This window comes from Malus sylvestris, chromosome 15, assembly GCF_916048215.2.
Source record: "Malus sylvestris chromosome 15, drMalSylv7.2, whole genome shotgun sequence".
NCBI lineage: Eukaryota > Viridiplantae > Streptophyta > Magnoliopsida > Rosales > Rosaceae > Malus > Malus sylvestris.
In genome coordinates, this window is record NC_062274.1 from 27,853,334 (window position 1) to 27,925,422 (window position 72,089).

The following is a 72,089-nucleotide window of genomic DNA, read 5'->3' on the forward strand; positions in this document are numbered from 1 at the left end:
AAACGGCCACGGCTTAATGACCGAATGTAGCGATTCGGCCGGGACCCTTTGTATAGGCCCATGGATTTGGCACTGCACGCATCCTCGTGCAAACTCGATACAATCTTTCAGTATTCGCGGCCAAAAATAACCGTGTCGTCGGAGTAGCCATCGCATTTTTCGTCCAGACTGGTGAGCTCCGCATACCCCTTCATGAACCTCTGCGATCGCTCGAGCACTCTCTTGAGGGCCGAGGCATAGCAATAACAAACCATCTTCACCCTTTCGGTACAACTCGCTCTGGTACGTGACATAGTTCGTGGCGTGAGCCCGTGTCCTGCGACTGTGTTTTCCGTTAGGATTATCAAGGTACTGCATAATGGGCTTTCTCCAATCATCTGGTACTGCCTCGGCCGCGCAAATTTCTATAGAGTCCTGGTCCTGCCGATCCACCAACGAAGGCAAGGACATGACCCTGGTGCGTATCACATTGTCTCGACGGAGGATTTGCTGGTCAACCAAGGCCGGGTATAATTGTTGTAATATTGGTATCTCCCGGCCTAGCTTGCCCCCCAGGAGTTGTGCACCGGAGGCGATTTGAGCCAACTCGTCTGCGTCGGTATTATGAACCCGAGAAATATGCTCGAATGTAATGCCGTCAAAGGACTCGGCCAAATAGCTGGCGATCATGTGGTAAGGCGCCAGAGTACAACTCATGCAGCGAAAAGACCCATTAATTTGGTTAATTACTAATTCAGAATCCCCGCGGACGAGGACACGAGTGGCATGTAGGTCAAGAAGGAGGCCTAGACCAATGACCAGAGCCTCGTACTCGGCCTGATTATTGGTACAGTCAAAATCCAATTTGAGCGAAAAATACCAACGATCGTTGTGAGGAGACTGAATGACGATGCCTGCACCGGCCGAGGACGAAGTACTGGAACCATCGAAATACATCGTCCAATAGTTGTCGCGGGTCACCACCATGCCAATCTCAACATCAGCACCCCCGAAATCATAAGGCGAAGGGTGCTGGGCAAGGAAATCGGCCAACGCCTGTCCCTTCACAGCTTTTTGCGGCACGTATTGCAAACTAAACTCGGACAACGCCATCGTCCATTTCCCAATTCGGCCCTTCACAATTGGCCGGGTAAGCATGTACCGGATAACGTCGGTCTGGGCAATGACTTGGGTGACCGACGGGAGCATGTAATGCCTAAGCTTGGATGCAGCGAAGAACACGGCGAGACAGAGCTTCTCAACGGCGGAATAATTGATCTCCGGAGGACTCATATTACGGCTGAGGTAGAAGATAGCCTGTTCCCGGCCGGCATCATTGTCTTGCGCGAGGAGGCAACCGATGGACTCGGCGGCCGCCGAGATGTACAGCTTGAGAGGCTTACCGCGCTGAGGAGGGACCAGGACAGGTGGGTTTGTAAGGGAAACCTTGATCTGTGTGAACGCCGCCTGGTGCTCCTCATTCCACATGAACTTATCAGAGTCCTTAAGCTTCAAAAGTGTGGAAAAGGCTTTCATTTTACCTGCCGAATTAGCAATAAATCGGCGTAAAAAATTGATTTGGCCGAGTAAGGACTGTAATTGTTTCTTCGTTGTTGGGGGTGGGGCGGTGATGATTGCGCGTGCCTTGTTCTCATCGACTTCAATCCCACGATGATGTACGAGGAAACCAAGAAAATTCCCGGCCGATACACCGAAGGCACACTTGGCAGGATTCATCTTGAGGTTGTGCTGACGCATACGGAGAAAAGCCTGTCGGAGATCGTCCAGATGTGTCTGTCGGCGTTTAGATTTGACGACAACATCGTCGATATAAACTTCGACGATGGTGCCAATTAAATCATGGAAGATGGTGTTCATCGCCCGTTGGTACGTGGCGCCGGCATTCTTGAGGCCGAATGGCATGACAACCCATTCGTAAGTGCCGAGTGCCCCCGGGCACCGGAAAGCAGTTTTGTGCACATCGGCTTCGGCAATAAATATTTGGTTATAGCCGGCATGTCCATCCAGAAAAGATAAGATCGCATGATTCGCCGCGGCATCGATTAACAGATCTGAAATCGGCATTGTATACTCATCTTTGGGCGTTGCCAGATTCAGATTGCGAAAATCGGTACAGATGCGCAGTGCACCACTTTTCTTTAATACAGGAACAATATTCGCCAACCATTCGACATATCGAGCTGTCCGAATGAACCCGGCTTTCAAAAGCCGAACTAATTCGTCCTTAACACTGAGTTGTACTTCGGTCGAGAATCGACGAGGTGGCTGACGGAAAGGCTTGAATCCGGGCTTAATACGTAATTCATGCTCGACCAAAGCACGATCTAAGCCGGGCATTTCATGATAACTCCAAGCAAAACAATCTTTGAATTCCGTAAGCAAAGCCCGCAACTCGTCCTTCATTTGTTGAGGAAGTAACGCACTAATAAACAAAAGTCGTGGGTCATCGGCCGTCCCAACATTAATTTCTTCCAAAGGGTCCTTGACAAGGGGCCGATGATCTTCGAGCTTGGCCGGGGCGGCTCGAATTTTATCAAAAGATAATACAGGCCCATTATCTCCCTCAGCAAGGAACTCGACGAGGTTGACACCCGAATTTGGTTGTTTGGATATCGTATACCAATGGGCCAGCAGTCGTTCCATAGTAGATGAAACCGCGGCCCTACGTGCTTCCCGATCGGCGTCAAACATCGGGTTCGGGGAGAAAGTTAGCTAATCCGAGTCTCGCCGAATCCTGCTGGACAGTCTCGGCGCCAACCTCGATAGCTTTCTGAACGGAAATCCGAGTCGGCCGTCCTTCTTCATTGAAGCCTTGCAACGTAATATAGCCGACGTGATCGTCATAATACCGTGCTTGAATCATGTTGGTTTCGAAGGGCTGGCTATCGGCCGGATGAACAGTGACAGATTTGCCGTCCCAAAAGACAAGCACTTGGTACAATGAGGAAGGAATACAGCTGGTTTGATGAATCCAATCTCGGCCGAGCAATGCATTATACTCGGTTTTGGAATCAACCACAAAAAAGGCGGTCATATGGGTGCGACCGGCAATATTCACAGTTAACGGAAGCACACCTTTGGTGTGGGACTTGTCGCCGACAAAACTGCTCATTGTGATCCCTGACGGAATAAGTTCGTCATTGGAACGGCGTAAGGCCTTCATGATGTTCAGGGGCATGATATTGACAGTAGCTCCACAATCGACAAAAACCTTAGAAACCGGATATCCCTCGATGTGTGCCGTTACATACAATGGCTTTAAATGGTGAAGCTTGGCCGATGATAAACGAGGGAACAATTCGGCCAAAGCGGCCTTTAGGCTATCATTTCTTGCTGTTGACTCGCCTTCAGCAATCGATATAAAATCAACATGACCAGGTTCCTCGACAACCACATCTCCATCGAGGAAATTTGGTTGAGCCGTGCTTGATTGAAAATCGGCAGGTAATACATGAACCATACTAATTTCCATATTATCCAGGACGGACGGGCCCATCTGGTCGAGACCCTCCTCGTTCGGTTGGTTAGCGACTACGGACTTGGTTGTCGTCAGAGTCGGACAACGAGATTCTTCCGTCCCTTCAACAATGTCACCCGGCGGAGCTGCTTCGGCCACTTGTTGGCTCCGCATGACCGCCTCAGGTAAGGTCGAGATTGACAATGAGCTTGGGGTCAAGTCCTGAACCTGCTCCTGGTAGTGTAGCCGAGCATCCCTAGTGTCGAGATAAGCATCAAGACGGGCAATACGGGCGATTTCATCGGTCGTAAGGCCGAAGAGAGAAACTGCTGAAAATACTTCAAAGTGATACCGTAAATACTGAAGGTCCTCTAGCGAGAAAGGAAGGTCAGCGACATCGATATCGGTATATGGGTCAACTTCAAATCCAAAGACACGAGCTTCTCGTATGTGCTGGAACCTTGCTTTCAATCCTGGATCTGAGGTCTTCTGGATGATCCGCTCAGCATCCGGACAAGCCAAGACAAGATCAATGGTGTCCTGACATGCCTTCGGCAAACCATACAAATCGTTGGCCGAATGTTCCTTATGAAATTCTCGCATATATTCCAAAGACTCCCCAAGGAACGGGGGGTGCAAATTCCGTCGAATTTTGACCAAAGGCTCTTGGATAGCTATCGGGGATAATTTACTTTCGGCCTTTTGCCTGAAATGTTCAACACGTGCCTTCATTTCCCCTGGTCGAATGAGAAGTTTGATCCGCTTATCGGCTTCTTCAAACATGGTCTCGACGTCTTGACCGACCAGCCGTTTTCCCTGAGCCAACTCTGTCATAATTGGTGGAGGTGGTCGCTTTTCATTAGTGGCAACTGTATCCTTCGGTCGCCACTTAGGGGCCGAAGTTTCTTGGGCTGCTTGTCGGCGAGCCATGCAATCCATCCGTTGATGCCGGCGTTTCTGAGATTTGGACAACGCGGTATAGACGCCCTTCGAAGAATGGTACGTATACCAACGTTGATCTCTAGGCTCAGGAGGCTTGAAGGTCTTTTGACTCCGTGATGATCCTGAACTGCTAGAATTACGCTTATAGTAATCATCGTCATAAAATGAAGCATCAAAATCGAGGCGCCGCCTGACCGGGGGTGTCTCTTCCATCCGTACTTTAGGACCGAGCCTCCCAAAAACCCCATGATGTTGGTCTTCATTGGCTATCTTTTGCCGAGTTACGGCCACGGGTTGCGAAGAAGGTTTCTCTTCTGGTTCACTGTCGACCTTCGCTTTACATTTCCTGCACAGAACCGCTGTCCCACTATCTTCATCGGCGCTATACTCCGTCAAAGATTTGACAATAGCGGGCCCCGTTAAGGCCGCAGATAGTTTATTTGAACACGAATCGGCCATGAACCGTGGCCGAACATTCTGATTCCGCGGGCGTTGTGTCTCAACCACTTCAGCCTTGCCTTTCCCTTTGTCCTTGGGGAGGTACGCGTCGACCATATTTACTGTTGCCGTGGGGAACGGATCAGTATCAACACTCATCCTCTTCTCGGGGAACTTCAGTTTGCCATTATCAATCCAGCTTTGGACGTTATCGCGAAATACGACGCAATTGTTTGTCGTGTGTTTGCTCGAATTGTGGTATTTGCAATACACCTTTCCTTTAAGCTCCTCGGCCTTAGGAATGTTATGACCAGGCCGAAGCTTAATGATTCTTGCTGATAACAGTTGGTCAAAAATTGCGTCAGCCTTGGTAATATCAAAAGTATAAACCTTTGACGGTTTCGATGTTCCTTCAGTGGCCGAGCGACTTTTGGCTTCTCTAGAATCAACCTGAGTTAATGCCTTGCAAATGTATGGTTTATCTATTACTATCTCAGCCGCATCCACACTAACACATTCATCCTCGGTTGATGCATAATTGACAGTAGGGTTCTTGTAAATCGTTCCCCGAGTTGGAGTCTTCGAAGTCTTTTCCTCGCGGAGCAAATAATCGTACTGCTCGACATGCTGGGCCAATTCGTACATGTCCCGAAAATTTGCCCCCAAGAATTTCTTTTTGTATTCGACGTCAAGACCATTCAAAGCAAGTCTGACAAATTCGACTTCGGGTAAGGGCACTCGGCACCAATTCCTAGCCGATTTAAACCTAGTAAGATAATCCATTGGTGACTCATCAGACGCTTGAGCCATCCGTGCTAATGAAGAAACTGACATCTCCATCCCCGGCCGATAAAATTGCTCGTGGAACTTCTCGACCAACTCCTCCCAGTTCTGGACGGAATTAGGCGGGAGATTGATGTACCAGGCAAATGCCGAGCCGGTCAATGAAAAATTGAACAGCCGTAACTTGTGGAAATCACTATTCACATCTCCACATTGCGCGGTGAAACGAGCCACGTGCTCCAACGAAGACAGGGACGATTCACCAGCAAAAAGACTAAAATCTGGGATCTTGAAGCCCTTCGGGTATCCAAACGTCTCAACGTAAGCTGGGTATGGATGAATAAACTTGGGAAACTTCGGCCCTTTCTTCATAGCGGAGTCGATCATCCGCTGAACTTCGGTCATATCAACAGATGCTGCTTCGACCCTTTGATCGGTCCCGTCTGACCTACTGTTCGACCCTCCTCCCTTCTCTAAGTTAATTGTTTTGAGCGGGGCAAGAATAGGCCCGGCCGGTACAATCGGTGCCGGGTTGTTTTCTGGTAAGCAAGTTTGGCGAAGATCGAAAGGCCTGCTGCCACCAACTTGGCTAACCAGCATTTCGAGCAGTTTGGTTTGCCGATCATTGGCACTGAGTATCGCGTCCTGCAGCTTGTCAATGCCTCGACTGAACGTCTGCTCGACTGACCGAGACTGCTCGTCCAGTCGCTTTCGGAGGAACGACCTTGTTGGTGGGTCTGTTCCTTCACCACCATCCTCATCACATTCCTCTATTATCCCTTCATTGAGAACGCATGTGTTTCTGTTTGGGATCTCTAAACCACGGAGTTGACCGCCGAGATTAAGTTCTCTCTCTCGGCGAGTCGCGCTCGTGGACTCAGGTGTACCAACGCTAAGGGGATTCTGCGCCTGTGGCACATTCTGTCCTATGATCTGACTCGGTAAATCGGCTGTCGACTTTCCCATAGCTGTTTTTTTTTTTACCGATCGTGTTTCAATTGGCATGAACTTCGTAGTTTAGCACTGGGTCCCACTGGGCGTGCCAAAATGTTGACCCTAGAAATTACAAAGCCTACGTGGCGCGCAGGCCGAATATATTCTAAGCTAACTACGTCCTTCGGTGATTGCGGGGCGTGCCAACTCGTCAGCCGAGGCTCGGCCGAGGAGTAAATTTGTTGATGCTGCGTTGGGTCGCGCTACTGACTTCTGCGTCTTGCGATTGCGGCCGAGAAAGGAACGCGTCTCGGCCTCTTGGGTTCTCGAGCCTGAAGACAATGCTGCTATTTCTTACAAAGTTCACGAACCGAATTCGGCTTACAATGTGCCGAATGTAATAACTGTAACACCTCACCTCGCCGAGAAGGCTAATGAGATGACCTCGACCAACAAGGATTCGAAAACCCTTCTCGACCGAGACTTGGATAGGCAGTCGACCGTTCTCGCCGCAGTGCTGTTGATGCCAACGGAAGATACTGCGAGACCGACCGACTCTACGGTGACAGAGCTATCTATGCCGACTTAAGATATCACCGGTTGCTTCCACAGTGCTGTTGATGCCAACGGAAGATGTGTCAGCGAAAAAGGAAAAGAAAAAGATCTCAAGTTGTGAGAGTTTGCGCAGGGCAATTTTGTATTGATTTTTGTGGGGCTTTTCCATTGCTGAATGTCTTGTATTTATAGAAGCAGAACACCGAGCCCGAGTTCTAATCCTATTCGACCTAGGTTTCCTTCTCCGGATTAACGTTACCTCAATCAGTCCTACCTCTGCTAGGACTACGAATCTAGTCCTTAACTGAGCCGGATTCGCCTTCTAGTTTTACCGATCTCGTCGAGGGTCCCTGTTGTATTAGGACTCGACTTGCACTCTGATTTAACCGATCTAGGCCTAGAAGCCCATGAGCTGAAGCCCCCATGACTTTCTCGCCGTAGTCTTCCCGGGCCGAAAGTGATACCTCCCTCGGCCCAAACTGCTATTTTGGGCCCAAACAGCTATATAAAATTTGGAGTGCCTGCACATTGTAAAAACCGAATTGCCCAAAGAAATAAGCATAGAAAAGGCAAAGTAGCAGCATAACTAATATGGAAACATGTAAGCTTGGGTTTGCCTTTCAATGAAGAAACTCAAGTCCAAGTTGAATGAAACACAGAGTGACAGATGCCACCAAGTTTAGTTTACCTGGCGATTATGCGCCACCAAGTTTACTCTTTCATCAACTTTAAGAGGAACTGCCGCTAACATTCAAAAATTAATAAAGGAATCCTCATGTATAAAGGAACGGAAAATACATTAGATATAAACGTTTCCTTTTCAAAACCCATTACCAAAATCCTTCACAGTTCATACCACTACTTTCCTAGCAGTTGTTTCGTAATGTCCGTCACTTCCGCCAGAGATTTATCACCAGTTCGTACGAACTCCAAAATCTACAACACACAATCACATTAGATAAAAATGTGTTATTTAGAAAATCCTTTTCCAAAATCTGCTAAAAGTTCATAAATTAAAAAAAAAGATCAAGTTTTGGCGCAAAAGCACACATGTACGACATTTTCTTTTCCCTAAAAGTATGATCTCCTGCCATTTTTCTATCGATAATTAAGCATGGCATATGTTTTGATTGAATTGGTGATGGTAAAAATGGAAAATGAAGACATCAATACCCGCTCGAATCATTGGCGAGAGAGCTCCAATTTCAGAGCGGAATTTTTCAGAGCTTCCACTTTGTAATCCCAATCCTTTTCACGAATCTGCAAGGAACAAAGAAAATGAAAAGAGTGAAAACTAGACTTGGGGATTTTCCCTAGCTTTATCATCAGCCATTGCGTAAAATAGTCACCATTCCCAAATTAACGACAGGAAAAAACCCAAAAATAAACCATGGTTTTTTAAATTGGGAAGTTGGGTACCGGGAGAAGATGATAACCTCCAATATCTTAAATCACATAAAATGGGGGATTTGGTGGCCGGACCTGCAAATTGTAGTATTTTGTTGATCCTAAATCATCGTTTCCCCAAAAGCACCAAATTGAAAGGTGGATGAAGAAGAAGGCCAAAAAAATAAAAAACGATTTGATAGAGGAGGTACCTGCAAATTGTAGTACTTTGTTGATCCTAATTCATCATTTCCCAGAAGCATCAAATTAAAAGGTGGATGAAGAAGAAGGCCAAAAAAAAAACACGATTTGATAGAGGGGTCTGTGCAGTTTCGTTTCTCCCTTTTGTATGAACAGTTGGACTGAGTGACCGGTTGAAGCCTTATGAACGTCTGGTAATAGGGTACAGTTTCCATCGTGCAACGCTGCAACCGCTAGTGTTGGATGGTAGTTTCCATCATGCAAACTCTGGAACCGCTTGAGTTCGCTGTGTTTAGGTCAGGTTTGGAGTGAGGTGATTAAAAAAAAGGCAACTTTAACGAAAAGCACCCGGTACTGTTCACTTTAACGAAAAACCACATTTTTACACTAAAAAGTCAATCCTGGTACTATTCACTTTACCCTTTATTTTGTCCTTATCATTAAAACTCAAAGTTTTCAAGCCATTTTCATTAGTTTTCCTTAAAAAAAAAGCTGGGGTGAAAAAAAAGCTGGTAGCAATTTTGGTGTTTGGTAAACTTTGGAAAACAGCTTTATTTCAAAGTTGAGGATGAAAAAAAGCCCAAATCCTGAAGCTGATCAGAAGCTGCAAATAGCAGCTTCAGAAAACAGCTTAGTTTCAAAACACGGAGCTATAGTAATTCTTTTAATGAAAATTTCAAATTACCAATGTTGCCCTCGTTTCTCTCTGCCTTCTCTCTCGCACGCCCTCCTGGAAATCTCACATTCACGCCCTCTTCTCTCGCACGCCTCCTGAAATCGCCCTCTTCTCCTCTGTTGCCTGCAGCTGCACCTCTTCTCCTCCTCCTCCTTTTCCTCTCTCTCCGTCGGTCTCAGCGCCAGCCGTCGCCTTCCCTCCTTCTATCGCCGTCGCCTTCCCTCTTTCCTCTGGTAAATTTCTCTTCTCTAAAATTTTGTTATTTATTTGTTTGGATTTTTTAATTTGGGGATGGGGAGAGTGAAAGAGGGGTGGGAAAGAGCAAAGGGATGAGTGTATGGGTGTCGAGAAAACTGGGGATGGAGAAAACAATTGGGGAAAATTGGGGAAAAAATTTGGGTTTGTGGAGGAAACAAGAAAATTTGAGAGACAAGAAAATTTGTGCGCTGGGGAGAATGTGTATGTTGTATGATGTATGCTATATGTGCAGAGTGTTTTGTGTGCTGGGGAGAATCCGGTTGGCTCACCAAAACAGAAAAACGGGTTTAGTGGTAGATTCATGTTTAGACCCAATTTTTAGATTATTGAATATATATGTCCAAGAAATCTTTGTGTTAGTAAGATTCCGAGAGTAGCAGTAGATTTCATTATCTTCTTAGTTAAGCGGGAACGGGCGATGAGGTTGGTAGTCGAAATTTTGGGTTTTTTGTTTTCCGTGCTTAATTTTGTTGCATTTGTTGTGACCAACTGGAGTCAATAAGCGATAGCTTCTTACGGGATAACACTTGTTTCGAATTCATTGATATCTATGATTGTGAAAATATGTACTGCCTATATTAACTCAATGTGAAGTTTTGGTGGGGAAGGTATGGATACGATGGTAAATGAAAATCGAAATTCACATTTCTATAGTTAGGTTAATGGAGAGCTCAATATTGGTGTTATACTTTTTGAAAACTAACACATTCATGTTGTGAACCTTTGTTATGAAGCCAGTTGTTTAAGAAAGTTATGGTTTATGGTTAATTTAGTTTCAGATGCTGTGTTCTGCAGCCCATCATGACTTTTAATTCCTAGTTAATTTAGTTGGAGAACCACACTAGTTGTGCTTTACTTTGAATTTTGCTATGATCACTTAAACTATATGAGCAATGATTCACATGTGGTGCAATATTTCTGTCTGCTTGTTTTTTCCTTGGTGGTTCCCATTTTTGGGCTGCATCAACATGGCAAGAGTTTGTCACTCACCATTCCCCTCCCCCAAATAAAAGGAAAAAGTATGTGGACCTAAATGCTTATTTAGTCGTTTGCTGTTAACCACTAAAGTTTTTCATTAAAAAGAATAGATCAATACAGGGGCAAAGTTGCCCACAAATTTATTGTCTTTTGTAGTGATTCATATGTGAGATTGAGTTCCTAATTAAGAAAGAGACAGAAAAGGGAGGGAGTGTTCTATGTTTGGTTTGACTGAGACTTGTACACCTAAGCTTTGTGATTGTTCTTCCGTGGAGGTCCATTTTTTTCTTCTACTTCCCTTTTAATTTGTATTGTTGCTGATTTTAATTTGCCTTTGTGTAATGGAATTCCTGAGCATGCTTTTGACTGCTGCTATTTCTCATTTTTGGTTCAATTGTTACATCAATTTTTCTTTTGTTCTCTGCTACTTGGTGATCGTGAGATGTGAATTGGGAATTTGAATTTGTTTGTGTGTTTGTGTGAGAGAGATATTGGAAGCTTTGTAGGATGTGTAGACAAGTATATGTATAAGGATCGATTACAACGAAACCAATATGACAGTGCTTAAAACGATAATCGACTTTATATGATGCAACTGCATCTCCATATCAGAGATGCAATTGCTGTCAGTTTGTGTAGGTTACAACTGCCTTCTATTTGAATTGATAACCACCTTTAGTTTTCCCTCTAATATAGAATTAATCCGGTGTAATTCATATAATTGAGTCCTTACATAATACAACCCTTTCACTTGTATTGTGTATCTGCACTGTGGTTTAAATGACACTCACATATAAGCAGCTTTAAGCACAGATTGAAGCTCCAACTAGTTGGTATTGATGGCAAACAAGGTGGCATCTTCGTCAAATCCTACAGCAATATGGAATGCTCACAATATATCTATATTTTGTGATGTATGCATCAAGGAGGTTGAGGCTGGACATCGTCCGGGCACTCACTTTGACAAAAATAGTTATGCAAATATTAGAGCTAACTTTAAGGCAGAGACAGGGCATGATTATGAAAGAAAGCAACTGAAAAATAAGTGGGATGCACTTAAAAATGAGTGGAAGTTGTGGAAAGAGCTAGTTGGTAAAGAAACTGGCCTAGGGTGGAATTCGAGCAAGGGTACCGTTGATGCCTCTGAGGAGTGGTGGAATAATAAAATTAAGGTTTGTGTATTTATCTTTTAATATTATGATATCATGCAATATGTATTAACCATATTCTTTCTTACTTGTAGATAAACAAAGAATATGCAAGGTTGCGAAAAAAGGGAATTAGTCCTGAGATGGAGGACAAGTTAGATAGGATGTTCTCGAACACAGTTGCTACTGGTGAACATGCCTGGGCACCTTCATCTGGGATACTACCACCAGAGACAAGAGAGGAATCTATAGGACAAATTGATTTAGATGATTCGGAAGAAAGTGAGACCATGCAGGATCTAAGGCAAGCTACTAGGAAGGGAAAAAAAAGAGCGGCTAACCAAGGAGAATTGCAAAAGAAGAAGGTTGATAAGAAAGGGAAAAAAATTGGAGGTGCTGCAAAACTTTGTGGTCAAATTGACCATCTTGTTGAAGTTTATGAAACTAGGAGTTCTGCAAACTCATTGATGTCCAAACTGCATATAGGCAATAGTATTCCGGAAGTGTTAGCGACTATTGCACAATTGCCTGGTTGTGAGCCACCTAGCGAGTTATGGCTATTTGCTACATGTTTATTTTGTAGTGCAGAGAAGCGAGAGGTGTTTGGCATGATGAAAGATCTTGAAGTCCAACTAACTTGGTTGAAATATATGTTCAACAAAGAAAAATAAGGAGCTAAAACCCTAAAACTATGAATTAGGACTATATATGTGGTTTGTACTTTGCATTAAGATTATGTATTCAACCTTGCTACATGTTTATTGAATGTTGGATTATATTTTGAATATTGAATTATGATTTCTTGTTAAATGTTGGATTATGACTTGTTCATGAATGTCGGATTATGAACTCTTTATTGATTGCTGGATTATGACTTATGGAATGTTGAATTATGTGTTAGGTTACAGGTGTACATTCAATATGAATACCTCTGATGATGATGTTCAGGATTTGGAGGATGATGTAATTATATGCGCTGTAGCGAGAGCTGTTGAAACATATTATTTAAAATATGTCCACAAAACTCCGTGTATGAATTCTTCCCAAACAGGTAATATTTGGTTGATGGAAGTACTACGAGGAAATGATGTGCGATGCTATAGAATGTTTAGGATGAACAAAGATGTCATTTATAGATTATGCAATGACTTGCAAACTAATTATGGATTGAAAGGTTCAAGGAAAATGAATGCAATTGAAATATTAGGAATGTTCTTGCATATGTTGGGACATGGTGTGAAAAATAGATTAGCGCAAGAGAGATTTCAACATTCTGGTGAGACTGTTAGTAGATATTTTGGTGTTATGTTAGATATCGTATGTAAGATGGCAATATATATTATCAAACCGATGGATTCGGAGTTTCGTGGCATTCCCCAAGAAATAAGGAGAGATACAAGATACATGCCTTATTTTAAGGTAAAGTTTGACTCGTCTTCTAATTTATTTGTAAACTATAAGTGTTTGCAAACTATAAGTGTAGGTTGACGGTTTTCTTCTATGTTATTATTTTTAGGATTGTATTGGTGCCATAGATGGAGTACATGTTGAGGCTTCAATACCACCTCCGGATGAAGTTCCATACATTGGTAGGAAAGGAATGCCGACTCAAAATGTTATGGTTGCATGTAATTTTGACATGCAATTCACATTTGCTTGTGCCGGATGGGAAGGCACTGCACATGATACAAGAGTTTTTTTATCCGTGCTACAGAATCCAAATTTAAACTTTTCAAAGCCTCCAAATGGTAATCATCATACTTATTTATAACAATTTACATACTTGCTTTGTATAATTATTACAATACAAAACAAAATTTTCAATTTTCAGGAAAATATTACTTGGTAGATGCGGGGTACCCACAAATGAGAGGTTATTTGGGACCATATAAAGGTGAAAGATATCATCTTCCGGATTTTCGTAGGGGTCCCGAACCAACGGGTCATAAAGAGGTGTTCAACCACATGCATTCTTCTCTTAGGAGCATCATTGAACGAACTTTTGGGGTATGGAAGAAAAGATGGGCAATTTTAAGAGATATGCCTAATTACCCGTTCAATAAGCAAGTGAAGATTGTCATTGCTACAATGGCTCTTCATAACTACATACAGAGGTATTTTGAACGTGATCGTCATTTTGATGACCCCATGGACTATTGTGAAGAGAGCAATAGTAGTGATGATGATGATGAAGAATACCAAAATTATCAAGTTGAAGGATCCCATGAGATAGAAGCATTAAGAAATAGTATAGCGGCAAGTTTAATGAATGCATCTAATTAGACTACTTTCAAGTACATTAACAATATTATACTAATGAATCCTAGCTATTCAGTCTAAAATATTTCAATTGAAGTAGTTTGTCATACTAATTAATATTTAAGATAAAGTTTATAAATATTTTTCTTTTAAAAATAAAGTATATTATAATTCACTTTTATTTGTTAAGAAAATTAAATTAATAGCACATCTAGTATTATACCCTTTTTGGTCATTTCACATAGTCACAGCTGTTTTACATAAAAGTTTACCAAACACTATCATACAGCTTTTTTTTCCAAAAGCACTTTTACAAAAAAGTTATATATATATATATATATATATATATATATATATATATATTTTTTTTTTTTTTGTGGAAAGAAAGAACGTATACAGTACTTGTAGAACAAATAATCGAAGGGTCACAATTGTTTAGAAAGTGTAGGTCCCATTTATCTGACGGTTGTAAACTATCATTCTTCATAAGCATGCACACATACATTGTCCGTAGCCAAATATCTACAAATTGTGTATTACAATTTAACCCTATCATATTTGAGTATATCACGATTATACCATATTCTATTATGGTAATTGGTTCTTTTGAAGTGAGGGCATTTTAGAGATTTAGAATGTTTCACCAAACTAGGGCTCTCACTTTATATATAGATATATAGATATATAGATAAAATAAAATATTTGTGCAATGTTTTGTAGTAAAAACTAAACTAATTAAATACAACTCCAAGGGTAGCTGGTGAGATGGCTAAAAATCGCTTGGAGGCTTGAAAATTCAAATGCCAGAATTTGTCATTGCTTGGGTTATTCTAGCAATGTATTGGCGCATGGCTTCTTAGTCGGGCGCAGAGGTTTCTTGCTCACAAGCAACTTCTTCTCTTTGGTACGCTAAACCCACCTACAACTGTTGCAATCTGGGAGACATCTTTATTGGAGGATAAGAGCTAGATGAAAAAGAATACGACCTAAGGTCCTGAACCCAACCCGCTCCTAAGCCGCAGTAGTCTTTGGCCTTTCCTTTGGCCAACCCCATCCATCAACAACCGTACGGATACCTTTGTATAGGTGTCAGCTCCTCCGTTAGCATGTCTAGTTGTTGTTGGGAAAGGTAGGTAGGGGTGGGAAAAAAACTGAAAATTCCAAACTGAACCGAAAAAATGCCGAAACCAAACCAAAAAAAATCCCAAACTGAAAATCCCGAAAATTTGGTATGGGAATCGGTCTCAGATTTGGATTTGTTTGGTAATCCCAAACTGAACCGAAATAAAAAAAAATATTTAATTTTAAATATATATTTGGAATTGTAATAGTCATCCGATTACCGTTGAATCCAAATAAACCCTAACTTAGACTCAGAGACTTAATCACTCTCTCTCAGTCTCTCTCGACCTCACACCTCACCTCAGTGACCTCACCTCAGATTTGGATTTGTCTTCTAGTGTTATTGGATTTTCCCTTCAAGTTATTGGTAGTAAGAAACAACTCTACTATCCAAATTGTTCCTTTGTTTTTCTCTTGTTGTATAGTGAAGTTTTTGTCCAATAAACTCAGTCTATATAGAGTTTGTTCCACCGGTATAGTATAGAGTCTAGCAAATAAGCTTTCTAATTGATTATTTCGGGATTGTCCCGAAATCCCGAAAATTTGGTTTGGGATCGGTCTTGAAATTGGGAATCCCGAAAATTTCGGTTTGGGAATCAGAACAAGGGTTTTGGTTCGGTATCCCATACCGAACCAGCCATAAAGGTACATGATGTACTTGTCCTTCTTCTGCGACATAGGAACCTCCAAAAAAAAAAAAAAACCAATTAAGATTACCCATGATAATTTAAATTTTTTTAGGGTAATGAAATTTAAATTTAAAATGTTGAATGGAATACTTACATAAATGTCGTCAGTGACTTAGTTGCCATAATTGGCATGCGTAAACCCCTAACCTCCACTGTTGGGAAGTGTGAACGCTTCACTTGCCGTTCTTCAACTTAATAAGATAGGGGCCGAGAACTGGAGTGATGAAGGTATGGCTTCCTTTCTCGGTTACCTTTATTTGTCGTCGATTTACATTTTAAATTTAAAAAAAAAAAAATCAATTAAACATAATTAAAAAAATTGAAAATTAAATTAAAATAAAATATAAAGAAATCTTACCAAAAATGTTGGCATCTGAAAATAAGTGCACAACCACTCCCACTTGCCAATTCTACAATTTTACCAATAATTTCGTATATTTCTACAATATTCAATATTCTCACAAAAATCACAATATTCCTAATAATTAACAAAATGTTGTAAAATCGATGGTATGTATGCTGTGGAATATAAAGTATATGAGACACAATATTTACGAGGTTGGGCAAGCGTGCCTACGTCCTCGGGGCAGCAACAATACATTCTCTCATTATGTAAAATAATAGGAGTACAAAGATAACTCTCATTATTATCTCTCTTCTCTCTAGCCTAGCTCACTAGTATTTTCTATTGTATCTCTCTTCTTTCTCTTTTTCCTCTCTTCTCTTTTCTTTTCTTTCTCTCTTTCTTCCTTACTTCCTTTCCTCCGTATGTCTATATATCTTTCTTTCTTGATTTGCTTCTTTGTTTTATAGGTAAAGCTAGTGGTAGACAAAGCTTAGTGGGATGAGTGCCATCCACATTGAGTGGCAAGAATTACAACACTCCCCCTTGGATGGCCACAAGTCTTCGATTGACTGTCTTATTGGAATTTCTTCAATGGATGGTTCGGAAGAAAAAAAATGCTTTGCACATATGGCCAAAGTAGCAGACTCTTAGATGCTCCCCCTGATTGATGTCTCCCCTAATTATAATAAATTTGGATTAACTAGCTTGTCATCATGCGGATGCGTGTCGATCCAATCTTTGAACTTCTAGTAGTGAAGACTTTAGAGATATATATCTCTAACATATATGAAGTTGTAGCAACAAATGTTTGCTTCGTTGGGTGTTGTAGGATCAAATTGTTTCCGTATGTAAATACAAATCCTTTCTGTGAGTAATTTGTGTGCAGGCTAGGGAGAGATTCAGATTTTGCTTGCCCAGTAAGACCATGGATATTAGAGTTCATAGGAATAGAACAAGCACATGGCTATAATTTCCTGGAGAATCAATAAATAGGCTGATGAGTAGATTTTATATTATATATACCCTAATCTTAGTATATTTTGGTTAGTCTTTTGAAAGAATTTTGATACTTTGAATTGTATTTTCAATATAGGACTTTCGACTTCCTCTAGAGAAAAATAAGACCAAATGGACGAATTTTGGAGTAATTCCAATTGGAGGATGTTCGTGAGTCACTTAGCTTGATCGTATCAAAATTTGGGATTTTTTCCACCAAGCGGTTATTTTCTGGCGATAAAATAAAGGAGGGATGCGCGGTGCTGGAAAATGACGTTGCTGGGCTTAAATTGCGTTTTTGGAGCCTAAGATGACCTCATATGGGTTTGTGGCTTTTTGGAGAAATGTTCAAAATATTTCAAACATTAAATCAAGCTATATTGGGTTAGTTTTGGAGTAGCTTATGGGTCCAAAACGTGGCTGTTCAGATTTTAGGCAAATTTTACCATTTAATTTAGGGTTTTGTTTCCTATTTTATTTGATTATTATTTTTAGTTTCCTAGTGGGAATAAAGGACCTGTTTTTAGGGTTTGTGTGGGGGGGCTTAGCAGATATATTGCTTGGCTGTCTACAGTTTTTCGCTACGCTTTATTTTATGCAATTTTGGAGACATAGAGAATTGCTAGGGTTTTGGAGATTTTCTACTTGAAGGTGTTTTCAATCCTTTTCTTAATAATATTTTCTATGATTTCAATTATGAATATGCGTAACTAATTTCTTTTGCTAGGGCGAAGCCTTGACCCTTAGCATGAATATGTGATTTTTATTTAATTGCTTATGATTGATTGCATGCATACTTTGAATTGTTAATCACCGGGATAAAAACTATCTAATTGTCTTAATGCCTGATCACCATTAGAAAAGTAATTTGATGCAATTTTGGTCGGAAGGTTTCCTGAAATTGACGCTGGCTTCTTGTGATTAATAATTGTAATTTCACTTAGGATGAACACCACGTCTTAAGGGTTGCATGGGTTTTCAAAGGATTTTCATAAAGCATAATGAGTCTTTCATGTTCAGATTTGATCCGAACATCCAGACGGGTTGCATGTTAGATATACGTTCTATGTTGGAGGTTCCAAGTAGAATATGAATTAGGAAAATCTAACCTTCAAAGTGGCATGTGTAGATCATGAGTAATTGGTAAAAGTTCATAGGATTGCTAGGCGATGGTGGAACCCTAGTGCTTTCTTAGTTTGATTTCTTCCAAAACTGTTTTCTTTTCCCTTTAGTTTTAATATTGCAGATTGTCTTATCTTTAATAGTTAAATTCTTTTTTAATTTAAGTAGGTTATAAAATCAATCATCTCAATTTCTACTTTACATTAATTAATTGGAATTTGGTTTGTTTCGAATTATTTAATAATTCCTGTGGAGAACGACCTTGCGAGATCCGTTTATACTATAACAACCTTGTGTTCTTGCAAGTATTATAGGAGTTTTTATCGCATTCACATGAGTAGAAAAATCCCTATCATAGGCTTTATTTCATTTCAATACCCATTTATTGGTATTGTGCTCCACAAGAAATATAATAAATGATCCAATATATTGTGCTAAATACAATAAGGTATATACTTTACTAAGATATGGTACTTCTGGATCAAATATCAATTCATCATTTCCCTCAGGAGGATGAATGATCTTTCTAGTGCCTAAAAATTGATTAACCATTTTAGTGTTCAACTCATGATCTTCAATCCACATGATTATTTAAGACCTTAAACATCGTGGATAAGATTTGTGTTGGCATATTGTTTGATCTGCAGCTCGAGACAATATTCCTTTCAACACTTTATAATCTTTCTAGACTCTTCAGAAGTTCCAAACTAATATCAACTCTTGCAATAGATTTAATGTATTGCAACAATATCATAATGATAGTAGTCAATAAGGCAATTTATACCATCTATTAGTATTGAGTACATAATGTATGCTTTACCCTTCTAGGGCTTTCTTCAAGCAATTTTAATCCTTAAGGGCTTTTCTACACTTCATGACACATTCTCCTTTGGAATTTATATAGAGCAACTTACTTCCATATATACTTGAGGGATTTACTCATGGAGATATGTTTCAGGCATATGTATAATTCTCACTGAAATGAACAATCTTCAGATTGAGAAGTCATATTTCCATGAGTGCATTACAATTTCAATTGTCAATTGGAAACCTTGCGTCATATCATGTGAGTGTATTTCACTGTATTATAAATGCCATATATAACCTCCTGGGTTCAACATCATTTGGCGGTTTATACTATAGGTCCATTTTTTTCACGTTCTTAATCAATTGTAATGGAATTGCCTTTCTTCATTTTGGCCAATAATTTTTCCTTTTAGTTAACGAACAAAAGAACATGGCTCGATATCAACACAACTTATTGATGAATTCGTAGCTACTATAAAACCAAAATTAACAATGGTAATTATCAATTCGTGATGCCATAGTTCTCACGTGCATACGCATGCATATTTATAAGCATTTCATTACTTTGGATCTTTCCTCTTCAGGGGCTTTACATTGTTTCTTTTAGGACAGTCATCTCTTTTTAGATGAATTGTTTTGAGAATTTGGATCATAACCTCCTCTAGAGCGTTATAGAGCTTGGATTTTTAATCTCCACTTCTAGGGAGTTGAATCATTGGAACCTACACATCGATCATGCTTCATGCATGAGATATATTAAATTTGCCATGTCTATGGATTATCCTTTTGGAACTTGAATCCATGCTGAGACTATCATGCTTCAGGCATGCAACAGTTCAATAGTGCCAAGTCAATGAATATTCTTACTAAGACTTCAATTTGTGCGGTATCTCTATAACTTGTAATCAATTTGTAATTTTCAAATTTTGGATTACCTTTTTGTACATCATGTGAATGATATTAACTGGTAGAGTTTGTTGGGGCTGTGGGTAGGATTCCATCATTGAACTTTGTTCTTCCATTCATTTAATTAGCCACTCATTTTCTCATTTTGAACTTGTATGGGTTCATCGTTGATCCTTTAGCTTTAGCCTCCTGCATAAAAGAAGTGGTGCGCAACCTTTGCCTTTGAATGGTTCTTCAAAGCATCTCTTCTTGGTGACTCATCCATACTGGGCAGCTTCAGTGTAAAGAGCCAACAATGTACCAAGCAACCAGACAAAGGTTTCAGGCAATCAGTTCCAAACCGGAAGTTTGATTTTAGGTTTTGACTAATTGCGTTCTTCCTCCTTGTCTTGCAGGTAAGAGTAAAGGCAAAGGAAAAGACAGGGAAAGAGCATGATATGAGATACTCTTACTCTCATCCCTGATGATATGAGATACTTTTGTTCTTGAAGAAAAACAATATAAGATTTTGAAGCTGGTGTAAACCTTTTCGATCGAAATTAAGGGGTTTCTTGCTGAGGAAATTAGTTTGGCATTTTGAGGGACTTAGTTCAAGAAGTATTTTGAGAGAGAAGATTAAATATGTTAAGAGGTTTGGTTGCATATGCATTCTCGGCAAGGAAGATGAGTTAGGTCTGTTAGAGGTGTGCCTTGCCATAGAGGAGGAAAGTCGACATATATAGGGATTTTCTAATAGCAGGTAGTGGTGCAGTTATGAATTTGTCACCCACGCTTGTTGGCAACAATGGTGTAGTTGGAATAGTGAACTTTATGCATTTTAATTTTGCTAGAGATATTTTGACAGAGTTGTCCTTGATATTTAGAAAGCTAAGATTACTTTTGAGAAATGTTAACGAACTTTATTCTAGAAAATCCGACTTTTGAAATTCGAAGAGCGGTGTCTCTTAGGTTTTGAACAAGTGGCTATGATGTCTTCCTTTTATAGAGGTATTAATTATATCCAAATTGCACGCTAAGTTGCCCGCCTATAAAAATTGTCTCTATTGTATTTATGAGATTTCACTACATCCAACCATTTTCTTTCATCATTTCAGAAAATGGCTTCCTATCTAACCTTTGTTTAGATTAGAGTCTCAGGATAAATGCACACATGTTGCTTCAGGATAATATATGATGGCCGTCCTTATTATGTTATGATGGTGCTCTTACGATTGGAGACTCTATGATGAGTGATGATATAACGCCTATAGTAGTAGCTAGGAACCTTCTCACTCCTAGAGATAAAAGAGAACTTTCAAAAAGGCCTGATGAATTAGCTGTTTAAAACTCTTTGGCTTTCAGTGTTTAGTGTGCAGGTACTGTATCCAACAAAGGTCAACAAAGTCGAATAATTAATGGCTGAGGTGACAAGTATTAAACAAGAGATTGGAGGGCTCAAGAACAAGAATAAAGATTTTCACAAACTTGCAAATATTTACTCAACGAGGATGAAAAGAAAGCTTGACCAGCTGTAGGAATCCGAAAGTCAGATTCAAAGTGATCACAAGAAATTCGTGGCTATATTTCGAAGGCAATTGGTGCTTTCCCTTTCTGGTGCTTTGCTAAGAACTGGGGTGTCATATGACTAATCTTCAGTGCCTCCCCCTTCTGGGGTACTGCCAAGTGATAAGGCTTCACATGAGCAACCTTTGTGAAGGCCCCCCTATTTATTTGTTTTTGTAGTTGTAACTCATGTGTATGCATGTGTATGTAAAAACAATTTCGCCCATTTGATTTTATACATGTTTGAAAGCTTCTGCTTTAGCTTGTTATATATGAGAACCCATGGAAACTTTTGGTTCCATAATTAATGAATTAATGAAAAGATGATGGAAACTTATGGTTCCATGAATATGATTCAATGAGCATTTAAATATAGATGTTTTCTAATATCATATGCTTCCACATGAGTTCTCAGGCATTATGAATTCATTAAAATATCTCTTGTGTCAGACGTCGATGGTCGCAAAATCGGGTTTTGCTAAGTTCACCATTTTTTTATTCCCACCAAAATGAAGAAATTCAGGTATGACGAAAATTACACATGTCTGCACAAAATGTTAGAACTTCAAGCTCTTAACATTATTCATATTTTGAACTTCGGGTCAAAAAATTATCCATATGTACTCGAAATTTCTTCTCGATATCGACATCATTAGAACCTTTAGTAGTCTATGGACTGAGGCACTTATGGTCATCACTTTAATTTAATTGAGGAACTGCTGCTATCTCAGTTGAAAAAAAAATTCAAGCTTTGATTTGATCAAGGAACTTTGGGCCCGATCTATATGATGAGAATCAAGGAACTTCATGTTATAATCTAATTAGGGAACTTCAGGCAATTCTAGCCATGGTAAATAAATTGCTTTTAAGTAAATAAAGCTTGTGACAAGGGCTTGATTCACCACTATTCACTTAAATATCAAAGCTTAAAGCAAAGGATAATAATTCCACCCACTGTAAATAAATTGTTTTAAATAAATAGAACTTGTGACAGAGCTTTAAACCAACACCATTCATATAAATATGCCAAAACAAAAAAGGCAATGATTAAGTCTCCATCTTTTGTTTTTTTTTCTTTGTCCGCCACTTTCTTTTGTTTCATATCATTTTTATTTTGTTTTCATTTCACATCTCCAAGTCCTACTAGTTGCTCAGGAGGTAATAGTAACCATTAAGTCCAGTTGGTGCCCTTCTTCCAATAAGTTTCAAAAAAGTCAAAATGGTTCCTATAAGTTTTGGACTCAAATGTAATGCCTGCAACTTATGAGAAGATCAAACCATTATATCTAACTCAAATTATAGTATGATATGGATAAGAGATACCAAATAGCTTTCGTGAAGAAACAGTTTCGATTTGATCTACTGAAAATGAAGTTTTGGCACTCATAAGATGACTATCCAGTTTTTCGCGGGATTTGATTTATGGTAGTATTTTAAAGATTTGGAATGATTTCACTGTTGGATCTTTTTGGAATTTTGCATGTTATAGGAGTGGGGATAAGTAATAACTTTCATGAAGGAAGTGTTCATGTTTGAGCACAGGAAGTTGGAGTTTTAGAGTTTGTAACATGACTGTCGGATTTTCTACGAATTTAAAGTCTGTACCGTTTTTACTTTTCCAAATAATGATATACAGTCATGAAACAAGATATATACTTGATTTAAGAAAATTAGTCGTACAGAGATATGAGAATAAAATATAAGAATTTTCTTATATATGAGATTCTAGCTGACAAAGTTGAGAGGTAGGTAGTGCTTTACCGGATTTATGGTGTTGTGTTTTTCACCGACACGAGGGCTTCTCGTGTTGATAACATGTTGTAAAATCGGTGGTATGTGTGTTGTGGAATATAAAGTAAATGGCACATTATATTTACGAGGTTCGGCAAGTGTGCCTAGTCCTCGGGGCAACAACATTACTTTCTCTCATTATGTAAAATAGCAGGAGTACAAAGATAACTCTTACTCTTTTCTCTCTTCTCTCTTCTCTCTTCTCTCTAGCCCAGCTCACTGGTACTTTCTTTTGTATCTCTCTTTTTTCTATTCTTCCTCTTCTCTCTCTTCTTTTCTTTCTTTCTTTCTTCCTTACTTCATTTCCTCTGTATCTCTATATATCTCTTTTTCTTCATTTGCTCCTTTGTTTTATAGGTAAAGCTAGTTGTAGACAAAGCTTAGTGAGATGAGTGGCCATCCACATTGAGTGGCTAGAATTACAATACAAAAATCATAATATCCACAATATTCACAAATCACAATATTCACACCCACCCACCCTATTCTTCCCCACCCCCTCCCCCCTCTTCCCCATCCCCCCCTCAACCCCCCATCACAACAACAAATTTTACCCTAACCGAGTAACAAAATATTTCAAAAGTTATACAAAATTTAAAAAGTTTAAATTTGTACATACCTTGATGAGAGATGAGAAACATAGCCGGCCTTGAGGGTGTGTAAGTGGTGCCATCGGACAGGGCTGCAAATTTTTCATTTTAGCAATTATATATGTATAATATTTAAATGTGTAGCTAACTTACAAAAATGAGTTTTGAGCGATAGTGGTCTTTGTGCTACTTTATATCATCACTTAGAAGTGGGTCCGAATCCCACCTTTGGTTTCTTTATTTTTTATTTTTTGGTTTGAATTCTTTTGTAATTAAATGCTTGAATTTTCAAAAAAAGAATGACACAAAAGTTCGAACTATGGTCCCTTTAAAATCAATGAAAAACACTAATGCACCACACTACCAGTTGTTTTTATAAGATTCTTTGTCTTGTTGGAATTTATATAAATACAACTAAAAGAAAATTACAGTTTTAGGATTATTTAGGATTTTCGATTTGCTTTCGCATAGGGTCCCTAAAATTTTAGGGTCGACCTTGAGCAGAGACAGAGAGAGTAGAGAAAGATTAGAGAGAGAGAGAGAGAGAGAGAGAGAGAGAGAGAGAGAGAGAGAGAGAGAGAGAATTTCAGTTGCAAAGCGGCATGAGGAGGCTCTTGGTGTTATAACATTTTAAACCTTTGCCTGACAGAAGGGTTCGTCGAAAAAGTTTTAAAAATACTGCCATGTATTCAAAACCCTAAAATTTTGTCGGGCAAACTCAGAAGGTTCACCGGCCAAAGGTTGACTGAAGTAGTTTAATTTTGACCAAAAATTGGTGGGAAATAAAGTTTGCCGGACGAAATTTTGGAATGTTTTGTCGGGCAACCTTTTATTATGGTGGCAAATATGATTTTTGGCAAAAATTTGGGGGGGAATTTTAGGTTTGCCCTACGAATTTAGAAGTGTTGTGCCAGACAAATCTTTATATGTTTGCCCGACGATTTGCACCTTACTCGTTGGGCAAAGTCAAAAAATTTATTTTTTGTCAATTTAATTTCAAACGGTTAAAAGATCATCAAATTTGGTGATTAGGTTCAATTATCGTCATTTAAAAAAATCATCAAAATCAAAGGTTATATAGTCGTTAAATCGTGATTTTCGTTTGTAACCATTGAAGGATTTGGTCATGTTCCCTAATCTCCAAACATTTGCTTTTTTATGAATTTTGGTGTATGTGATCTCAGAGTATGTACAAACAAGTTTAACAATTGGATCGTCAAATCTAGTTCTATAGAATACGTATCCCGTCAAAATAATAGATTCAACAAACAATTAGAGTTTCTTCTATACATCCATTACATATGTTTTTGTGGTATCCATTAGTGTAAATGTTTTAAATTGATGATCCGATTCCTTCATTGTACTCTTCTAGGGTCAGTAGTGTAGTTGTAAAAAAAATCATCAAGATTGGAGCTAAAATGACCATTAAATCGTGATTTTTCATTTGTATCAGTTGAAAGTTTTTGTGCTCTCAGAGTATAAATAAACAAGTTTAATGGTTGGATCGTTGAACTAGTTTCGTAGAACGCATATCCCATCAAAACAATTCAACTAACAATTAGAGTTTATTCTATACTTCCATTAAGAAGAACATAAGCTTTTGTGGTATCCACTAGTGTATATACTTTAAATTGATGATTGGGTTCGTTCTTTGCGTTCAATTAGGGTTGAGGAGTGTATTTGTAAAAGATCATCAAAATCAGAGCTAAAATAACTGTTAAATCATGATTTTTCGTTTGTAGCCATCGAGGATTTCGTCATGTGTGTTGAAACTAGTTCCGTCAAAACAATAGATTCAACAAAACTTAGAGTTTATCCTATATTTCCATTAAGTAGAATGTAAGCTTTTGTGGTATATATCAACTAGTGTAAATATTTTAAATTGATGATTGTGTTTGTTCATTGTATCTACTAGTATCGAAGAGTGTAGTTCTAAAAAATCATAAAAATCAAAGCTAAAATGACCATTAAATCGTGATTTTCATTTCTAACCATTGAAGGATTTCATTCCGTTACGTAATCCTCAAAAGTTTGATTTTGGAGATTTTTGGCATAAAGTGATCTTGGAGTATATACAAATAAGTTTGAAGGTTGAATTGTTGAAATTAATTCTGCAGACTGTGAAAATCATCGAAGAAATTAAATATGCCAATTATGTCTCTCACTTTATCTGACAAATACTTCCACTTGACCCAACGAAATAAAAACCCTAAGCCTAAACCCTAAACTTAGAACATGGATTTACGGCTTTGCCCAACGGAACCTGGATGCTTTGTCACGCAAATAGTTACACAATACGTGCCATTTGTTTCCCTTGATGCCAAAATGTTATCGAACGGAGGTGCTTTTGGCCTGCGAAAGATTTTCATCATGCAAAGCCATCGGCAAAATCTTAAATGTTGACCAGTGCTCAACCAACATAAATTTTCATCAAATAAAGGGACTTTATCCGACAAAATGTGGTTTGTCGGGTCAAATTTTGTCGAACAAATAATTTTTTTTTTTGATAGTGAGATGGCAATTTCAAGAGCCAAAAAGTAACAAAATGAGTTGGTATGTAATGTTTAGACGACATTCTTTACAGACGTACCTTGAAAGCTTTCGTTTCTTCTTCATTAGCCACAAAAATGTTCATTAACAATTAACTGTCTCGAAATTTTTTCTACACCATTTCCTATTGTTATATTGTTAAATACAATAAAGGTAAATTACATAGTAGTTCTTTAGGTTTGAGGTCTATTACAACTTCATACAACATCTTTAAAACATTTTACTTTCATACCTCACGTACTATTTTATTTCAAAATAATACCTTCGTTACATTTTCCATCAATTGATCCGTTAAGCGCTGACGTGGCTGCCACATTTGTGCCATGTGGCTACCGAATGTGTGTCACGTGCCCCGTACCCAGCAAACGCACAAACCTTCCCCCCCCTCCCCGGCACAACCAAACATTTGCAGAAGCCCCCCCCAACAAAACCAAACCCAGAAAAGCTCCTCCCCCCCCCCCCCACAAAACCAAATCCAGAAAAGTCCCCCCCCCCCCGATGAAACCAAACCCATAAAACTTCCACCCCAACAAACCTAGATCCGGAACCTTCACCCGCCCGCCCTAAAACAAACACGGACCCAACGCATCGCCGAGTGGCCTCGGCCGGCTCCAACAACGAGGTATGTATTCAAATTTTGAAATTTTTCGATGCTTGGTTGGTGGTGTTCTGGATGGAGTTGGGTTTGCTTAGGATGGACAAGAGGGAGAAGAAAGGGGTGGGTTGCAGGGAAGGGGGGTCGGGGAAGATGAAGATGGTTTTTTTTTTTTTTTTTGGGTTGTTGGTTGGGCTTCGGTTGGGGAGGGGGGGGGGCGATGGGAAGATGGGTGCATGGAGAAGGTGGAGGATGGTTGTGGAGGAGGATGTGGAGGATGGGTGGGAGTGGTTTTGGGTTTGGATTGTAGGGAGGGATGACGGATGGGGAAGATGATGAAGGGGATGGGTTTCCGCGGGTGGGGGGAAGGGATAGGGTGATGGGATCTGAGTTTTCTAGGTTGGTTTTTTTTTTTTTTTGGTTAAAGATTTAGGTTTTTTATAAAACAAAAATAAAAAAAAATATTTTTTTTGGTTGAAGATTTAGGTTTTTTTTAAAAAAATTAAAAATTATTATTTTTGACATGTGGCACACATTTGGCAGCCACGTGGCACAAATGTGGCAGCCTTTTCAGCGCTTAACGGATCAATGGATGAAAAATGTAACGGAGGTATTATTTTGAAATAAAATAGTACGTGAGGTATGAAAGTGAAATGTTTTAAAGATGTTGTATGGGGTTGTAATAGACCTCAAATCTGAGGGGCTATTATGTAATTTACCCATACAATAATTACATATCGGAGGACTGATAAAATTGAATATATGACTTATTGAGTAATTCCGCTTAATTATACTAAGTCATTCTATGATGAATTCTTGACACTTGCCGTGTAGTACATGTCGTAAGATAGAAATTCGGTAAAATAAGGAAAGTATTGGTGAGAATAGTAATTGGCCGCTAACTCGTCTCTTTGAAATTTTGATATAGTATCAAAGCGACTTGATTGATTAGGCTCAAATCGAGTTTATCTTACTTTTCCTAAATACTGGGTTTACTACCATGCATTGCTTATGCACTTGGAAGGACGATGTAGAGTTGGTTGCACATGTGGCTCACCATTTAATGGTCACATTTGAACGGGTGTGTTGGAGAGCATGAGAATCCAACATTGGAAAATTCACAAAATTTTGTATGACTTATATTGAGTGGTTTTACTTCCTACTGAGGTCATTTTTTATGAACCCCACAACTGCTATATTATGCAGGTGCAAGATTCAAGTGGAGCAAGTTAGGTTGATGAGTTAAAGGTCAACCGAAATCAATCTAACGCTGTAACAAAATTCAAGACTTAAGCCGTAAAAGAATGAGTATTAGTCGTTCAGAGATATTTTTTTTTTTATGAGATAAAAAACTTATAAAGATTATCTACAGATCTTATTTCCAGATAAATAAATTATGAACTATTTGAAGTATTACAAAAAAATATCAAGTCCTTTTGGGCCTCTAAAAAAGACATATTTTTCAAATTTCTCAAAATTCTTCTTTTATATATATAGCACAGCAGTGGGTGTTGCAACTCTTTTTTGAGAGTTTGCAACTCCTTTTCTAATGGGGAATCTAACTTTTTTCCTTTCATGGACGTAGAAATTATCGAGCCGACCATAATTCCCATGTGTTTATTGTGTGGGTATTATTGGTTTGGGCTTGTCGGATAAAAAGGCATAGAGGTAACTGGACCATCTGTAGACTATGATACTTCGGGTCCTCCAACAAATATCTTCAACAAGTATACCATAGGGCCAGACGAGTTGGCTGAGGTCGTAGCCCAGAAGCAACTTCACCAGCAGGTCTGCGGCGGCGGAAAATAGCTGAGGTGAAAGCCTTGTGGAAGAAGAAAACATATTTCTATCTTGGAAAGGTTATCTGACAACACCGTTTGCGTAAGAGCCCTAGGATTACTTGTTACTGCTGCTTTGATTCTTAAATTAATTTGTAGGCAAAGTATGGCTTCTAAACCCCCAAGTGTTAAAGTTAAAATTCCAGCGTAAATTCTTGAAGTTGCTCCAATATAAAGCCATCCTTTTCCTGATTCTCATCTGCCCTTTTATTCCCGTTTTGACAGCCACGTCTGACTGTAGCTAGGTCCACTTGCTGTTACCAGTGCAATTTTAAGAGGCATGAATATTCCATCACAACAACTATTCAGGCATAATAGTGCAAGGAGGACGTATAGTGTATACAGGATCTTGTGGAACAGGTTTTGATTCTGCAAGCGTGGCGGTGGGGGCTCTAGTTCCTCTATAGCTATGAGCATGTGGGTTGGTACCATCCTCTTCATTTTAGCTTAAACAATGGATCCAACAACCAATTCCAAGAGCTGCACCGGCTTGTGCCGTTTCAAAGCCTGTCCAGAGACTCCAGACCACAACGTGGACGACCCCAAAAGCCTAACAACATCAGCCAACATAAGCTCCTGTGGCGTTCCCATCTACAAAAAAGCTCGACGGATTGGCTGGATGGCTGCTTAACAACATGGCAGCAGCTTTTTTTGCGTCTCTGCAGCACTTCTCGTGCATTCATATTAGTTGAATATCAGAGTACACAACAAACAAGCAAACTAATTGAATATAAAACTTTAGTAAATGGAATTGCCAAGAAGGCTACATGAACAGAAGAGACTACATCTTGACTGACTTATTGAAATTTACTAATACAAGCACTACTATATATAGTAAAAACTAAAGCAAAACCCTAATCCTTAACGGACAAGAAACTCTAATATCCTTGGCCCACAAGAAAACCATAAACAATAATAAAATAATAATTAATTTTTCAACACCCTCCGTCAAACTCATGGCGATACACGTCATAAGTTTGCCAACAAGCAGATGCGGATGCAAGCTCCATTAGGCGGACACGACAAGGCAAACTCAGTTAGATCGGACACTACAAGGCAAGCTCTGTTAGACGAACACGACAAGATAAGTTCTGTGCAACGGACAAGGCAAGACAAGCGAGCAACGAGCACTTCAACAATTCAAGCCAGCGAACAATCAATACTAGCAAACTAGAAAGCAATTTCCATTCAACCAATCATCACTCAACAGCAGATTCCAACAGCAAATTCAACACAGGAGCATGAATAAAAAGCATATGAATGCTCTCCATCACTAAACGAACGGATTCCCATACCCCATCAGCAACAAAAAACATCAGGCACTCCAATTTATTAACATGCACACAATGTCACTCAAGTGATCATCAGTTCAAGCACTCAAACGATCGTTGTGGTAGGCAAGAACAATAGACTTTCCAATACAAGAGTGTAGGCTTCAACCAACAAATGCAGACTCGGCCCAACACAGTAGGCCCGCGTTGGCCTCATGTCAAAACCAACCATCATTTTTCTTACTTTTGCCCTTTATTCTGGGGGCTTCCTTCAATCACGCAAAAAACCTTTCTTCTTTTTTTCCCAAGGACTTCCTTCAACCACGGTGTAGATGGTGCATGTCATGGATCAAGTGGTCTGGAGGTGTGGTATGAGTACAAGACTGCGGCAAAGTGCAAGGCGAAGACGAACTAGATCCGAGTTTGTGGTTCTCGGGTTTGGGCTTCGTCAAACAAGTGATGGGTTCGTGGATGTCGAGTAGCAGCGGTGGTAGATGTAGAAGATAATGAATGTAGGTGGTTCGAGAAGATGGTGGCGCGGTGGTTCAAGCAAGCGAGGTTCAGGACGGGATGATGCAGCTGGGATGATTCGGTCAAGTAAACGAGGCAGCGGCAGTTCGAAACCATGGGATCATACATCACTAAACAATGGATTAAGGCTCCGATAGCTTGGTGCAACAACGAGTTCAATTTTTGTGTTTTTTTTCAACGACAAAACCCTAATCTAAGTACAAAGACAAAACAAACTAGAACCGAACTGATATCGGGCGACTAAAAAACAAATTGATACCACTGATAATAGATCAACCCCGAAGAATCGAATTTGCTCTGATACCAAGTTGAATATCAGAGTACACAACAAACTAATTAACTAACTGAATATAAATATCAAATGGAATTGCCAAGAAGGCTACATGAACCAAAGAGACTACATTTTGAATCACTTATTGAAATTAACTAATACAAGCACTACTATATATAATGAAAACTAAAGAAAAACCTTAATCCTTAACAGTTAAGAAACTCTAATATCCTTGGCCCACAAGAAAACCATAAACAATAAAAAAGGTCGTACCCAGTGCACAAGGCTCCCGCTTTACGCAGGGTCTGGGAGAGGTAAAGCGGGAGCCTTGTGCACTGGGTACGACATTTTTTATTGTTTATGGTTTTCTTGTGGGCCAAGGATATTAGAAAAAAAAATTCCAACAATATGGATACCAAATACGACCCTGCTGATGATTCTGTTTACCTTCCTCTTAATGGTAATGGAAGCCAGGAGGAAAGAAGTGCCATTGAAATCCCAATAGCGTCAGTGATATGTGAGAAATATTAATTCTGACGTATTTGTATTGTATAATTTGTATCCATGACAGGATCATGAAATGCAATAAACAAATATACAATAAAAATGGTTAATTAGGGCAAAAGATATACGTGTGTATGTAATAATGGAGCTTTGCCGTGTATTGTACAAACGCCATGCAGTGTGCAAATTCTTATTTCTGGTTCTAAAGTGCAAATGAATATATACGTTCGCTGGTAGAAAAGAGATTGAATTAAGCAAAAAACTCCAGAAATTTTGATTTCGTGAGGATCGATTGCTTGGGGGGTGTCATTTTCCTTCCGGCCAGTTTGTATATTTCTCCCCATTAATTATTCCAATTCTCAATTCATAAGGCACGCGCAGTTCAAACGTTCTGGTGATGAAGAAAGTGTACATTTATGATTTGTAATTGTCCATTATATTTTTGGCATTTCTTACAAAAGCGTAAACTCATTGTACGAAGACTTCAAAATCTATATATATATATATATGTGTGTGTGTGTACTCAGATTATCAAGCTCCAAAAATATTCTTCACGCTTATGTGCTTTGGCGATAACTATAAAAACAAAGAGATGTTTCTTGACATTACAGTTGAATTATCGTTGCAAATATTTTGAGAATATCTTTGGAGCTATCAGAGTTGTGGTGTCGTTGGATTCCATTAAAGTTAATTATCAATTAATCAGTTTGGTTTGGAATAATATTGCAAAAGTTGGACGAGGATTTTATTTGCATTCCATACAGAAGACATGCAGGTTATCCTTTCGATAAGGGTTGTGTTTGTTAAACACCAAATAATTGGGATTAGCATGAATTGATTGGTGAGATGTTATTGGTGACGATCAGAATGAAGAAAATTGAGGTTTCACCAAAAACCAATTGAAAATATGGGGAATAGCTCAGCTTACTTATAAGCCCATGGAAGATCTATCATTTCATCAATGTGGGATTCATTCTTAACACTCCTCCTCACGTGTGGCGAATTTTCAAGCCTAACATGTGGTCAATACAACGGGGTGACGTGGAGCGTGTGTGGCTGTTTGGCTTCACATATGAGACAACCTGACTCTGATACCATGAAAAGTTGAGGTTTCCTCATAAAACCAGTTGGCAATATGAGGAGTAGCCTAACTTTTTATAAGCACTTGCAAGGTTCCTACTTTCACCAATGTAGGACTCTTTTACCTTCACATTCTCACACACCCCTTACGTGTGGTGAATTTTCAAGCCAAACATGTGCACAATAGTAATTGGGTGACGTGGAGCACGTGTGGCCGTTAGGCTTCACACGTGGGCCAACATGCTTTGACATCATGAAGAAAGTTAAGGTTCCACCATAAAACCAATTGACCATATATGGAGAATAGCCCAACTTACTTATACGTTCATGCAAGGTCTTTCCTCTCATCAATGTAGGATTCATTCTTAACACAGAACATAATTAACATGTGGTTGACATGAAGAGGTCAGCCTACGTGCTGAGAATGGTATTCTCTAGTGCAATTAAAATTATTCAAATAAAGCTTGGATATTGTCAAGTACTACGACTATAGAGTCATTGGATGGGACACCATGGCTACAAGTATTTGAAGTGTCCAATGTCAAAATCAGGTGATTTGCTTAGCACCGTGCAAACATTTGTGTAGGATAAAGTTTTAAGAGGCATGTTGCAATTGAAATTTCTTCTATAACTTATCATTCAAGGTGTACCTTATCCCTATAAATAGAAGTGACTTTGCAACATAAAGAGGGCTTTCAACTCAACACACAAACAAAGGGCCACGAAACCTTCTTAAATCTTGAGAAAATAACTCACCACTTCACTAACCTTCATCAGCACATTCAGTTCGATTGAACATTGTTGACAAACCAACGCCATATTTAGTTTGGTTAAACATCACTGGAGTCCTATAATCAGTCGATCAATGAGTACCTTCAATTTCGTTAAACATCACTACTTCTATTTCAGCTAGTTACTGTTGGAATCGAATTTGCACACCGTTGTAGATGATGGAGGCACAAATTCAAGTAACCTATAAAATAGCAAAAACTCATGACCAAGCCTACGACCAAGGCAGGTGTGCCGGCCAAAAGCTTTCCAACGATCAAGTTAGTAAGCAAGTATAAGAATCAAGTGATGATCAAGAGAATTAAAGTAAGATGATTGCATTACCAGAGACAAACCATAGAAAGGTGTATTTATACTAGTCAGGATAGAGACATTTTAAAGATAAAATTCTGTGTTAAGTCAGGAGAATCCTAAAGGGTACATAGGAGTAGATATTGCATCCTCTTAGGAGTGTGATTACTTGCAGCGCACGTCAATTCCTAGATTGTTGGAACTCCAAAAATATAGGAAACTTGGCTGATCTGTGCTGGATGAGGTTTATGTGTCTTGAGGAATAAGCATGGTCAATTTTAGTAAAGCCAGTTAGACTTCGTCAACTGCTCCGGAACAAGATCGATGATCCAGCTCTGCTTGGAGCTATTGAGTCCATGATCGAACTTCTGAGGTAACTGTATTCCAACCCACTTATTCCGACCTTGAAAAAAAAATGGTCCCACAATTACTTATCTAAGTCTCTGCCGGAAAAGTGTCTTTGATTCTCTCGTTGAACGAGGTCACTTTATTAGCTTTTTCAGCTAAGTGAGGTGTTATCAGATTACATAGTGTTCGACACATTGAAAGTCGAACCATTATTGAACTTCATAGCAAAAGACATAACATTGTCTTCAGGTTAGCAAAAACTTAGGCGGAGAGTGTTCCTTCTTCGGACAAAGTTGCTCGATGAAGAAGTTAGTAAAACATTTCATCATCACACCACCACATTCATCTCATTCACTCTACCAAGCTTTGTAGCAAATTGGCACACCTGCATCAATAACCATTCATAGAAGGACGTAGTTAGCTAAAAAATAGTTACTTGGCCTGTGCGCCACATAGGCTTTGTAATTTCTAAAGGCAACATTTTGACATGCCTGGTGGGACTAAAGGCTAACAATTGCGAAGTTCAAATGATGTTTCAATATTCCACTTTGGTTCAGTTCAGCCGATTGAACAAGGCGTAGCTTAAGTGGAGAAACATATTCAAAAGTGTGAGGAGAATAAAAGAGCATGGGAAGCAAAAAAGATTCTTGATTCCTATGAAGAGATGAGTCCTTTACTAAAATGTTAAAAGTGAAAGCTCATGTCACTTTACAGGAACAATGGAAAACAAAGACAAGGCTCGTTTTACTACATAGGTAAATCATGAAGACTTTCCTTACGATCCTAGGTAAAAGTCAATTTTGGGTAAAACAGTTGGGACACAAAAGTAGTAGTTCCAATCATAAATTAGCTGCTTGAAAGGTAGTTTTTTACCGTTTAGGAAGAATCCCAGGTGTGGAAACAAGAGGAATTATTCAATGTTAGATTCAACCCCACCTAAGATCAGTTCAATGAGAAGTCGGCAAACAAGAGATCAAGAAAAGAATTGGGATTAAAAAATCCTGATATAGTGTGGTCAAGATTGAGAAACCACAAAGCTGCTGCTAAAATACAAGGACTAGTTTTGTTTTGCCTTGTGATGGAAACAATGGATGGAGACAATGAGACCATCGCCAGTGATGCTACTGAATTGCTCATCATGATCAACTTCTACAAATTCTTCTGTAACTTATATCTATTGACATCCTGATGATTATGGTTTTGGATCCAAGTTGCCAACTCAATTGAGTATTCACTATTAGCCAAAGGCCCCCAAATAAAATAATCACTTTTATTTTGAACAGGAAAAGGGATAATACGTATCTTCCTAGCAATGTCGAAATCCAGGACTTGAGAAAGACGAATTCCATCCCAACCATTATTAACAATGAAATTACTAACTCTAGCTTCCCAATTCAAATTTTTCTGTTGACTCTCTGGGATAAGATGGAACAATGGATAAGGAAAAACTCAATGATGGATCCAGAATAGAATATTCTTACCATTACCCACAATCCACCTCATACCTTTGTAAATAACATCCCTAGGCTTAAGAATGCCTTTCCAAGCTAAATAATGTTTTTGTTTAACTTTACAACTCAAGATATTATCTCTCCCTAAGTATTTCCTTTTGACAAACTGAACCCACCAATTATTCTCATTAGTCAATACTTTCCAACCTAGTTTGGCTAGGCACGCATTATTAAAATGATAAAATCCCCTAATACCAAGCCCTCCATGCTCCTTTGAGGTGCAAACTTTCTTTCAAGCATTAGGCTTTAATTTCTTGTCTCTCTCCCAGAAAAAAATCCATGCACTCTTTATTTATCTTTTCAGTTACTCGATTAGGATATGTGAAACACAACATTATATGATTAGGCATAATAGTCAATTTGACTTAACAAGGGTCAATCTTCATGCATTAGAGAGGGTATTAGCCTTCTAACTAGCAAGCTTTTGTTTAACTCTTTTAATTAACTCACATTCATATATCGGGTCTTTCCATGACATAATATTATGAATACCTAGGTATTTACCAATGGTTGTTTTGTGTTGAATATGCAAAATTCCCACAATGGCAGTCCTTGTATAAGCATTAGTATTACTTACTTAGTAGGTATATCTACATGTATAAAAGAAAAAGAAAAAGAAAGCAAAAGATGACTAAAAAGATGGAATTATATTTGTTATGCCGTGTAGAAAAACACAATTGTAAATGAGGTAGCTACCTAATTAGCAAAATAAAAAATTAGCAAATTGCATTTCGCAGTATATTTTATTTAAAAGTGATGTTTATTGAAGATTTTGAAAATGAAATTTAAGCCCACAAGATAAGATGAAGTTAAATTATTATTATTTTGAAGTGAAAGATAAAATTTGAAGAGTAAGTTGAAGAGGGTTAGAACCACAGTTAGTGGCCTAGTGGTAAGGGCACATACTACGGCTCCCCAATAAACAAAACAATGTGGGAGGTCCCGAATTCGATGCTCCAAGCTGGCAAGTTTGCTTGCCTGTGGCCAGAGGTAGGGTGAAATTTGATAGGATACTCTAATAGCATCATAAGTTTGTGACAAGTGTATGGTGGATATGAGTTAGTTAAAGGTTGTTATAGAGTGTTGGAGGGTAGTTACTATAAGAAGAGCATTGTTTTTTATAGTTGGACAGTTATGGAAATAATAGTGAATTATGTTAGTCATTCTCTCTCTGTGCAATCACGAAGACGTAGAGCAAGGAACCTATCATTGGTATCGACGAATTCAAGAGTTCGCAGGAGGAGATGAAAGTGACTCAAGAATGGATCTTGGTGCAGTTGCAGTCACTTATGGCGCGCGACAATGGTGGTTCTTTGGGTGAATCTTCAAAGGCTACCCTTGGCAAGAATATGGGTTAAGATCGCATGCCTTTCAACTTTAATCGCTAGGACATGGGTTACTATAACAATCTGCAGAATTGTCATCCGTTTTTGAAACTGGATTTTCCCATATTCAGTGAAGGTGATGATCCATTAAGATGGATATACAAAGCTGAACACTACTTCGATTTCTTCAACATCGAAGATTCGAAGAAGGTGAAATTAGCTTCATTTCATATGGAAGGCGAAGCTCTACAATGGTTTCAATGGGCTCGATGCTTAAGCAATTATCCGAACTGGGAAGATTTCATAGCAGTGTTATGTCAATAATTTAGCCCATCTGAGCTTGAAGACTCCGTGGAGAATCTAGTCAAATTAAAACAATTGGGAACTCTTAAAGATTATGTGTTGGATTTCAGAAGATTAGCCAATAGAATGAGGGACATTAGTCCAGCACTACTCAAATTATGTTTCATTGGGGGATTAAAGCCAGAATTGAGACATGATGTGAAGTTATTGAAGCCCAAAAATGTTCTTGATGTTGCAGCTTTTGCTCATCAAATTGATGCCAAACTCACAAATCTTAAGGTGAAAGCTAAACCCCCTTATTTGCAATCTAATTTTGGATCCCCTTTACAAAACTTGAACACTACTATGGTGGGTGATAATCGTCCTAGACCTTTTAACATTAGGCGCTTAACTCCTGAAGAGATCAACCATTGTAGGAAGAATGGTTTATGCTTTCATTGTAAAGATAAATTTGTTAAGGGGCATACTTGTGAAAGAAAACAACACTTTTTGATTGATGTGCAAGATTCTGAGTTGGATGATACTGAGAATATAGAGATTGAAGAACTAGAGATAACCGCTTGTGCATTGTTTGGTACACCTGCACCACCAACAATTCAAACTATGAAGGTTCCTGGGTACATTAAGAATTGTCATGTGACTATCTTGATTGATTAAGGTAGTTCTCACAATTTTGTCGATATAGGATTGGTAAGATTGAAAGGGGTCTTAGAAAAGGGTCATGTCTTCAATGTTAAGATAGCTGATGGTGGGAAAGTGGCTATTTATGGCACATTAGCTTGGGTTCTAATTACTATACATGAATTCAATTGTATCTCACATTTATATGCAATTTCCTTGGGTGGGTGTGATGTTGTTTTGGAAGTGCAATGGCTTAGAACCTTGGGGCTTATACTTTGGGATTTTGAGAAGCTCTATATGCAATTCACAAAAGGATCTTAAACCTTTTGTATTAACAGCCCTGATTTTAGTGTTGATCAAATCTAAGACATATTTGCATTACAAATGCATAAACTTCTCTAGCAAGAAACAATAATTGGAGTAGTTTTGTATCAAATGGATTCTGAATTGTTGTAGTTAGATGTAAAACTGTTGGATCAAAATTCTCAAGATCTTTCCGACACACAATTACAACGGTTACATGCTATTTGGAAAGAATATGAAGTCATTTTTTGCACCCTCTACATGTTTACCTCCCCACAGAAGCCATGATTATAGAATTCCTTTGCTGCATAAGAGTAAACCCCCTAATAATAGACCATATTGATATGGTCCAATATGAAAGGCTGGAATCAAGAAGTGTGTGGCAGAATTATTGGAAGCTGGGTTCATAAGAGTAAGCAACAATCCTTACTCATCTCCAGTGATTCTTGTAAGAAAAAGCGGGTACTCGGCGTATGTGCATGGATTACAGAGGGTTGAATTGCATCACAGTGAAGGATAATTTCCGTACACCTCTAATTAATGAGTTATTGGATGAGCTACATGGTTCACAGTACTTCTCCAAAATGGATTTAAAGGTTGGATACCATCAGATTCGAATGCATCCAGAAGATATTGAAAAAACTGCATTTAGAACACATGATGGGCACTATGAATTCATGGTGATGCCATTCGGTTTAACAAATGCTCCTACAACCTTTCAATGCCAGATTTTTAGACCACATTTGAGGAAATTTATTCTAGTTTTCTTTGATGATATTTTGGTCTATAGCTCCACATGGCAGTTGCACTTAGAACCAAGGTTATAAAAAATGCTAGGCGCTAGTCGGGCGGTGGGTAAACGCCTAGAGCCTAAGCGGCTAGGTGGGGTCTAGGTTGGCGTCTAGGCGGCCTAGATGGATTTAGGTAAATTCTTGTATATCTTGTAAATAAGTGCATATTGACACTTACAAAAAATTATACTTGTATGAAATCCATGGATATGATAATAAAAAAAATGATAAAATGCAAAAAGAGTATCCAACAAGTCCAAAATTTAAAAACACATTAAGCATATATGCCATATAACCATAGTGAGGAGTATTGTAGGATGACAAATGTACAACAAGTTCACAATTTTAAACCACTTAGACTTAGATAGGATTTTTTATTTTATTTTTTAATTGCATTAAAAAAAAAAACCACCTAGCTTCGCCTAGGCCATTTTTTAGTACATTGCTTAGAACATCTCAGGGTGATCTTTGGTACATTGAGGGAGCATTGTTTATTTGTTAAGCAATCCAAAAGTGTGCTTTTGGGAAGTCTTAAGTGGAGCATTTGGGCCACATTGTGTCTAAACATGAAGTTTCTGCAGATCCCACAAAGTTGGACTCAATAGCACAATGGCTAGTTCCTAAGTCTATAAAGGAACTAAGGGGATTTTTGGGTTTAATTGGATACTACAGGAAGTTTATCTCTCACTTTAGGAAAATAATTAGTCCATTGATTATTTTGACTAAGAAGGATGGGTTTAAGTGGACCCTAGAAGCTACTGAGGCTTTTCTCACCCTGAAGAATGCAATGTTGTCTCCATAGGTGCTTGCCTTACCAGATTTCAGCAAACCATTTGTCATTGAGACAGATGCTTCAGGACATGGCATTGGTGCAGTTCTCCAACAAGAAGGTAGGCCTTGCTTTTACAAGTAAGGCCCTATGTCTAAGAAATCAAACATTGTCAGCATATGAGAGAGAAATGTTGGCAATTCTTCATACAGTTCACAAGTGGCAGTCTTGTTGGCAACCACTTTTTTATTCAAACTGATCATCACAGTTTGAAGTATTTCCTTCAAGGTTGAGCACACTCCATTTCAACATAAATGGGTGACCAAACTCCTAGGATTTGACTATGAAATCCAGTTCAAGCAAGGGTGCAACAACTAGGCAACTGATGCTTTATCTAGATCACCATTGACAACTAGTGATCCTCAATTGCATGCTTTACATGAGGGAGAGTTACGAGCTATTTCATATCCATATTCTCAGTGGATGGATGATCTTAGTAAGGATTTAGAGAAAGACCAATGGATTATTTCGAAGATTCAGAATCTTGGGGCTACTGAGGATAATAATGTACCTATTCCTAATTTGAAATTCAAGGTTGATAATGGTCTTCTCAAGTATAAGGGTCGAATTGTATTGAGTCCTACCAGTACTTGGAGGGAAAAAAGCGACAGACTGTAAATCTGTTGAAGTTTTTCTCTCAGAGCACCATGCTACTCCCACTGCGGGCCACGAGGGGCTTTTGAAGACTTAAAAAAGAATATCTAGATGCTTCTACTAGGAGGGAATGAAGAAGTTTATTAAGGAGTTGGTAGCTTGCTGTCTTACCTGTCAACAAAATAAATATGAGACCTTGGCACCTCCGGGATTTCTACATCCTCTCCTTATTCCTACTAGGGTTTGGACTGATATCTCTATGTACTTTATTGTAAGTCTTCCTCTTTGCAAAGGTAAATCTATCATTTGGGTAATGGTTGATAGATTCTCTAAGTATGCTCATTTTACAGTCTTAAGTCACCCCTATTCTGCATCCATGGTAGCACAGTTCTTTATTGACAATATCTTCAAATTACATGGAATGCCTCAATCAATAACAAGTGATCAGGACCCAGTTTTCTTAAGCAAGTTTTGGAAGGAATTCTTTTGTTTGCAAGGCTCTTCTTTTTGTTATAGTTCGGGTTACCATCCACAATCAGATGGCCAGACATAAATGGTTTATAGATGCCTTGGGGACATACTTGAGATGCTTATGTTGCTTGCAACCGAAGAAATGGGCTCTTAAGCTTTCTTGGGTTGAATGGTCTTATGATACCAGTTTTCATTCGGCTACAAAAATGACACCCTTTGAAATTGTGTATGGTCAGCTTTTGAGGTTGGCACTACTAAGGTGGATTCAGTGGATCGTTCTTGAGAGATAGGGAAAAAATGTTGACCTTGCTGAAAAGCAATCTAGCACTTGCTCAAGGTAGAATGAAGGCACAAGCTGATAAACATATGTCTGAGAGAGTTTTCAATGTTGGCGATTGGGTTTACTTATGACTAGTTCCATAATAGCATTTATCATTAACCTCTCATCCATTCCACAAACTCCAACCAAGGTTTTATAGACCATTCCAAGTTCTAGCTAAGGTGGGACCTATAGCTTACAAGTTGCAGTTACCTGAGCATTGTAAGTTGGATCTTGTCTTTCATATATCTTGCCTAAAGAAGCAGTTGGGAGCTAATGTTCAAGCTACTGTGAATTTGCCAATCATTATAGATTCAGGAATACTTAAGGATGCACCAGTGGCCATTTTGGATAGCAAAATGATAAAAAAGAACAACACTGCAGTAACTGAGGTGCTACTGCAATGGCGGAACCACTCGAAAGAAGATGCAACTTGGGAATCTTATCAGGAATTAAAGCTCAAGTTTCTAGAAGTGGTGCAATTATGATGATCAATTGGCAAAGTGTCATTTCTATCATTAGTTTACAAATTTTGTTGTATTTCTATTATTGTTCAGTATGTTGATGCACAAAACCGGAGGGTTGGAACAACATAAATCGGACCGTGAATCTGCAAGAAAGTAAAGAACACAAGATGTATCGTGGTTCATCCCAATGTTTGGGCTACGTCCACACTGATGTTGATATTGTTTCACTCTGAATGGTGAATATACAAGAAGGCTAGAGGCAGTGTGCTCTCTAGCCTATTTTTTGTGTTTGCCCTCTCTGAGATGTTTTCTCTCTTCCCATGGCCTAAACCTTGACCTCCTCTAATGAGGAGAGTGAGGAGTCCTTTTATAGAATAAGAACTCCTCACTTATTATATATTTGCCCCTTCATTTATTACATAATTACATTTGAGTCCCCCGAGTATTTATACGAGGTCTAAATACGGAGGCCCTAAATATGGTACGAACACAGTACAATTGGGACAATACCACTTATGTTTTGAGGTGGGGTATTGATAGGACACTCTAATAGCATCATAAGATTGTGACAAGTGTATGGTGGATATGAGTTAGTTAGAGGCTGTTAGAGAGTCTTGGAGGGTAGTTACTATAAGAAGAGCATTGTAATTGATAGTTGGACAATTATGGAAATAATAGTGGAATTTTGTTAGTCATTCTCTCTATGTGCAATCACAAAGACATAGAGCAAGGAACCTATCAAAATTTCCCATAGCCTCTTCAGGTTCGGAAATGATAAATAACTATGGCTTGCCATCAATTGTTCCCCTTTTGCACAGAAATAGTTGAGGAGGGTTAGAGTGACAAATGTTCTTTACTCTTTGGAGATGCCCTAATATTTTCCATGGACACGTTTACCTTTGAGGTCATGAATCAGCTTAAGCTGAGTAGCTCATGAACTGCCACAGCCGATTGTCCATTACGTATATATGGTGCCCTAGATTTGCCCTAGACTCATAGGACACTTTTATTCAAGCCACAAACCATTAGGGTCTGTTTTCCTCAATCATCTAGTTGAACTAGCTTGTGAAATGCATGTATGTACCTTAATTTGTAAAGTCTCATGGAACTAAAGATTCGTTGGATACTAATCCATGTGATAGGCATGGTCAAGAAATCAACTGTGTGCCCAGCCATTAGGGCTCTCTGTACACAAAAGCAAAAGCAACCAATTCAAATCTCCTTTTTCTTCACCAACAATATTTCTTTTGATTTGTTGTGGTACTTCGCTTTTTGATCTCTCCCTGCTTTCACATGGATTGCTCAAACTTTATATTTTTCTTCTGCCAAATATGTCGCAGCTATGCAACCTCCAGCCACTATTCCATTTTATAATTTCCAAGAATGGTAATTTCCCTTTGACATTTTCTACCAAACAAGTAATGTGGGCATCTTTCTTTTGCTTTGTATCATTCACCAGTAAAACAGCCAAGACTGGGAACATTTTTTTTAAGGGTATCACGATCACATGAGGCCTACTAATCCTCCTCCTCCCAAGCCTTAGACATAAAACATGGCAGATGCGATGCAAAAGATGAAAGCTGTCTAGATCTCCCTAAATTACAACCAATACTTTGGACACACAACAAAAGTAATGTGGGAGTTGCAGCTTTGCCATTAAGTAATCAACCGAATTTGCATTTCCCAAACCAGTTAATTAATTATAAGGGGCACATATATATGACCAACAACCTTATAAAGCCAGATTTATATGCTATATATGTGCATGCTTGCTCTAAACCATCAAATTGTCTAATCAACATGGAAAGAAAAGGCCGGATTCTAAATAATTTGTTTTGGAAAGTGGAAAAAAGAAGACTTTAAAATTTTGTTCTGCTTAAGCTAAATTAGTTAGAAATGCACTACTTATGTGGAAGGACTTAGAAAATGACCTCTGAACTTTCAAGTCATTTGTTCAGTTTCTTTGTAGTTTTGAATAGCTCATTGTAGTCTTCTCGCAATGTTTTTTAACCTCTCTTAGAAATAAAATCTTAGATTTGAGACTTGGAATGGCCTCCATATCCAAACATAATATAATAGATGTTTCATCATTTGAGCTATCTCAAATAACTTTATAATTTTAACTTTATTGACAGCATTTTTTGTACTTTTTTAAAGGAATGCAGGATACTATTGGTTTACTACTTTTTACCTTTCTTTTTAACTCCAATTCACTACAACTACTGACTCTCTACTCCAGAAACCATATAGAATCCCATCCATGAATGTTGGAACAAATAAAGGAGAATCCCATGAACCCCCGATCTTTCCTTTGTTACGGTATGGAGATAACAATAATTACCAGCGTCCCTTCAAAGCAAATACACATGTATGTACGTGTGTGTAGCCCCTTATGCAAAGGCATTCCCATTTGTTTTTCAAAATATGGGGATTAGGTGTGGGGTTCACTCCACATCGAATTTTAACGATCCGAATCGTCTATTTTGTAAGTCTCGATTCATAGATCAATATTGCAAAAATTCAATTCAATCTGAAACCATTTGCTTATTTAATTATCAAGATAAAATTTCATTGTTTCTCAATAAAATTTTCGATTTAGCTAATATTTTGCAAATATGATTTATAAGGTGCAACTTGAAAAATAGATAGTTCGAATAATTAAAGTTCCATGTAATTTAAGTACCACAACTAATTCTTATTTTTATAAAAAAATAGGGATTCTTTCTCTTAAAATTTTTCTCTCTCTCTATATATATATTTCCGCTGTTTTTAGAAACCCAATTCATCATCTTCTATTATTGTTGGAGGCCCATAATTCACGCAACATTAAAATATAACCAAGCCCTGTCACTGTCTCTTTACAGATTACCCCCATAAAAATCGGAAATACTCGTCCCACAGATAAAAGCAAATGGGACATCACTTTGTAATGTTCGTCACTGGTTGGTTATACTTCTCCATTAATCATTACACTATTGTTTCTGATCAATCAACAATCGGCTTGGTGCTCCAGACCCTTGGCACTAATATATCTCAGCTTTGGCTTGCTCAAGCCCAGCCAAACCCTAGTTCTCACGTCATCAAACCTCCTAACCATTGGCTCCCACGCATTTTTCATATGGGCTATTGACACGTGTCCTTAGTGGATCCCAGCTAGTCTCTTGTTTCTTCGTGACTAAGCTTAAATATCGAGTTTTTTTGGGGACCCACCGACGGCTACGTCACACCAAGTGTGGTCCTTTAGGGAATTGGATCCTCTCTGAGCACAAGGAGCGGATCTTCTTGATCAACACACGTGAATCGTTGAATTTTCATCTAACGGCTATAAGTATTATAATTTTAAAAGAACATTCTTACTTGTAGCTATTAGATAAAAGTCTAACGATCCATATGTGTTGATCAAGAAAATTCGTTCGTTGTGCTCAGAAGAGGATCCAATTCCGTCTCTTAGAACCCTAACTCTAATTAAGGCCCCACGCTCTATAGTGCCACCTGACTCAAGCAAAGCCCTGTACATATACGGCTTACTTAAGCAATACGGTTTTGGACAAAAGTACCCTTGGTAACCCAACTTAATTTCACCAATTGGTCACTCAGGTTTGGCTTTAAATATGAAGCCCCAACGCTTCGTTCCTTCCCTTTCCTCCTCCCCCCTCCCTCTCTGTCTAAATTACAAGTTCAGAGAGTTTTTATTGTAGCAACCATGTTTTCTGCTGTTCCAGCCATGCTTCCCTCTGACTCCCTCCTCCATTTTCCCACTTTCGACGGGGGCTTTATCCCCGACGGCTTCACCCCGTGGGATTGCTCGGAGCATTTTCCGGCAATCCCATCACCACTACCCGTGATCTCAACCCTAAGTTCATCTCCGGTTCAGTCTCCCAAAACAGTAATTTTGAGTTCTGGTTCAGATGACGACCCGAACCGGCCGGACCGGACCCATGCCAATGCGAAGTCATGCCAAAATGACGACTCGAACCGTAGAGTTTCGGTGGTGGACGAGCGGAAGAGGAGGCGGATGATATCGAACCGGGAGTCGGCCAGGCGGTCACGGATGCGAAAACAAAAGCACATAGAAAACCTAAGGAACCAGGTGAACCGGCTTAGGGTTGAGAACCGGGAACTGAACAAACGGTTGAGGATCGTTTTGTACCATTTTCAGCTCGTACGGACAGACAACGATAGGCTCCGATCCGACCACGTTATGCTCCTGCAGAAATTGTCAGACATACGTCAAATTCTGGTTTTCCGGCAGCACTTGTCTTCTGCATGGCCATGCGATACCATTATTCTACAACAAACCCCATATTTAATTAAGTAATTTATTAGACTAGTACTAGTAATATTATAAGTAGCAAAAAACCTCATTAATTTCTCAAAACAAGAACAATGAGCCATGATCCTCTCTCTCTCTCTCTCTCTCTCTCTCTCTCCCCCTCTCCCTCTGTAAATTATATATAAAAGCTGCTAAGTGAATGGTGGGGTTATGTCTTATGGTGGTGATTTTTGCAAAAAGGAAAAAGTAGGGTTTGGAAAATCATGGTTTTCGTTGGAAAACCTTTTGGGTTATTTATTACAATATATTTTGTAAAAATATTAGGCAACTAATGTTTTGTTTATGGAAGCATTTTGTAGTATTTCTTTTTTTTCTTTTTTTGGAATTGCCAAGTCTCAATCGTTTTTTTGTTTTTTCTTCCTCTCAACTACTAGTCTACTTTAGTACGTAAGGCTACAAATTAGTGTCGGTCGCGCACAAATAATTCCCTCTCTATGCAAAACGCTGAAACGTGCCAATGTGCTGCCAATGTTTTTCCATTTTATATCATGCAGATTGGGTTCATAAGTTAATTAATTAATTATACTATGATGTTGGAGCTCTTTTGGATAATTGGTATGCACGAGAGAACTAAACTTGAAATGGACAAACGGGAAAAGAAATTACAAAGTTGCGAACGAATCTCTTCAAAGAATAAAAGAAATTACAAACGAATATTCTAAGGGGTTAATATTGTCTTTAAAACATATAGACCACTTCAACAATAAATAGAGATGCCAAAATCACTAGTCAAGCAATGGACTATTACTTTTTAAGGAGTTCACTTTTTGAATAGTGAGCAATGTCTTTACTCATTTAGGGGAATGTTGGTTATCAAGCATTCAAAATGCAAATCCAATGAAATCAAGGAAGAATTATTCATACTTAGCAATATTTTTGTTTTTCCTTTGTTGTGTTATCATACGCTCATTTAATATTAATCGCACAATTTCTTACAAATAAGATCCACTTATGTTTGTTTATATAATGATCATTGCTACAAATGGTGGATTGTCTTAGTGATTAGGGTCTTTTTTTTTTAATTAATTGTGTTACAGTATCAAACCCTCCCACTTCGGCTCCTTAAAAATAGAAATATTGTTTGTATTAAATATATGTCTATGGTGATAGAACAACCAATACTTACCTAACAATATCTTTGTTCGTTCGAGAATTCGAAGAAATAATTATTGGTTAGGATTCAGAATTTATTAAGAGTAATATCATCATACTATGTAATTTAGTATTTATCGTATTGGTCAATAATTACAATCGAAGCTTCAATTTTCACATCTAAAATTGGTTAGTCCACCCACTAGTTAATAGAAATTTCTATTACTAAAACAGCTCTAAAGTAATTTTCGAAAAGAAACTTCGACCAACATAAATCCAACAAATTAATATGAAATGGCAAGAAAAAAGGAACTAAAAGAAAACTCATGGACTTCAGTGTAACAAATGTGTCTCTAAGATTGTCATTATTCTATATTCTTCTTTTTACATATATTCAAATTTTAATCTTAAGCAAGTACATACCTTCACTCTCTTGAATTGATTGATTTTGGATTAAGTGCAAAGAAAATGAGAGCTTTGGTGGAAAAATAAAGTGATTTAAGGACTTTAATACTATATTTTGAGGAGAAGGGTGCCACAAAGTTTGTTTTTCTCTGAATTTTTTATTAGAAGTTGTGATCAGTGATGCAATCCAATCAGTGTATCACAAAAAAGAATGATGATCCTCTCCAGATACTTTTTGTGAGGATTTCTGGAATCCTCCGATAATGTCTATTCATCGTACATTGTGTGGTCAGTTTTCGGTAGATATTATTTATATTTAATTTTAAATAAAAAATTTAAGTAATTTCTGATCGCACGATGTACGATAAACAAATGTAATTAGAGAATCCTCATAATCGTCACAAAGAGGATACGGAGAAAATCTTCATTCCACAAAAAAAAGGGAGCCATCGTCACCCCATATTAAGTACGTTTTATTGAGTAAAAAATATTATTTAAAAGCAACACAGACAGAAGATAAACCTTCTTACCTTTTATTTTTGTATCATTTATCTGCTGATAAATTGTGCTATGCTACTGAGATGACACTTTACTAAGTTTGTAGTCTATAACAAGCGGTGGGCAAATCCCCCAATCTCTCAACAAAACGGATCAAACCGGATAGGCTGGTACACTTTGATCTGCTCTCCCTACATAATTTTAAAATTTTTGGCAAAACCATGGAACCAGACCAGCTGGCCTGGCTCAAAACTGATAACAGTATAGGATCAATGGATGAAATAGTGCTGTGTCAATAGATTACATAGTCTGATATAAGTTTGTTAGAGTGTTAGCTTAGCCTATAAGGCATTACAATGTATACATATAGTGTAATGTACTCCCTGTAAGATCATTGCGTAATACATAAACTCTTTCTTCTTCCTCAAATCTAATACTTTCTCTCTCTAAAAATCTCTTATTGTTAAACATTACTGCAACTGTTATGATCCAAGTTATTACTGAGGTTTATGCTTTATTAATGTGAGGAATTGTTAATATGCCAGCTGGCATTTAAAAGTGTAGAGGCTGTATAAAAAGAGCGCAGCTCCGTCAAATGTATCAGATCAGAATTTACAAGAAAGAAATCAAAATACAAAAATATATTGGAGCTTGCTCCTTCTCTCCTTCCCTCTTCTTCCATAACTTTCTTGTGCTACTTGCAGGTTGATTAAGGGAATTGAGAATTGGGTCGTATCAATGGTATCATAACAATGGTATCATCCTTTTCGAATCCTGGTTTCCCTCCTGTGCACACCCACCCGACCCGTCTTCCTACCATGGATGCATGACTCTCCGCTGCAATCGACTCATTTGAAGCTTTGATATGTGCTGCGATCCGTGATGCGATCCGTGAAGCTATGGATTCTGCATTCATCGCCATTCACAAGGCTGTGAATCCTGTACTCGTTGAAATTCGTAGTGACCTTGCTCAGTTACACCGTGACTTGGCTCTCGACGTCAAGGGAGATTCTAATCCAGCCTCGTTGTGTTCTGATGAAGCTGCATCGATTGAGGTCGGTCACCAAAAACCTCACAACGAAGATGGCAACCCATTTCGAATTCTATCGACAATCCACGACCATTCTATTCCGCCATTGCTCTCATCTTCACAGATGTTGTGAACACTGGCAAATTTGACCGTCAAGCCACATTCGATAATCTTGCTTCCGGAATCGAAGATGATGATCTCTGCTCTGCAGCTACTCCATAAGCACTCGTTCTCTGATAGTACGAAAATTGGACCTGAGGTAGTTCTTAATTTGAGTATCATTTCAGCAACTCCGGAGGCTAAGTTCCCTTCTCTTATGAATGATAACTATGGTGTATACCTGAAAGATAAATTTGGATGGGTTAATTAGTATCTTGTGGGTAAGTTTGTGAAGAAGGATCTGTGTACATCTACCCTATTTGATGAAATGTCTAAGAGACGGGGTGACGAAAATATGGGAAGACTCTTCGATTTCATTTACTATCTCATACATCACCTACAAAGGCTTATTCCTTGTCATATCACCTCCAATCTCAATAGTGCTTGTGCAAACCAGTTGACTATATATGAGCCATCCCTCTATGTCTCTGTTGCATCTTAGTCATTGTGGAGAAATCGATATGCCTTGGTATATTTAAAGCTCTTGACATATGGTTATTTAGCTCTCAACTTGTCAGGGTCCTGCATCAACAACAATATTATGAATACTCTTAGTGGAGCAGTAATTGAATATAGGTGTGAATCATATCCAAGGTTTTCAGGTCATCCCTGAAGGGTTGCATCTGTGCAACTTCGCCGACATGTTTCTCACAGATGTTGGTTTTCCTATCTGGAGCAGCTGATCTTAAAACATGGTTTTGCTGCTAGTGCCATATGGATGAAACAAATGGTTAAAGAAATTTCTTATGAAGAAAAAGCTAATGTATCCCATGTTGAGATCAAGATTATTGAAAGCAAAGGCTTAGATGAAAAATCTTCCCCTGTAGACATTGTGATGTTTCGGTTAGCTAAAAGCGTGGTTGGCATAAATCAAACTACACATTCTGTTGGTTTGGATGATATTGAGTTAGATGCCTAGGGTGATTTGAGTGGGGATCCTAGCATCAAAGTACCCATAGAAGAAAACCTTGTTAAAGTACCATTAACTTGGTTTATGATGCTAGTTTATTTTACTTGGGAAACACCTATTTTATGAACTCCACCGTACATTTTCTGCATTCTGTTCCAGAGTTGAAATCAGCTTTGATCAAGTATTCTCATTTTGAAAGAAATGATGGGGGGATATCAGACTTCTTATAGGCTGACTATTACAACTTGTGCTTTAGTTAGTGAATTGGATAAAGGTATCAAGGCTATAGCACTTGTGCAATTTTGGATGGTATTGCTCAACAAGTACCCTCATTTTGGTCAACAATATAACAGTACCTTCATGCAACAAGATGCGAAAGAATGTTAGTCACAACTTTTATACACCCTTTCTTATTCTCTACGGTCGTCAGGTTCTAGTGAAAGTTTAGACTCTGTTAAAACCCTTTTCGGCATTGAACTGGTTAGCATGGTGCACTGCATAGAAAGTCTCAGAGTCAGTTCCATCTTTTGAGGGCCACATATCACATGAGGTGAAACATTTACAATGTCTGCATTCTTATGAATTTTTGCTTGAGTCAATTATGACTTGCACTTTAACGAAGCTTGTTTTGAGATTGAAGGAGATTCAGCCTTCAAAGGTTGAAGTGAACAAGGCTGAACTTATAGGAATAGATTGGACCTTCAAATTTGATAAGAAAATCATGCAAAAAAATGGTAGTGGTCATACTGTGCTGATTGTTCAGAGACATCACTTTGCTTCCTACTTGGAAAGGGAATGGCAGTGCTCAACCTATGATATTCAAGTAGCAAATGTGTTGATTGGAGCTTATGATAAAACAGGGACTATGAATACAAACCAGATGGCAGTGGCAAAACTTGTAGCTTGGAGTCCTAGACATATTATACTACTAAAGTTTAGGGTCGATGGAATTACATACAATCCACTTGATGGTGAAATTCTTAATTGGCCAACTGGTCAAATGGATGCTAATCTTCAAATGATCGCAAAGGTAGTTGTTGTCTACAATAATGCTAGCATTGAACAGGCAAAACAGAAGTATGTTGCCCATGGAATGCCTACTGAGGTAGCTCCAAAGTTTTTAGTTGAGAAGATGGTCCTTTCTGAAGAGTCCAAGGGTGCGGAATCATCAAATGGAAAGGATTTTCTTGGTTATTGCTAGAAGTGGAGTGAATTTGAACGCAAATTGCAACCCTTGAGTTGGATCGCGATAAGAAATCCACGGGTGTAATTGTCAACTCTGTTTCAAGGGAGAAGTCATTACTAGTGAAGGGTGCTGTAGAGAATTTGCTTGAGAAAAGTACTAAGGTTTAGTTGCTTGATGGCACTGTTGTACCACTGGATGATGGCTCAAGGAACTATATTGTGGAAGCCCTTCATGAGATGTTAACTAGTGCTTTGAAACCACTGAATGATGCACCTGTTTTGAAACTTGCTGATATTGGGATTGCAATGGGCATATATAGAATTGAGAACATGACCATCATAAGGGAATGTATTGCTGCTTTCAAACAAGTACCCACATCCAAATTTTTTAGTCTTGTGTAGAAGGCTAATTTTCAAGAGGGAAGTATTGTTATGACCCAAGTTATTACTAAGGTTTTATGCTTTATTACTGTGAGGAATTGTTAATATGCCAGCTGGCATTTAAAAGTGTAGAGGCTGTATAAAAGGAGTGCAGCTCCCTAAAATGTATTAGATCAGAATTTACAAGAAAGAAATCAAAATACAAAAATATATTGGAGCTTGCTCATTCTCTTATTCCCTCTTCTTTCATAGCTTTCTTGTGCTACTTACAGGTTGATTAAGGGAATTGAGAATTGGGTCGTATCAATGGTATCATAACAGCAACACCCTCTGTTGCTTTACATGGTATCAATTGCTGGAAAAACTTAGGCTTTACGGTTTTCGATCCTGGTTCTGTTGCTTCCGCTCCTTCAACAGAGTTCAAATTTTGGATTCCTATTTCTTCAACCTTGTGCTTTCTTCTGATATTAGGGTTTTTGTTCTTCCCCAATTCTGCGAAAATATTTTCTCTCTCTCACACACTCTAGGTGTTTGGTTATATTTCTTAGTCAATGTGTGTCCGTTGAATACAATACCATTCGATTTATCATCAGGGGAAGAGAAAATGTCATTTCCATTGAAGATATGAGGTCCCAATTTCTTGCTGAAGAGTTAATGGTGGAGAATACTTTTGTTACTCCTTTCTTGACTGCAATGGTTGCTCGAAACAATGAAGCTGCACCAAAAGGGTCATCTTTCTCTATTAAAGGCAGTTCTGGAGGATCATCCTTCTCCAATTAGGGTAATCACTATTCTTCTGGAGGGTTTTCAAATAGGGGATCGTATGGAAATCAAGCTATTTACTTCAAGAATAGTTACAACAAGAACAAGGGTAAAGGGAAATACAACTACAGTTCTAATTACATATTTGGAAATTCAAGAAATGGATATAATACTGCTGCTCCTGGCATACTTGGTACTTGTCCACAATCTCAATCTAATCCACCTGTCAAATTTGTGGCAAGTATGGACATTTAGCAGACATTTGTCGATTCAGAAATGTTGTGCTTATCATTGAAGGATGTCAATCGCAAGAATAATCATAGTGCTCAGTTTTGTCATTTCATGAATGCCAATGTCTCTTAATCTTTTTCTCAGATGACTGCAATGCATATGGCTCCATATGCACCTCACATGAGTCCTAATTCTTCTTCTCAACAAATTTGGCTCACAGATTTAGGAGCAACCAATCATATGACTGCTGACTTGCAGAATCTGTCCATGTCCACACCATATCCAACATCTAAGACTATATAGACTATTAATGGTGCAGGTTTACCAATATCTCATATTGAATTCAGTTTTATATGTATAAAAAATTACACAGAATTTGCTTTCAGTGCACAGGATATGTTTGGATAGTAATTGCTGGCTAATCTTTGAGGATTTTAACTTCTAGATTCAGGACAAGGCCACATGGAGGATTCTATTCCGACAACAGTGCAATAATGAGTTGTATCCAATTTTCATTGCCAAATTCATCTGTCATGCGTCAACAAGCATTCAAGGCTGCATTTCTTATACAACAAGTCACAACAAGTCTCTGGCATAGCAAATTAGGTCATCCTTCTAACTATTTTGTATCTACCATCTTGAGAAAGTCAAACAAAGTAGCTTAACCAGATATTTCTCCACTATTATGTTAGTCATGTTTAGAAGGAAAATTTAGCAAATTGTCATTCCCTACATCTATTTCTAAATCTATAATGCCTTTTCAAGTTGTACAAAATGATGTTTGGGGACCTGCTTCTTGTAATTCAGTAGATGGCTACATGTATTATGTGACATTCATTGATGAATGCACTAGATATTATTGGTTATTCCCATTACATAATAAAAGTGTAGTTTGTTCTCTATTCATTGGCTTCTATCAGTTTATTTTAAATCATTTTGCAGTTTCAATTAAAGTTTTGCAAAGTGATGGGGGATGAGAATATATAAGCAAAGTCTTTCAAAATTTTATGTTAGAGAAGGAAATTAGTCAACAACTATCATGTCCTCATACCCCAGAGCAAAATGGGTTAACATAGAGGAAACATAGACACATTGTTGAAACACTTTCATTACATTGTTATAAACTGCTTCACTACCATCTTTTTTTTTTGTCCTTTGCTTGCCAAACTGCAGTGTACCTCATAAATAGAATCCCATCTTCCACTTTGAGCAATAAATCCTCGTTTGAAGCACTGTTTAATTCTAATCTGAAATTCAACATGTCAAAGTTTTTGTTTGTTCTTGTTTCCCTTTATTAAAGCCATACAACAACACAAAACTACAACAAAAAGCAACCAAACGTATCTTTCTAGGTTATGCTTCTAAATACAAGGGATATATATGTTTTGAGATTACAAGCAAAAGGGTATATAGATATCTAGACATGTAATCTTTGATGAGTTTGATTTCCCATATCATCATCTGTCTAGAAAGTCATCTACTGGAGTGTCATTACAACCTTCTCAATTACAACCTGTAAACCCATTATTAGTCTCAGTCACCAATTCAAATGTTATTGTACCTATACCACATATTTCACCACCACCTATGTTCAAATTGAGTACTCCCACTCTCCAATTCATACTGTAGATTCAAATAAGCCCATTACTGTCACTTTTCAGTCCTTCTCATCTGATATCCCTGTGGTACCTGAGTTTCAACCAGAAAGTTTACATGTAATCTTGCCTATTATGGCCTTAGACTTACATCCTATGCAAGCAAGCTCACAAAGTGGAATTTCAAAGAAAAGGCATTTCTCTCATTAACTTCTCCAACTACTAAAGTGGAATATTAGATTAAACCATTAACTTACAAGTATGCTCTAAAATCCCCAGTTTGGTATAATGCAATGCAAGATGAGCTGGCTGCATTACACTCTCAGGGAACTTGGTCACTTGTTTCTCTTCATTCCGATAGAAACTTAGTGGGGGGTGTAAATGGGTATTCAAGATAAAAAAAATGTAGATGGCAAGATTTATAGGTATAAGGCAAAATTGGTTGCCAATAGGCTGAAATTAATTATGGGGAGACTTTTAGTCCAATAGTGAAGCCAACAACAGTGGGATTGGTTTTGGCATTAGCATCACACTTTGGTTGGTCCTTAAGATAACTTGATGTCAAAAATGCATTTCTTTATGACATTTTGCAAGAAGGGATGTATATGGCACAACTCCTAAGGTTTATTGATTCACAACATCCTTCCTTGGTTTGCAAGTTACATAAATCTTTATATGGTTAAATCAGGCCCCCAAGGCATGGAATGAAAGACTCACAACCTTTTTGCCTTCATCAGGTTTTCAATCCACAGATGCAGATTCTTCTCTGTTTGTGAAACATGTTGGTGATGCTATAGTCATTCTCCTTTTGTATGTAGATGACATCATTATTACAGGAAGTGCAACTCTTGCAATCAATGAAATAATTCAAGCTCTAGCAACTAAGTTTGATATTAAAGACTTAGAACCCTTACACTACTTTCTTGGGATTCATATCACTCAAAGCAATGATGGATTGTTTTTATCTCAGGCCAAGTATGTATCTAATCTGCTTAAAAAAACTGAAATGCATGAATCCAAATCATGTACCATTCTCTGCTTGCCTTCTCACGGGTTACTTAAAGATGATGAAGTTCCTTATAATAACCCTGAATTAAATAGAAATGTGCTAGGTGCATTGCCTTTTCAGTTCATCAAGTGTGCCAGTTCATGCATTGTCCAATGGAATCTCATTTTCTTGTTGTGAAAAGAATTTGAGATACTTGAAGGGCACACAAACTTATGGTATTCAATTTGCCAAATGAGCATTGGATTTACATGGCTTCAATGATGTTGACTAGGCTGGATATTCTAATGATAGGAGGCCAACAACAGGTCTTATAGTGTTCTTATGATCTAATCCTATCTCTTGGTCATCAAAGAAGCAAAACACACTCTTCAAGTCCTCAACTGAGGCTGAATATCATGCTATTGCTTCCACTGCAACAGAAATTGATTGGATTCGATAGTTACTTGCTTTCTTGCAGCTTCATGTCCCGTTGCCTTCAACATTGTATCGTGACAATTTGTCTGCAATTGCTCTCACATGCAATCCAATAATGCATCAAAGAACAAAACACATCGAAATTGATGTTCATTTTGTTCGAGAAAGAGTTGCTAAGCAACTGATTCATATGCAGTTTGTCTTATCCAATGAACAGTTTGTTGATATATTGACAAAATGATTATATGCACCATTGTTCCATATTCATTGCTACAATCTTGGGCTTGGTGTCTCCTCTCCTGAGCTTAAGGGATGATGATAACAATATAGGATCAATGGATGAAATAGTGTAATGTACTCGCTATAAGATCATTGCCTTAATATAGAAACTCTTTCTTCTTCCTCAAGTCTAATACTTTTTGTCTCTAAAAATCTCTTACTGTTAAACATTACTGCAACACTCTTTGTTGCTTTACATATGTCCAATACTTTCTACAACTAAATTGGTCTATTTTTCAAAATATAAGCATACATGTCTATTGTCTATGTTGGCACCCACTAATTTATCGTAGTCCTCTTCACAACATATCACATCCAAAATAGAATCTGAAAACCCTAATCAACCTTCCCCACTATACAGTTCCCTTCAAGTCCTCGTCTTCAAGTCATTGTCTTCGTCATCATTTTTTCTTTTCTTTTAATGCATACAATATTATATGTACTAAGGATCGTGGGATGAGTTAAGTCTCACAATGGATTAGCCATAATAATTTGGTTTAAATTCGTATTTGGTAAGAATCGAACCTAAGGCCTTGTCTTTAGGTCATCGACGTTATGTTGTTGCTTTTAGGCCATCATCTTTGACCTCAGAGTCAATCTTTCAGCCTAAATCTTAACATCAAAACTTGGATAACTCGTTCTAGAACTTTTGCTAATGACATGACTAACCCAAACCTAAACATCAATGTGATGAACCATTAAGTGGTAGTCTAGATATTTTTTTTATTTTTTTATTTTTTGGGGGTTAGAAATTGAGTTAAGTTCGGCCTCGATTTGCCTAAATCGTGCCCAACCCTAATCTATGTAAAGTTATACTCATTTTAATCATAGAGCTTGTAATCACTAGCCTCATTTACTCACTACTATGGCAAATCCTATATTTTTTTCCTATTGTAGAACGATGAAGCTCACATGTCAATTTGTGAAGTTGACTTTATCTCCCTACTTTGCTTAAGCATGTTTAAGAATATTTGCGAAGCATCTTGCTTCCATGGTATCCATACTTAAGGAGAACATCAAAAGAATATGTTTTTAGGGTGACAGTTGAATAATGCTACCAGTTGACTCATGCTATAGCAATTGTATCTACTTATTAACACTTATCATAGTTTCATTTAGTCTTGTTGTCCTCCAATCTTGTAACACATAGACTAGTAGCACCATGTGATAATGTCAGACTAAAAAATTTATCTACCAAATGAATATTATACAATTTCTTTTGTATAACAATAATGGAAATGGGGAACATTACATACACAAGACTGTATGTGGATCCATCCGTGATTATAGCTAGGTTAACATTTTGGAAGTAAGTTAAATTAAGGCAATCTCCAACTGAAGGGGCTAAACATAGCCCCGTTTAGATTTATAGCCCTTCAAGAAAAAACATTTTAGTATCAGACCATATTCATATACAATCTCTAATTGAATGAGCTAAACATAACCCACTTAATGATTTATTATTTTTTAAGTCCGACTTTGGACAAACTTGAAATCCACCAAATAATTCTTATATAAAATTTCCCTTAATAATTCTCACGAGCTTTCTGGTTGTGAATTTTTGTGATGGATTTTTATTTTCTCGTCGGGCCAAATTTTAGCCCTTTAAATTTTTAAAATGTCTTCATACTTTTGAAACTAAACAAGGACCACATCATAAAATCATCATAGAGCAAACTATAGTTTTTGGGAAATTCTAGCAGGAAAGCAAGTCTCTTCAGAGTTGTTTCCACGTGTCAATTAACACTATTAAATACACTGCAGCTTGGGCCTACTTCAAAAAATTAACAAAAATAAAGAGTTTGTTTTCTATTACGCTAAAGTAACTCATGCTATATTTCTAGAAAAAACTCGAATGCTTTGATAGGGCGGTGTTCTAACCAATTGAACTACAATCCCAAGTAAATACTACTCAATAATCCATAATCGACAATTGAACCATCTGAGCACATTCACCTACTCCACCGAATATGGGTTCTGTTTGAGATAAAACATGAACTTTGGGTTAAGAAGAGGTTACCCTAAACGAAAGCCCAAAAGGAGGTTCAAAAGAAGGAAAAGTCCAAGGCCCAGCCGAAGCTCAGAAGAAAGAAGGGGTTTGTTTCCTGACCAAGTGCAGATCATTCAAACCACCTGCTCACCTACCTAGAGGTCAAGTGGTGTAGGCCAGCCAGCTAATCAGCCCAAAATTACTTTACAATGGCAGTACAAGTAAAAAGTTGATGAGTCATTGCCCTTCAGATGCATTCGGGCAAAATCAACATGCAGACAGCCAAGCCAAATCGTCTATAAAAGGAGGAAGAAAAATCAGAGACAAAGACACTCAATTAAACAAACAAATACAAGCACAAACTCTACTCAAACCAGATTTGCCTTCACGAAGCTGTAGTTAGCCCCCAGTCTTCATCCCGTTCAGGATCAACCTTCACTAGGAATCCTTTGTAAAAGCTCTGCTACCCTGTTTAAATCTTGTTGTAGTACCGATTTCCTCATATAAACTCATCTTCCAATCTCCCCTTTCTAACATTCGAACACTCTGTAAATCACAAAGAGAGGAAGTTGCAAGACAATCAGCCTTGCCCGTCAAGGTGAAACCTTGCCGACCTCCTTTGTTGTTGTCTTTCATTCATAGATCTAGTACTATGATGTATGTTTTCATCTGCATCCAAGTTATTGCTAGCCAATTTATGATTAAAAGACTTCTAAGTTCTAATCATTTGGGCAGACGAGATTGATCAATTAAAAGTCCTTGGTCTCAAGGCATAAAAACAACCTTATGTGGACTTAACCCATCCACGACAATTCGTGATAATAAGAAGTCCGAAGTTACTTGGGGCGCAAGTAATTGTCTTATTCTCTAGTCTTACTTCTGTTATATCATAATTCCCATAGAACGTTTGAGTATGGAATTAACTCTGATAGGAAGCCTCAAGGCCTATACCTAAGGCCCGACAAAGGCACCTATTTGAATTCATTCTGCTCTGTGGGCTCGGGCAATTAAAAGTATAACAGGTGTAATACTTCTACAAACAATGAAACAACCAAGATGTGTTCAAGTATTCGGCTAGTTTTGATGGGAAGTTTCAAGGCCTACACCTAAGGCCCTACAAAGGCACATTTCAGAACTAACTGGGTCGCTCGGGCATATATACATATACAATAAACTTAACATCGGTTTTACATCTGTCATGATAAAGATGGCAGTGGCACGCCTGGGTACTTAAAGTTAATTTTGATTGTGAGCCTCAAGGCCTACACCTAAGGTCCTATAAAGGCACCTTTCAGAATTAACTCTATCATTCTCTTATAGCCCACCAAAAAGCAGAAGCCCGACAGACAACATCAACCGGCGCTAACCTCTTGGGGAGCTGTGTGCTCGATGGCCAGGAAACATCCTTACTGGATATTCCTTTATACCGAACATAGTTTTGGCATGCCCGGTGGGATCCAATTGTGTTAATCTCGCATGTCAAAGAAGAAAAGCCATAAACCTTGCAGAAAAAGTAAAAAGGACAATTCATCTCAACTTTTGCTACAAATGACAAAGCAATCAGGAAATTCTTCTTCTCCATCAGGACAAGTGGTCCTGGAAAGCCTAACTTCATCTGGAAGAGCTGAAGGAAAAGGAACTAATGAAGAATTACAGGCTACTATTATACAAGTGTTGAAGAGCATGGAAAAAATCTCTTTGGAAACTAAAGGGGAAGTAAGTAGACTGTGTACCTTAACAGGGAATCTACAAAGAAGACTAGATCTGGAGTTTTCTACTCCAAAAGGTGCTCAAGGAAGTGGGATGAGCTAGGTTACCATAAGAAGTGAACCAGTTATTCCCCTATTTCCGTTATTGGAAGAAAAACAAGATAAGGGAAAGGAAAAATGAGTACCTGAAGGAAGCTAGCCCGTGATTGAACTGGTTCTAGAAAAAGAATTCCCCAGCTTTCCATTATTATCATTTAATAATAGAAAGTAGAATGAACAAGAAAGGACGAGGTATATGATGCCCATAATAACCGGAGAAGTCAGTGGAAAGGAAGGCTTTGTCACCTCAGATAAGCCTCCTCCTTATAGGCCACCTCATTTGCCTAATAAGGGAGGATGAGCTAACTGGAGAAAGCCCGAGTCAAAAAAAGGAGCAGGAACGGGAAATGACCAAAGCCCAAGGAATGAAGCTGCTCTTATCTTCCATAATAATAATACAGCTACTCAACAACTGAGGAAGGAGTTGGTTGAGTTGAGGAGGACATTGGCTCATAATGCTCAACCACAAGCTCGTCCTATATTCAGGGTTACCTATAAAAAACCTTATCCTGAATATATTGATGAGCAGAACCCATTTATTATCAACTTCAAAATGCTTGCATTCCCCATATTCACGGGAGAAGATGGAAGTGTGTACTCTAGAGATCATATTTTCAAATTCTCCAATCATTGTGTGGCATATGAAGACAACCCGAACTACAAATTAAGGTTGTTTGGAAATTCATTGGTGGGGTTAACATCTCAGTGGTACTCTCTATTGCCCCCTAACTCTATTGCCAACTGGGGGCAGATGGAGATAGCTTTCCATGAACAGTTTTACAGAATAGAACCATAAATGACTATCAACGACCTGGTTGAAACCAAGCAATACGATCATAAGACCACAGAAGATTTCATGATGAGGTTCAGAAAGACAAGAATGAGATGCCAGTTCCTTGTCAACCAAGCTCAGCTTATATCAATTACTCAGAGGGCCTTAAGATTACCTCTAAGGAAAAGGTTCTATGATACATAATTCAATGAGTTACAGAAGTTGGTAATCGATGCCACAAAGTATGAGAGGTTGCTGCTAAAAGAACAACAAGTGAAGCACAATTCCAAGACTCATCATTTTTACAAAAACAAAGCTGCAATTCATCGTGTGGAAGTGGAAAAAGCAGGACCAGACCATGAAGATGTCCATGATAGGGAGGAAATTGATGTTTGTGCTACTGAGATGATCACGCTTTTCAAACCATTAATGGTGAAAGGGTTGGTTCAACCCATCAAAGATCAGAAAATCATGATGAATGATTGAGGGTTTGTTCCTATGAAACCTCCCAAGTACCAGAGTTATTCCTTTGACTTGGCCAAAGCTCCTGAGATCTACGAAGAGTTGGTGCGGGCAAGAATAATTTTGCCCAACAGCACTAAGAAGATGCCTAAGCCAGAAGAACTAAGAGGGAAGAAGTATTGCGAGTTGCATTATACCTTCAACCATTCTATAATCAATTGTGTCCAGTTCAAAGATTGGATACAAGACCTTATAGTAAAGGGAAAGCTGTTGCTTGACAAGCCTCAAACTAGTATGCTGGTTGATACAAACCCGTTCCCGGAGGCCCCTATCAATACGATCAACCTGGTTTGGGTAGGAAAGCTGTGATTATCATTTGTTAAGAAAGAAGAAGGGAATAGATCCCATGTTTCTCTAACACTTCCATATCAGTAATATCAGAAGGAGGACCAATTGATCAAGATTAGGTCTGAGATTGGTATTGGTAAGGGAAGAAGAAAAGAAACAGAAAAGAAAATAAAAGGGGAGCGGGGAGTTGCCCGAAGATATAACATGGGATTTACAATACAAATGGGGCCATAAGCAAGACAAGCAGAGGTAAAACACATGTTCATAAAAGAAGGATTACAAGTGTTTCTAGTCTAACAAGTTTACATCTTTACTTAGAGTAATTATTCAGGAATAATAAGTATGCATGATTGTAAAAATTCTACCAGGTTCGGCTAGAACAGTGTTGCTATTAGCAAGTTGAGATCTAGTATGTTCGAGCTTTACATTTGACTTCTTCACTTCTTCAATCTGATGTTTAAGGGTGCCAAGAAGGGTTGCTTGCTCAGCCTTGAGAATGCTAAGTTGTTCTTCCAACTTCTGGATTTCAGAAGTTACTACGCCAATCCTTTCTTTTGTCAGCAAGCCCTCATCCATTAACTGTTCGACCTGTGCAGAAGTACTTGTTTCCTTCTCTTTGAAGCATTTTACATGATTGGCTTGCCTTTCAGCTCTCTGATGTTGATCCCTGAGAGCCCTCATGTTCTCAAAGAAAGAGAAAAAGGAATCATGTTGAGTTTTGGATAACCGGCCAGCCTTGAAAAACTCTATCGTAACCTTCTCTATAGCATAAAGAGCCTTAAGGTTGAATGAAGTTGAGAAGTCTTTCTTCACCCAATCTTGGAAAGCTCGACGTTGTTCTTGAAAGCCAGAAGGTTCAGAAGAACGCTTTGAAGATTTCAGCCTTGTTTCAAGTTGCCCAAATTCTTCAAAAAGTTCGGGCAAATCAGCAGTTGTTGAAAATAAAGGGGGAGGGGTTCGTACTCCAGTATCTTCTAAGGGAGTAGTAACTGCTGATAAGGCGACTTCAGTCCCAGTCCTCTCAATTCCAGAAAGGGGAATCCCTGTATTTCCAGAAGTTGAAGAAGGCCGGGAGAAATCTGTTTTATACACCACACGTGGGGAAGACTTGCCCGAAACTTCTCCTATGGCCTGCTCCGAGAACCAAAAAAGACTAGATTAAGGCAAGGAAAATAGTTAAACAGTTTAAAGCAGAAAGGAACTCTGGGAAGAAGCAATATGCCTGAATGGGCCCTAGGGTTTTAAAAAAAAGAGTATCAGCTCCTGTTTGAGGGGGAGAATCACTATCACCAACAGGGGAAGAAAAAGCTGTGCCCGAACCTTTACCCATGACCTAAGAGCATCCAGGAATTATAGCAATTATTAATAAACAGGTATGAGAAGAGAACATAAAGAAAATATATCCATACCTGAGTGAGGGGAGAAGAAGGAGGTTCATCGGTGGTGTCTATTGCGCAAGGTGATACTTGCAAAATAGCTACCTTTGGGGTCACAGGGATTTCAGGGGCTACGGGTTCTTCAAGGGTTACCATTGGTGGTTGTCGTGCTTCATGTATTGGAAATGGCTGGAGGAATTGTAAATGGAAATTTAGTATGGGCATAGTGTATGGAAATTCAATGTTCAAATAACTGCTCACCAAATTACTGTCTTCATTTATAAAATGCAACATAACTTCTGTTGCTGGATCAAATTGAGATGATGGAGTTGCATCCAGAGCAGAAGGAGAAAGAGAAGACTTTGGAGGGGAACCTTGGCTAGGCAAGGGAGTAGATACACCAACCTGGATAGAAAAGAAAGAAGGAAGTTCGGTCATTTGTTTCATAGACCTCAAGCAGAAGAATCTTTTATTCACTTACGACCTGATCAAGCAAATACCTCACTCTCCTTGAGGATGACCTTCTGTAGATCTTTAGCTTTTTGGTGCATTTCAGTTCCCAGTGGATCTTCCCTAGGTGTGATAGTTGGTTTTTCAGAAATATGAGGCCTTGATTTCCAAGAGAGAAGTAAGAAGATAATCAGATAAGCAATGGGGCAATCTAATTGAAGAAAAGCAAAAAAATTACTTGAAGACTTCTGCTTTGTTATGCCTGCCTGAACTTGGGTATGATTTAAGAGAAAGTTGGTAAAAGAGACAGTTGTGAGTTTCTCACAAATCTCCTCCATATTTCTTGGTCCATTTGGCTTCCCACCAGGTGGAGAAAAGTGAAGTACATTCGAAGTTCAGAACTATAGACTTTCGGACAGCCTGATTTATAACTTCAAGACTTCGTCGGGCGGTTCGAAAGGTCACCTCTGAAGGGGATGGTAACCGGAAAGAAGTACCACAATGGACAGAGTCAAAAAAGGGGATAGGAATGGCTTGCCTAAAGCCTAATTGCCTGCTACAAAAATTAAGGTGATACACTTCCAATCCTCGATCATAACGGTTACCACGAACTCCCCAGGCTATGTCTCTTTGTTGAATACAACTGATGAATTTCTCCCTGCAAAATGAGGTGGCATCTTCTCCGGGAGCATCTTGGAATGCTTGATCAGAGAACCAAGGATATCTCCTCAAAACTGAGGCACCCTACTCTAGGTATGATCGGGTTATGCAAATCTTCAAGAAATAAAAACAGGCAAAACTAAAGTGATCTGTGGGAGTAGCTTTAGCTAGGATTCGGGCAGAAGCTACACCTTCTGGGAATTCTAAATTACTGGCCCGAAATTCTGGGAAATACCATTGGAGCCATATTTGGATCATCCATATGGGTCCGTTCAGATTAGTTTCAAATGGTTCATCTTGAGTCATTTCAAAAATGAGATGATAAAGATGAAAAAGAAGAAATGGACCTGTGGCTACATCATCAAAGTTATGAAGGGCTTCTACTAAGGGGATCCATTCAACCTTCACCCCTTTAGATTTATTTGGGAAAACATGCTTGTTAAGCCAGTATAGGAGGAAATACATATGTTCTTGGTCTTTGTTAGCAGAAGATGAATCAGCACCAAAATTCTTCTTGACAAAAGGGATAAATTCCTTGAAGGAAGTCCCGTAACTCTTAAAGGTTGCAGAGTTATATTCCAATTGAAGAAAAGAGGCAGAGGAACTAGAGCTTTCAGCGATTGAAGAAGAAGAGGGAAATCTTGGGTGACATCTACAATCCTGCCCGATGGTCTTAGCCCGAAAACTTGGGCCATATCTAGAATAGTCAGAGACAAGGGACCCATGCGAAAATCAAAAGTATTCGTGCCCGAATTCCAAAAAAGAAGAGAAGTAGCAACAGTTCGAGCTTGGGAACAATGGTAGTTTTTGAAAGCATTATGAGTTCGTAAATACCATTGTTCATCCATTTCTTCTTGAAGATTGGCTCTAGTTTATCAATCCACTGAGTCCAAGCTGGGTCGTTCATTAAGGGAAAGCCACGACGGTATGAGGACCACTTAGTTGAAGAGATGCTCGATTTAGACAAGAAAGGGTTAGGGGTAAACCAGTTACCCCTGGGCATATTATTTTCTATCACAGCAGGGATGTGAGAAATCCATGCTGGGCCTAATGATTGTACCCCCTGGGCTTCAAAGAAAAATTCAGAGCACAAACCTGCTCGAGGACAATGCAATCCATTGAGTAAGCGGCGTAAGGTAGCGATGCCTTCACCAGATTCGTATGATAGCTGGACTTGGCTAGAGTCTGAATCCATTTGATAAGTTTGGAAAATATGTGATGAGAAGCTGACAAAGGCAGAAGATATGGAACAAAGAACAAACGGAAGTTTGAAATTTGGAACAAATAGAGTATCTGGGTGGAGGAGTACAAATTTCGAGAACAGACATACAGGCATGCAACTATTCAATCAATATTGGCGCCTGGAATTCCAGCCTGAATATTAATTGAAGGGGGCACTGTTTGAGATAAAACTTGAACTTCGGGTTAAGAAGAGGTTAGCCCAAACGAAAGCCTAAAAGGAGGTTCAAAAGAAAGAGAAGTCTAAGGCCCAGCCGAAGCCTAGAAGAAAGAAGGGGTTTGTTTCCTGACCAAGTGCAGATCATTCAAACCACCTGCTCACCTACCTAGAGGTCAAGTGGTGTAGGCCAGCCAACTAATCAGCCCAAAAGTACTTTACAATGGCAGTACAAGTAAAAAGTTGATGAGTCATTGCCCTTCAGATGCATTTGGGCAAAATCAACACTATAGACAGCCAAGCCAAATCGTCTATAAAAGGAAAAAGAAAAATCAGAGACAAGCACACTCAATCAAACAAACAAATACAAGAACAAACTCTGCTCAAACTAGATTTGCCTTCACGAAGCTGTAGTCAGCCCCCAAGTTTCATCCCGTTCAGGATCAACCTTCACTAGGAATCCTTTGTAAAAGCTCTGCTACCCTGTTTAAATCTTGTTGTAGTATCGCTTTCCTCATATAAACTCATCTTTCAATCTCCCCTTTCTAAGATTCGAACACTCTGTAAATCACAAAGAGAGGAAGTTGCAAGACGATCAGCCTTGCCTGACAAGGTGAAACCTTGCTCGACCTCCTTTCTTGTTGTCTTTCATTCATAGATCTAGTACTATGATGTATGTTTTCATCTGCATCCAAGTTATTGCTAGCCAGTTTATGATTAAAAGACTTCTAAGTTCTAATCATTCGGGCAGACAAGATTGATCAATTAAAAGTCCTTGGTCTCAAGGCATAAAAAGAACCTTATGTAGACTTAACCCATCCACGACAATCCGTGATAACAAGAAGTCCGAAGTTACTTGGAGCGCAAGTAATTGTCTTATTCTCTAGTCTTACTTCTGTTATATCATAATTCCCATATAACGTTTGAGTATGGAATTAACTCTGATAGGAAGCCTCAAGGCCTATACCTAAGGCCCGACAAAGGCACCTATTTGAATTCATTCTGCTCTACGGCTCGGGCAATTAAAAGTATAACAGGTGTAATACTTCTACAAACAATGAAACAACCACGATGTGTTCAAGTATTTGGTTAGTTTTGACGGGAAGCCTCAAGGCATACACCTAAGGCCCCAGAAAGGCACCTTTCAGAACTAACTGGGTCGCTCGGTCATATATATACATATACAATAAACTTAACATCGGTTTTACATCTGTCATGATAAAGATGGCACGCCTGGGTACTTAAAGTTAATTTTGATTGTGAGCCTCAAGGCCTACACCTAAGGCCCCATAAAGGCACATTTCAGAATTAACTTTGTCCTTCTCTTACAGTCCGCCAATAAGCAGAAGCCCGACAAACGACATCAGCCGGTGCTAACCTCTTGGGGAGCTGTGTGCTTGGTGGCTAGGAAACGTCCTCACCGGATATTCCTTTATACCGAACAGGTTCACCCCCATAATCTTTGGCAATGTTCGCGTAAAATATAACTTCAACTTTCTTGTGTTAAAACTTTGGCTTGCCCTCCTCTACCACTAAATCACCCCCCCCCCCCCAAAATCAAATGCACCTAAAAAATATCCAGATCTGCGCTTATTTTCAACTCCCTGAATTGCCATTTCCAATATTACTCCAATTGGACTTCTTACTACTCTTTGTTATATTACTCCAATTGGACTTCTTACTACTCTTTGTTCTGTGAGTTAATGATACCGGAAGAAAATTCAAAAGTCGTACGTTCCCTTTCTTTCCCTCCATTTGGAAACTGTCATTAAAAGTGAACTCTAATCTAGTTAAAATCTCAATTTTAATTTCTAGTTTCCAATATTAAACGAAGAAAACATGTAAAAAGAAGAAATAAAATTCCTTTTGAATGGTTCTGGATATCCTGATGAGCATAATTTCATAGATAACTACTACCATGAAATCCAAGACTAAGAGGGAAGAGCTTTGAGCTTAAGAAATATTGTGCTTCGTTATATACACAAATCCCGAGGAGCAAGGGGTAATTTAAAACTTGAAACTGAAGGGAAGAACACTTTTGGGTCGTCCTAAAATAAAACTCCATTAGAAAAATCTTTGGGCCATTAAAAATGATGGATTTGGGGGATCCTTGTCGGTGGACGAATCCATAGGACATAATCTATATTGTTTTATGGCTCGTTTACTCTTCGTCGTCAGAATGAGAGGAATTGAATTGAGAAAAATGTTGAGTAGGGTAAAATCAAAATCAAATTCCTATTAAAATTCTTTATTAAAATTTTCAAGAATTGATGTAAATAGTACTGAACCATATAAATTGTTTATTAATTGACATAAATTAGAATAAAATAAATATAATTACTAAAATGCTCATATTCTCGTAATTTATTTTATATGCTTATTCTTTTTAAGTTTTTTATAAAATTTAATTTATGTTATAAACTTCTTATTTAAGTGTGATTATGTAAATCCTAGATGATATTTTATTCTAGTTATTTTTCCCTAATAGGACTTATATTCCTTGGAAGACAAGGATTTCTTCCCTCCCTTATTACTATAAATAAAGGCATTGCGTAGGAGGAATAACACATCTTCTACACAACCCTACAAACAAAACTCTCTCCCTATTCTCTTTTTGTGCCGCCAACCCTATCTCCCTAATAGTTAAATATAGGCCACCACATGTTATCAGCACGCTCCTATAGTTGCGCTTAAGAATCTGACATGGAAGCCTTTATGCATCAAACCAGTTCATCAATATCATCATGCAATCAGGTTCTTTCAAAACAATGATTTTTATCTCGATATTTTTGCAACCCTGATAGAGTGAACATTCACAATAATGCATGACCCAACTTTACATTTTCCAATTTTAGATTCTACTTAAATTATGTATATATTGTATATTGTATCCATAATTGTTGAATTATGTGAATTTGATATTGCCATGAATTGTATCAATTATATGTCCATGCATTAAATTATTTAATTGAATATATATTGAATTAATTTGGAAATTGAAAAAAAAAAATTTAGGGTTTGTCGAATTCAAAACCCAAGCACATGCGAGCGTTCTTAAAGTACGATGCACTGAAGTAAAACCCTCAATGCTCCATCTAAGAAGACAATGCCATTTTGGCATTGAACCCACGAACCCAGCTACCGTCTATAGTCAGCGACGGCCTCACCACTGTCTCTCTAAGACATCACGACCTGTAGTCATGTTTTTGGGACCCAACCATCATCGAAGACCATTGGTTTCTCAAAAAATCTGATAACCACCGATGTTGAAACTTAGGTTTTCGTCCACAACTAGGGTTCCAATTGAGCCCCCATGCATCGCCGTGCTGTAACCGACCGATGGAAGTTACCTGAAGCGACTCCAGAGATTTTTCTAGTTCGAATCCCACACCCAGCCTGTTGGGGTGTTCTGGGTTTCTCAACCCGAGCCTTAGTGGGCCTCATGTTGGAAATGTGCCCTAAAGCCAATCATGTGATGATACTTTACGGACATTTCACATGTTAAACTAATCTAGTTTAACATATAAAGGGCATAGATTATTGTTTGAGCCGTCTCATATAAATGTTATATGCTTAAACGATAAAGTCCAAGGAATTTGTGATTGAGAGAATGTAATCTAATGAAGTTAGATTCTTGAGACCATTCTTTCGTAGACACATCCTAAACGTTCCTGATCATAGGATTGCCAATTGGGCATTGACAGTCCGTCAAGATCGGTACGTACTATGTCTTCTCTCAGGGAGAGTGATTAGTCTCGAATCATTGGTGTGTGTGACATCAAGACAAGTACGGTAGGTGCTCAATAGAGAATGAGTTCACTGAACGCGATCAACGAAGAGTTCTCATATTCCATGTCACATGAGAACTCATGGTTGGGATAATGCAAAGTAGTCCTTTGACCTGAGGCATCATAGTTGTCTTGTGGTTAAGACCTTGATCTTTGATTATGTCAAAGTCATCCCACCAGGAGGGTGTCCACGGCATCGTTGGGGTCAAGCCGCTTAGCTATGGAGACAAGTGAATGCGCAACAAGGGATCTCTAACCTTCAAACCGTTTGAGGGAGAATACTCTCTGATATGATTTGAATCTTTGGCCAAAGTATGAATGAGATTAGGGAATGCGTTCCGAATCACATTCAAGGTAATCATATAAGCACAAGACACACATTGGATAGTAGACATGAGAAAATAAACTATCAATCCAAACAATGTGGTCAAGAGTATTAGATTAGAGAAGGACCGTATTGCATTTGTAATCTCGAACTGAATAGGTTCTCTAACCTCTTCTGATTAGCTTGGGTAACCATGATATGCTGCTAGGTGTCACTCATGGTTTGTGGAAGCCCTAAACGTGTATAATCACTAAAGGGAGAATTGAAAATAGTTTCAATTCACAATCGATGTAAAATGGTTTTAATCGCCCACTACCTCGCTAAAAGGAACCTAATGGATCGCACACCGTGAAAGGTGGAGATTGGAGATTAAACGGAAATGAGTAAGAATGATTAAATGGTTTAATCATTTAATTATGGCAAGGATTAATTAATATGTTAATTAATCAAACGAATAAGTTCGTTAAAGACTACGGGATAGTTTTGGACCTTAAGGCCCAATGGGCTTCGAACGTCAAGCCCATTAACTTAAGTTGTATGACAATTTAATGAATAAAGATTCATTAAAGCCCAAAAGCCCAAAATTCCTTAGGTGGCCGGCCATATGGTGATGAATTAGGGTTTTGGTTATTTTGGTCACTTAAAGAAGTGACTATATAAATGACTTTATAACTAAATATTCATTAAGTGAAAAATGGGTTTATTTTGGGGGAAATGGGTGAGAATTGTCTCTCCATTTTCTCTCTAAAGAGGCCAACACCTTGGAGGGTACATCTAGCAATCCTACTACTCCAAGGTCACTCATTTCTTCTACAATCGAACCTTGGTGTCGAGAATTAGAGGTTCTCAATTTTGGGAACTTGGAGAACCTATTCTTCCATCCAAATCCATGGATCTAAGAAGCAAGGAATGAAGGCCCTTATCTCTTTGGGTGATTAGCCTTTGCTTATGCAAAGAGGAATCTACAAAGGTATTAATTTCAACTCACTTTGTTTTTGAGTTGATTATTGGTTCACCAATCTACTAGGCTTTGAATTTCATGGGTAAATGTTTTGTTTTTGAGTGCATGTAAGCATGATTCCGCCTTTAATTGTTAATTGCATGCTATATGTTGTTGCTCAAATGAACATGTTTTACAAAATAAATCCTTCAAGTGGTATCAGAGCCTAGGTCTAGTAGTTGGTGAATCCTTTTGTGTTTTGTAGTTCATAAGTTTGTGATCTAAAAGTTGTAATTGTTACAAGCTTTATTCTTGCTTCTTTGAAAGTAAATTTTGTTGGAAAATTTGCTATCTCAAATGTTGTAGATGTTGTTCATATGAGCATGAATATTGGAGCTAAAATTTGGTGCCATGCTTTTGGGAAAATTCGGCCAAAATCAAAGGGTGAATTTTTGGGTTCTTGTTTGACTTGTTAAAAGTGTTTTAATGTGTTCTTTGGAACCCCTAAGTACCCTAGTTTGGTTAGATGTTATTTCCCTCAAGTAAGAAAGGTTTTGGAATGTTTTTGGGTGGAAAAAGTTCATGGAAAAATTTGGGTTTTTCATGAATGTTCTTCATTGTTCTTGATGTTCTTGCCAAGAACAAAAAGGTTTGGTGTATTGATTCAAAGTTTTGAATTATTTCATAAAGTATATGTGATATGTTTTTAAATGATTTATTATGTATTTAAAGTGTTAGATATTTGTATAAATGATGATTGAAATAATTGTGATTGAATTATTTCAAAACTTATCTCACATACACTTGCATGTTTTTGACAAAACTCACTAATCAACACACACTCCCACCTTATCTCTCCCTAAAACCGGCCACTCCCTCAAAGGGAGTACTTTTGGGGCTTTTATGCAATTACATAAAGTTTTGATACTTTTGTGTATTTACACTTTGGCCCAAAAGTTTACGTTTTTACGTTTAGGTCCAAAAACGCTAAAGGACAAATTGTTTTGTTCCTTTAATGATGTTTTTGCATTATTAAAAGTTTGGGTTCTAGTTGTATTTACATGAAGTTGTGACTTTTGTGTATTATACAAAGTGACCCCAAAAGTTTTTGTTATTGCAATATGGCCCAAAAGTTGAGGTTAATTGCATGATGGCCCAAATAGAATGAGAACAAAATTGTTTTGTCTCTTTAAATGAGAATTGGATTTTCATTTTGTTTAGCTCCATTTAAATCAATTTTATGGATACAAAAACCAAATGAAAATGTTGCATTCATTAATTAGTTAAAGTGTTAATTAATTAAAGGGTGATTATGAACCTAAGCCTAATATAATTGAGCTATGTGAAAGGCGTTTCAAATTTGTTTGAACCATGGGAATGTGTAGATTAGATTTTGGTTGTAATTTGATTTGATCAAATGTTGTAAAAGGGCTTAAGCTCTTCTTTACTTTAAAGTAATTTGTTATATGCAAATGTTGTAATGAGCATAAGCTCACCTTTACTTTGAAGTACTTCTTTCTTGCTTTATACGATATGCATGAAAATGAAGTAGTTGGGTCCAACGCCCCTAAGACAACACGCCTTAATGTGATTAAACGCGTAACTAAAATCAATCACCATTCCTAGACCGAGGTTCAACACAAGGCTCGTGTTGAATCTAAACAAAGGTTCATAATCATCCTTAGGCCCTAAGGCAACTATGTAGTCCATCAAATGAATGCAAAGTTTATGTTAGTAGTATCATATACTCTTGCTTTAAAAATCGTTTTAAAAGCATAGTGGGAGTATTATGTACAACTAAAACAAAGGGATGGACCAATAGTTGTAATAGGACCAAAATAGTTTTAATAGAGATTAAAGTGTATGTTTATATGTGATGAGACACAAAACCCTCAACCAAACCAATATTAAGTTGATAAGCGGAGAGTGCTTTGAACACTCTTTCGTGGCCTTCCACCGTGGTA

At 38.4% G+C, this 72,089-nt stretch overlaps 2 protein-coding genes and 2 long non-coding RNA genes across 6 annotated transcripts; 2 read left to right on the forward strand and 2 right to left on the reverse strand.

Annotated features, from left to right (window-relative positions):
• Positions 1–7,604: 7,604 nt before the first annotated feature.
• On the reverse strand, positions 7,605–9,428 carry LOC126605806 (uncharacterized). Its single transcript, XR_007617042.1, has 6 exons — positions 9,381–9,428; positions 8,707–8,981; positions 8,528–8,590; positions 8,282–8,368; positions 7,797–8,044; positions 7,605–7,629 (listed from the first exon to the last, which is right to left on the reverse strand). It is a non-coding gene; the product is annotated as an uncharacterized LOC126605806 (long non-coding RNA).
• Positions 9,429–9,469: 41 nt separating this feature from the next.
• LOC126605805 (L10-interacting MYB domain-containing protein-like) lies at positions 9,470–12,462 on the forward strand. 3 transcript variants are annotated; one of them, XM_050273251.1, is made up of 3 exons: positions 9,470–9,604; positions 11,409–11,779; positions 11,851–12,462. In XM_050273251.1, the coding sequence occupies exons 2-3, from the start codon at positions 11,447–11,449 to the stop codon at positions 12,424–12,426; spliced, it is 909 nt and encodes a 302-aa protein (XP_050129208.1). In that variant the 5' UTR covers positions 9,470–9,604; positions 11,409–11,446; the 3' UTR covers positions 12,427–12,462. The 3 variants fall into 3 exon arrangements, with proteins under 3 accessions (XP_050129208.1, XP_050129209.1, XP_050129207.1); XM_050273252.1 differs by having other exon boundaries at positions 11,421–11,779; XM_050273250.1 differs by lacking the exon at positions 9,470–9,604 and having other exon boundaries at positions 10,290–11,779.
• Positions 12,463–14,483: 2,021 nt separating this feature from the next.
• LOC126605745 (uncharacterized) lies at positions 14,484–16,541 on the reverse strand. The gene is made up of 3 exons (XR_007617034.1): positions 16,184–16,541; positions 15,920–16,076; positions 14,484–15,820 (listed from the first exon to the last, which is right to left on the reverse strand). It is a non-coding gene; the product is annotated as an uncharacterized LOC126605745 (long non-coding RNA).
• A 28,611-nt stretch (positions 16,542–45,152) lies between these two features.
• LOC126601323 (bZIP transcription factor 44-like) lies at positions 45,153–46,161 on the forward strand. Its single transcript, XM_050268014.1, has one exon. It carries the CDS (start codon positions 45,231–45,233, stop codon positions 45,843–45,845), a length of 615 nt encoding a protein of 204 aa, XP_050123971.1. The 5' UTR covers positions 45,153–45,230; the 3' UTR covers positions 45,846–46,161.
• Positions 46,162–72,089: the final 25,928 nt, after the last annotated feature.

Coding starts and splice junctions, on each gene's coding strand:
- LOC126605805 (XM_050273251.1), top strand. CDS start 11,447: ATGGCAAACAAGGTGGCATCTTCGTCAAATCCTACAGCAATATGGAAT. Junction 11,780..11,850: donor GGTGGAATAATAAAATTAAG/GTTTGTGTATTT, acceptor TCTTACTTGTAG/ATAAACAAAGAATATGCAAG.
- LOC126601323 (XM_050268014.1), top strand. CDS start 45,231: ATGTTTTCTGCTGTTCCAGCCATGCTTCCCTCTGACTCCCTCCTCCAT.